We start from the raw sequence: 72089 nt of genomic DNA on the forward strand, positions 1-72089 counted from the left end.
CACACTCTTCCGGAGTTTCGTAAAAAACAAAAACAAATTTATAGCAAATTCAGGGGCTCTAGGTGCCAAAACCACGATTTGATTGTAAAGCACGCAAGAAGACCTGAAAGCTCGGTGAGTTGGTACTTTGTTTATGTTCATCATTTTGGGTGCGCACAAAACACACTTGTCTAGTCATCACCTCCGCCCGCGTGTTTGGTGCGCAACCCTAAGTATATGGATAAGAATGAGAGACGCCATTTATAGTGTTCGCCTGCGGATTAGCCCTGCCCACCTGGGATTCGTTAACATGCACCCAATTTACGGTAAAAGGGTGTTTTCGCATTTCGCCCCCATCAAAATGCGGCCGCCGTGGCTGGGATTTGATCCCAGGGTCTTGTGCTCAGCGGGTCAGTGCCATGGCCACGAAGGTGCCAGTGCCACCACTGCACGCGTCTCTCTCGAGCTTTGATAGAGTCGGCTGCGTTCCTGCCGAATACCACGCAGATGACGAATCGGCAGGTGTGTGTGTGTGTGTGTAGATAGATAGATTGATAGATACCACCTCAACATGGCTAGAGTGAAGATGAAGCAAACGAAGTGGTGCTGATCTTTGTCGATCGCCACATTCATCGCGCTTACACTAACACTGTAAATATATGTTAAACATAAATTTTCCACGGCCGCTTGAAAAAAAGAGAAAGGTTGGGCCTGCCGCAACGCCCACAGTGCCCCTTTGACCCTTCGTGACGGATCATCTGCACCAGCCACTTCGCCTGCGGCTACTACCTTCGTCACAGTTTCACATACTCGGGATGCTGCAATGTTCTGCGTGGATGGTCTCGATGCTGAGAATTTGATGAACATATATGAACCAGTCAGCACCAATAGCAGGTGGGATCTGGCGGTTATGCACGCCAATGCTGTTTTTTTACCTCGGCCGCACTCGTGGATTTGTTTTTAGACCTATGAGAAAGAGATCACTAGCTAGATCACTAGCCAGATCACTAGCTAGAGCTCCGTGGTCTCTTCAGTAACCCGTTTGATCGCCGTGTAGCTTCGAAGAAGGCCCTTGCTACCCGGGTACAGATGTCAACCGAGACCTACGTCCCTTACATTCTCGACGTATTGGCTCTTTGTCGCAAGGCCGATCAGAAAATGTCCGAGCAGGATTAGGTAGCTTACTTCGTCAAAGGGTATGATGATGACGCCTTCAATTTACGGGCATTCAACAAGGTTACCAGCATTGACAGCATCCTCAAAGAATTCCACCACCTGAAACAAGTGAAAAGCCACCTAGTCACCCAGCACTTCACGCGCCTTCCAAGCACAGCTGTGACCTCGTGTCGTGAGGAGCTCTTCCACCAGCCCTATCGATGCGACAACCTCAATTGTTTCGTTCGTCGTGAGCTGGATCTCCATGATCGGCACCCACTTGCTCCGAAATACGCGATCCGTCTGTGGCCACCATCTTCTTTATGCGTACCATCGCCGGCAAAATTTTGCAAACTTCGGCCTTGAGTCTGTACGGCCACTCTGCCCAGCTGAACCCCGTTGTACTCCCTTGCCCACATCCCGTTCTGTTTGCCACTCTTCTCGACAACATAACCCGTTCGAATAAGTGGCGCACTCTCGACGCGAAGCCCATATGCTTCCAATGCAATCGCATAGGTCGCATGACTCGCCACTGCCGCAGCCGTTTGACCTCTTCGACGCGCTCTTTTTTCACCGACCGCTTCAGTACCTCAAGCGGTCGGTGAGGTCGATGAAGTCGGTGAAGCGGTCGGTCTTCTCGTTCACCTGCCCTACGCCAAAGTTGCCTGCAGCTGAGCCTGCAGCTGAGTCTCCTATGGCTTGACACCGCAACGTCCGGTCTGCTTCTCCGGTACGCCGTCAATGTCGTTCACCCCCGTCCTGCACAACTGCCTCTACGGCCTCTTCGGACCACCCAAAACCGGAAAACTAGACCGTGCAGTTTCTGGAGGCGGAGCTGTGATAGATGATTTTCGCAGCCAATCGTCGCTAGACATTTCTCACTAAGCAGAATATCCTCCACGTTATTTTGACGAGAATCATGTAAGTTGGTTGATCAACACTGGGGTGCACTTGTCTATTATTACCGCCATTCATCGTCTCCAGCTGCGCCCAGCACAAGTCTAAGAGTCGCGGAGGAAAGGGCACTCGCAGCTAATGGCTTACGCCCTGCCTCCCGGGTAACCGTCGCTTATCGACAACAGTGCCGTCCGTTGTTACCATCATAGTCCAATGTACTCAGCGTCTCATACTCGGTCTTGATTATTTTTCGCCCATTCTGCTCTCGTAGACTGTTAGACCTGCTATCTTCGCCTTGCCTCTTCTCTCTGATGCCGGTGACCCGTCTCGGAGCCGCTTCAATTGCATTCACTTCATTCTTCCGCCACCCAAAGCTGTGGCAGACGTCTGATTGTGACCACATAGTCACCATGAGGCACAACCGGCAACTGTGTCTCATGGTGACTATGTAGTTAATCCAATCTCAGACGTCACGCTGACGCATGGTTTCACCATTCCGCACGCGGTCCTGGAAATCACGTGCAACCGCACCTGTCTCCTTGATAATTTCGCACTGACCACTAAAGTGCCCCCGCAATTAGCATACGTGGTTCGTATTTGCCCGCTGAAAGACATCCCTATCAAGTCATAACAAACATCCCTACAGCTCATCTTGTTCCCGCTAAACTTAACATGTAAGCTGCGAACATGGGACGTGTGTTCAAAAGTCGAAAGAAAATTTGAAATCGCAAGCGGAAGGACTCGTGACAGATTCCAGTACTACAAGTTATTTCCATCGAAGCAGAACGACCACTGCGCGAAAATTCCTCTAGAAAAGTTGCGCTCGTTTGTTGAGCCACATTATATGAGAAAAACAGAACTAGCTACAGGACAACCGCACCACTGACTAAGATGAAAATAAGCAAGAAAGTCGCCTACGCAAGATGCAAGATATACGGCGGACAAATGCTGGCGTAAGTCAACCTTATCGTTGACATAAGCCCGCAATGTCTTATTAAGCACATCAGCCTGTTCAAGATACAAAAGGACATATGCGTCAGGGTATCGTCACTCGCCCTAACTAAAACGAAGTGTTCCCACCTATAACCTTCGTTAAGGTATTAGGTTTCACTGCTGTGTGTGTTGCACTGTGTAATACAAATTACGGCGTTTTACGTGCCAAAGCCACTATCTGATTATGAGGCACGTCGCATTGGTGGACTCCGGAATAATTTGGACCATCTGCTGTTCCTTAACGTGAAGCGAAGTCTAAGTACACGGGTGTTTTCGCATTTCGTCCCCATCGCAATACGGCCGCCGTGGCCGGGATTCGACTCCGTGACCTAGTGCTGGGTGTTGTAAAAGGCATGGGAACTGTGTGTCCACGACTGTGTTCTCGCGCATGCGCTTGGTGGGATGTTGGCGGATTCTGTCGACAGTAAAATACACTTGTTCGTCCGCCATTCGCCCTGCGTACTTAGTGCATGTTCTATGAGCATCGTTTTCGGTGTCTTTTTGCCTGAATCGATTTAGCAACGCGCCCAGCGTTTAAGGTTGTTCTACACGTATCTTGTCTTTTTATGGGCCTGCAGCTACAATGCATATTTTAGAAGGTTCTTTTTAAGAAATTTTCTCGAAACGCTATGGCAACGAAGGCACGCTTCAACAGGCATATGGCCAAGTTTATGTCTCGTTTCCTTCAAGTGAACCTCAGAGGGAACGAGGGAGATGTCTCCTCCGAAGGAGGTGGCAGCGGCGGTGGCGGTGGCGGTGGCCGTCTCCTACGGTCCCCCTGTCATGGTTGTTCCCGCAGCGCCAGTGTCTAATCGTTCTACTCTCTTAAGTACTACTCACCTGTATGGTTAACGTTAAACGAACCTTAAGCATTCAGGTAGAGTCAAATGTTTTGTCGAATGGAGAAACGGTCGCCGGGTTCATGTAAACGCTAGCAGGTGGGGCCGAAGAAAGGTCAAGCTTACTACAGAGTTCCGCGGAAGATCAGCAAGAAAATGATCGGGTACTATAAGCAATTCGCGGGAAAGCTCCAGCGCAGTAAAACGACTGAAATAAAAAAATACCCGGAGAAAAAAATAAAAACGTGCAAAAAGCAAAGCGTACAGAGACATACCGCATGCCCACAGCTGCCACGTACTTCCGAGCGTCCCCATGCGCGCGACTCTTTGCATCGAGCATTGTGCTCAAGTGACGCCCATGTCAGCTAAGACGCTTAATCGTAGCACCTCAAATAACAAAACAAACTAGGTAGAAGTGGATCACTGGCTGTGCTATAAGCAGCTCCAATTAAAGCCGTTCACACTGTCGAAGGGCCTTGCAACCCATGTCATGTGACAGAGCGATCCTTTTAACTTAAGTGCTGCTGGTTTGTCCTTGAACGCCGCTGTACACGGCTCGATACAATAGTTTACCGTTTTTCTTTGCTAGCGGTCAAATTCGTCCACCAAGGCACATTTACCGTTGGCGGTGATGGGCTGAAACCTGTAGTTCTCCAAAGCTGTTATGTAGTATTGCGTTACACCGCCTTTTCAAAGACAGATTCTTGGAGCAAACCGAAATAATGCGGAAAATTTTTTCCTTTCAAGTTGATAAAAGCGTTAAACGAGGATGTTACATGGTGGTGTAGACTGGTAACTGCTTAGTGGAGTAAAATGATGCAGTATAAAATCATTTATGTGGTGAAATTGAAATCTGTCTGGTGTCTGAGATACATAAATTAATTTAATCAGCATCGCTGGAGCATTTTTTTTCTCTTTAAGGCCTTGTCGAAGTGTTCGAACACCATATTAGGTCATGGTACAGAGATAGCCTGATATCTAGCTCATAACATCTTAATGCAGTCAAATCGCGCAACAATAGGTTGCGCACGGAAGTTGTATTGATTGAAGGAGCTTGCATATCTTTGCCCTCCGGCTGTTTCCCGTTGCATACCATCGCGTGGGATTCAATTTTACTCACGTAAACTATCCATGAGGCCCCACTCAGAGAACTCCGTAACTAGAACAAACACGGACTTACTGGCTGGCTTTGACGTACGTGCTTGTCTACCACGCTTATTTCTAGCAGATAAAACATAAATACGCCAGAATGTGGGTGGGAAAACGGTGCCGCAGTAGCTAAAGTGGTAAGAGCATCGAAGGCGGTAATTGGAAGGCACGGGTTCGTATCCAACCTGCTGCCATTTTTTCATGTACTTTCATTACAATTTATTTAGTTTTCTTTAATTGAATTAGACGTTCAACTAACTTCCCCCTGTTAACCTAGGTGACCGTCTTTGCTGACTTCGTCTGATATATATATATATATATATATATATATATATAGACGCACAACAGGCACGTACCCCGGATTTTTTTCGGGGGGGGGGGGGGGGGCGCGCCCAACCCATGGTAACTCTTCCTATGCAAATGAGGGGGAGGGCGTAGGTTTACTGGTACAAATGTGAATAATGCCACCATTGGCCATAAAGATCGCAAATCCGCAAAATAGAATTGAGATAAGGTGTAACTCACAGGTACACCTGTGTGATACACCACTCATTTACTTGGCTAACAAGGAAGCACATCAAATGGACTCGCGCATGACAGATGCGGAGGGAGAACGCTAGCAAGAACCAGTAAACAGGCGAAAGTAAAAAATAAAGATTTCCAGTCGCGTTTTTTCAATTAGCCCTGGAAGCATTATAAATATATGTGTTTGCGGAACAATCACAGTTCTTTTGGATCTTTCGTTTACTGCTCTACCAGTTTCAGTGCCAAAACCGATCCGTGTTGCTATTTTCGAGGTTGCGTAAGGATGCGTGGTCACCAGTCCCGTACAACCACCTAGAGCGCAGGATGCTGAGGTTCTAGGCGTGCTACGCCCACCGCGGAAGTATATACCCCCCCCCCCCCCCCCCCCGCATTAGCACAGCAGGGAAGTGGCTACGTCAGGCAGCTCCACTGATAACTGTAGAAACGTGATGCAAAACAGATGGAAATATTCTCCACTTCCGGCGGCCTCTTCTCTACTTCCTTTTTATGTAAAGAGATATTGATCCCTAAATATTTTCACAAACAACAGTTAAATTTGTTAATTTTCTCTTTTCCTTCCTGTTTGGCTGTTGCTTTGGCTCTCTCCCTAAGTAGACCGCTTATTTTCTCAACCCTTTGCGACACATCTTTCCAGTTGCTAATTTTGTACCAAAAGTGCTGTACAGTTAGGTGAAAGCGAGACGAGGTAACGGTCGACACTCATATTATTTACGGTTTTACCGGTTATTGGAGGGTTTCATGATGGACGCTGTCTCGCAGTATTTTATTTTCTTGTTATCTAACCCATATCGCGTGCATATTGTTTCGAGGATCTGCCAGCGTCGCGGGGGGCCGTCACTCGAGGGAATCATGAAGCAAAAGGAAAAGGTAAACTCAACTGGCGCTTTCCGCGGCCGCAACTCGTTCCTCAAGCATACAGACCAGCTGACTACGAATCGAATCCCTTTCCTGGTCCCTGGATCAGTCTAAACAAAGAAGGTTGAACTAACAAAGCAACAGCGATGCGCGTGATCGTTAAATAGATGATGACAACTGAACTCCATCGTCATCATCAGCCCGGTAACGCCCACTGCAGGGCAAAGGCCTCTCCCATACTTCTCCAACAACCCCGGTCATGTACTAATTGTGGCCATATCGTCCCTGCAAACTTCTTAATCTCATCCGCCCACCTAACTTTCTGCCGCCCCCTGCTAAGCTTCCGTTCCCTTGGAAACCAGTCCGTGACCCTTAATGACCATCGGTTATCTTCCCTCCTCATTACATGTCCTGCCCATGCCCATTTATTTTTTCCTGATTTCAACTAAGATGTCATTAACTCGTCTTTGTTCCCTCACCCAATCTGCCCTTTTGTTATCCCTTAACGTTACTCCGATCATTCTTCTTTCCATAGCTCGCTGCGTCGTCGTCAATTTGAGCAGAACCCTTTTCGTAAGCCTCCAGGTTTCTGCCCCGTAGGTGAGTACTGGTAAGACACAGCTATTATACACTTTTCTCTTGAGGGATAGTGGCAACCTGCTGTTACCTCCTGTAAACACGCTGTGAATAGCATTGAAGAGATCGTATCTGCCTGCCTAACGCCTTTCTTTATTGGGATTTTGTTGCTTTCTTTATGGAAGACTACGGTGGCTGCGGAGCCGCTATAGATATCTTTCAGTATTCTTACATACGGCTCGTCTACACCCTGATTCCGTAATGCCTCCATGACTGCTGAGGTTTCGACAGAATCAAACGCTTTCTCATAATCAATGAATGCTATATACAGGGGTTGGTTATATTCCGCACATTTCTCTATCACCTGATTGATTGATAGTGTGAATAGGGTCTATTGTTGAGTAGCCTTTACGGAATCCTGCCTGGTCCTTTGCTTGACAGAAGTCTAAGGTGTTCCTGATTCTATTTGCGACTACCTTAGTAAATAGTTTGTAGGCAACTGACAGTAAGCTGATCGGTCTATAATTTTTCAAGTCTTTGGCGTCCCCTTTCTTATGGATTAGGATTATGTTAGCGTTCTTCCAAGATTCCGGTACGCTCGAGGTCATGAGGCATTGCGGATACAGGGTGGCCAGTTTCTCTAGAACAATCTGCCCACCATCCTTCAACAAATCTGCTGTTACCTGATTCTCCCCCGCTGCCTTCCCCCTTTGCATATCTCCCAAGGCTTTCTTTACTTCTTCCGGCGTTACCTGTGGGATTTCGAATTCCTCTAGACTATTTTCTCTTCCATTATCGTCGTGGGTGCCACTGGTACTGTATAATTCTCTATAGAACTCCTCAGCTACTTGAACTATCTCATCCATATTAGTAATGATATTGCCAGCGTTGTCTCTTTCTTCTTCACTGCTTATAGGCTGCCTCCGTTCCTGAGAGCATGTTCAATGCCATCCATATTATACTTCCTTATGTACGTTGTCTGACGCTTGTTGATTAACTTCGAAAGTTCTGCCAGTTCTGTTCTAGCTGTATGGTTAGAGGCTTTCATACATTGGCGTTTCTTGATCAGATCTTTCGTCTCCTGCGATAGTTTACTGGAATCCTGCCTACTGGAGTTACCACCGACTTCCATTGCACACTCCTTAATGATGCCCACAAGATTGTCGTTCATTACTCCAACACTAAGGTCCTCTTCCTGAGTTAAAGCCGAATATCTGTTCTGTAGCTTGATCTGGAATTCCTCTATTCTCCCTCTTACCGCTAACTCATTGATCGGCTTCTTATGTGCCAGTTTCTTCCGTTCCCTCCTCAGGTCTTGGCTAATTCGAGTTCTTACCATCCTATGGTCACTGCAGCGCACCTTGATGAGCACGTCCACATCTTGTATGATGCCAGGGTTAACGCAGAGTATGAAGTCAATTTCATTTCTAGTCTCGCCGTTCGCGCTCCTCCACGTCCAATTTCGGCTATCCCGCTTGCGGAAGAAGGTATTCATTACCCGCTTGTTATTCTGTTCCGCAAACTCTACTAATAACTCTCCCCTGCTATTCCTAGTGCCTATGCCATATTCCCCCACTGCCTTGTCTCCATCCTGCTTGTCGAGCGCGCCGCATCAACCGTCTCTCCCGCGCATTTATACACACGGTGCGCGCTCCTCACGCATGCGCAGTGCCTTGCGGCCCCGCAATCGTAAAGGCGCGTTGTCCAGCGTTATAGGCGCGCAGGCGAGCTTCGTTAGACGCCGTGGGCGTCGGAGCGCTTTGGCCTAGTTGGCCGCGTCTGGTTACGTTGGCGGCGCCAGTGCGTCGAACCATGGGTCGAACTATAGGCGCTGTTGTTCTAGCCAACGTGACGTAACGCGTGCGCGCGTTCGCGCTGCGTGAGGCTATATTTAGGCCTTAAATGCAGCAGCGGGCGCACAGGGCTCCGGCGCGTCTGTGGAGACTGCGACGTCACACCTCTGGAATGCGCCGTAGTCGGCGGCAGTGAGGGCGACGCAGCTGCGGCTCTCGTGACGCCACGCGGCTCTCGCGAGTGCGCAGTATGGCAGGCGCAGAAGCACGCGAAGCTCGGCTCCAACCCGCGTAGTGTAGCTTTATGCTACAAAATTCACAACCATTCCACTCTGAGAAGACGGAATGGCAGCGAGAGCTGACGACAGTCAAAGCTCTCAAACGAAAAGCAAAGTGCTTTACCCACGTATGGGGAGTGCTTAATGCCTGCTTCATGTCTGCCGCGGGTCGGCCCTATGGTAGTGGAATGCCGGGTCGACCCGCGGTGGAGGTGAAGCAGACATTAAGCACTCCCCATGCGTGGGCCGATGCCGAACATAGTACAATACCAGGCCCACCCGCAGCAGAGGAGAGGCAGGCGTTAAGCACTGCCCCCATGTGGGCCCATGCCGAAGGTTTCGAAGGGCACGTTACAGGTTCCCGAACCCACAGTGGTATGTGCCATTGAGGCTGGACCCTTTTTACATCATCACTAGGATCGGCCCACATGACAATTTTTTGTGTTGACCGATGACGTAAAAACTATGTAAGATCAGCATATACGAGCTCTCGCTGTGAAAGGCCTTAACACGTTGACTGTTGAATAGATTGATTTGTCAGCGCTTTAGGAATGCGTGTGAGGAGTGGTGGTGTGGGTGGGGAGGCCCCCTCCCTCCCCCCCCCCCCCGCCGAGCCCCTCCTGGATAAGTGGCTGTACATACACATATAAAGGACACAATGCCTCGTTTGTTCGCCCTGTATTGGGGAAATGAATCCGCTGCCCTTGTTGTTCTTGCCGAGAGATGGCGTTGCTTTCAGAATTCTTGCAGCAACTGAAACATAGTGCATCTCGCGGCCACAATAAATGAGGTGTTGTGTTCAATTTGGAAAGAATCCAGCACTAACTAGCACTAACGTTCGTAAATACCATTCCATGCTTGAATCAGATATCTTGTCGGGGTAGGAAGTTAACGAAAGATAGGTGAGGGCTGCCTTGGAAGCCCGCGGTAAAACCACGAAGGAGGCAGCGTAGTGGAAGATAGTTTGAACCTGCTTTGATGTCAGAAAAGCGTAAAGTTAACTTTGCAGAAAGACTCAGGAACATGGATCATAATAATGAGCAGCTAACTCGCACAAATATCTGTACCTGAAAAGCGTGGACACAGAATGGAGGAAGAGGCCAAGAAAGTTGGCAACCACGTTCAGGGTAATTGAAAGTGCATATAGACAACCAAAAGCCATCACAAAGGAAATAAGGGAAACAGACAAAGTGAATTGGATTCAAAGAATGGAAAGAAAAATGAGCATGGATATTTAGAATAATAAGAAGAAAGAAATTGGAAGTGAAAATATGTACACTAACACAAAGGCCAGTGCATGGATATTTGATGCTCGACCTGGTTGTCTAAGTACAAAAAACATACGGCCGCAAATATTCGCAACAAGATGAGACATTTCTAGGCCGCCGCGAAAAATCAAAAGGCAACTCAGGCCATCCTAATGGCATACGATGGGATTCACCCTGTGAGAGGTGTAGGTAACGTACATCTTCCAAAAACGTTTGAATTTAATGTGGATGGAAGCATCAACCGGTCAGAGGTAGAGATAAGCACGATACATTTACGAGTATTGGTAAAAAGAAAAAGCAGGGAAGTGATCGATACGACCGGATCCGTTACAGGCATAGGTAGTGGCACAAGGACGAAAGAGAAGTCTTGAGGCCATAGACTGAAAGTTTTCCTTTTCCGGTTGGAGCCCGGCCAGTTTTGAATGGTATACCTTCGGGTCTGGCGCGAAACTCTCCCCATCGCGTACTCTCTCTCTCTCTCTCTCTCTCTCTCTCTCTCTCTCTATATATATATATATATATATATATATATATATATATATATATATATATATATATATACACATTTCTTGCACTTGAACAAACTTCGCATGACCTCGAATAATTGTTCACTGAAGTGAGGGCCTTATATGACAATTTACAAGCCCTCATAGTCGGAGACAGTTCAGTGTCGCAGCCTGAGTCCTCTCCCAGCACGAAGAATGTGGCGTCTCTCGGTGGTGTAAACTGCCTGCGTGTAATTGTCGTATACTTCGCTATCACTAATACTGCTTCGCCTTTCCGGCGGAACTGCAGCCTCTCTCTGTCTTTTTTTTTGTTTTCTGTGAGTTGGAGCACAACCGCTCTTGCGCATGACTGCTGTTGATTCTCATTTTAAGTGAATCCAACTTGGTGCCATTTCGGTTACTGACGGTGCACCAACTGTCATGCACCAAGACTTAAAGAAAGAGCAGTAGCATTACTCGAACCAAACCTAGTGCATATTGTTTCCAGTATAGTGGAGTAGCCGCCACTAATTATGCCGTTCCTGAAATTCATTTCGACAATTGCAATTAATTATCTAATTCGAGAAGTACTGTCCTAATTATCAAAGTGTCAATGAGACCTTTGTAGGCACCACCAGGTACCCCCAAATGACGTCCAACTGCTGTGTTTTCAGCGACGTACAAGTTGCGTGCAATTTTTTCTGACTGTCAAAGAAACCTCACGAAAAACCTTAGTTTCTTCCTAGGAATTTTTGTTTATTGTAAAAAAAAGAATAACTACACTCTTTTCTTCGAAAAATATTTAAAGCGGGATGCAGTATATAATTTACGTACAAACATTTTAGTTGGACATAGACCCTGGACCAACTACGGTACCCAAACAAGAGATAATAAAATAATATCCCTTTGCAACAGACATCCTTCTATAATGATCCCGCTCTCAACAGTAAAACTATTTGGCATTACAAAAGAAAAATAAAACTACTATTGTTAAAAATACCCGATCCTATCTGATCTTATTTGGTGCTTGACCTGTGTGTAATAGGTAATGAAATTCATAGTTGTATGTAGTGCATATATGTAGTGCGTTCATCCCTTTGTATTCATATCTATATGGTAACACAATCGTATTCCACAACTTTGTATTTGTCTGTTATTCAGTTCTTTGTGTCAAGTGTTCATTTGCTTGTGTTCCCTATGTATTATAATACTGTAACGAAGAAAGGAAGAGAATGACATCGCGATCATCATCAAGAGCGGAGGGCACGAGATCGGCGCTCGAACACCACAATCTTGCTCTCCCGACGTACTGTTCCGAGCTACCGCCTGTTCGTTGGACTCGTCCAATAAACCTCCTTACATTTGGTGGATCGTGCTGGGTATGCACATCGCCGGCACCCTGGAACTCCGATCTCGCACGTAGCACTCGACCATGCTAACTGACGCTGCCCAACCGCCGCCATCTCTCCCGGCCGCCGTTTGCCCCGGCCCGGTTCGCCAGTGAGACCCCCCGGTATTTTCGGGTACGGAAGACCAGGACGTCGAGGACTGGCTCTGGGCCTACGAAAAAGTTAGCGGACCCAACAAGTGGGATGACGCTGCTAAGTTGAGCACCGCGAACATTCATCTGCCTGGCGTGGCGAAGCTGTGGTATACGAACCCCGAATCGGAATTTGAGAACTCGTCCGCTTTCAAGGAGGCAATGTTTGCCGTTTTCGGTCGCCCTGCCGTGCGGAAGTTACGCGCCGAGCAACGGCTGTGCACACGGGTACAGGAACCAAATGAAACCTTTACCGCCTATTTTGAGGACATAATCCATCTCTGCAGGCGCGCCGAGGCCTCGATGAGCGAAAGTGCCAAAATACAGCATATTATAAGGGTATCGACGACGATGTTTTTCAAATGCTTCTTGCGAAGTCTCCTGGCACTGTGTCCGAAGTGATATCATAAGAAGCCAAGAAACACTGACACCAAGGCCAACATAGGGGAAATTACTTGTGCACAAGTAATTTCCCCTATGTTGGCCTTGGTGTCAGTGTTTGTTGGTTTCTTATATGACTAATAAAAATCGGGCCCCTCGGTTAACCCCCTTTCTTCTCGTTCATTACACAACGAGGGTCTCGAATCCCGCTACATTGATGCCTTCAGGTAGCATATGTGGGTTTATTGACCAGTTGCCTTCACCCAAAAAGATCACGTTCTCGTGACGCCTGCGGCAAGAAAGACGTTCCACGTCCGCCGCCAAGGTTTGTGAGTAGTGGCGCTGGCTAACACTCCCAGGGTTCTACTAGGACACATAAATACCCCAAAAAGTGGATGGGGAAACAGCGCTGCGGTAGCTCAATTGGTAGAGCATCGCACGCGAAATGCGAAGGTTGTGGGTTCGGTTCCCACCGGCGGCAAGTTGTTTTTTCATCCACTTTAATTTCCATTAATTTATAGTTTCTTTATTTCATTTATTTAGCAGAAGTAATTTCCCCTATGTTGGCCTTGGTGTCAGTGTTTGTTGGCTTCTTATGCTATGACTAATAAAAATCGGGCCCCTCGGTTAACCCCCGTTCTTCTGTGTCTGAAGTGGTAACTCTGTGCCACAGCTATGACGAGTTGAGAAGGCAGCGGGCTATCACCCGACGTTCATCTTACACGTACAATCAACCACTCACTGCACTGTGTATCGTGTTTCATAAAGACATGCGCATGATGTTCAACTCGGCATGAATGCGCATGCCCACTAACGATTGAATCAACGAACATGCCCTCGAAAGCTATCTTAAACGTGTTCCCTCTCATACCCACAACGTATAAATAGTTGAGCAAATAAAGCAACGGCGTTCTGTGTTGACTGACACTCGGCTAGATCGTATTCTTTGCGTGAACGGCACGAAACATGGTTTTAGAAGTGGAATACGAACCCATCGTGCCTGACCAGTCATACCTTCGCGCACATATGAAAGAATTTGTGCGTGAGGAGGTGGCCCGTCAGTTGTCTCTCCTGCCGTTTGCTCACCGTCAGGAGCTCCCACAGCAGCAGTAACTGCAGCGACCAATCCCGTTGGCTCCCGTGCTTCGACACGTCATCCAAGAACAGATTTCTGAGGCCATGCCGGTGCCCATTCAGCAGCAACCTGTCGCCGCGCCTCCTAGTTGCGCTGAGGTAGTAAAGCGGCAGCAGCTTCAAAAGCCCTCACCGTCCCATGTTGTGTCGTATGTTCAGCCCCGATTCAGCCGTCCGTGACAAGGGCTGCTCCCATCACTGCAAATCCCTGGCGAACGCGCGACAACCGGCCGATCTGTTTTGCATGCGGTGGCCCTGGTAATATCGCCCGATTCTGCCACCGTCGCGCACGCCCGTTCACCGAACTACATGGATCGTCCCCGCTCTCGTTATGAAAGTCCGGGTCCTCAGGCAAGCACGTCTTCGAGTGACTATCTGCAACCCACGTCTCGTCGCTCACCTTCACCCCGTCGCAGCTCCTTGTCGCCCATGCGTCGTCGACCAGCCCTGATAATGAGGAAAACTAGCCCCCGCAGTTCGTGAGGCAAGAACTGCGATGTCGAAATGCTCAAGTCCTCGAACTTTGCCGTCGAATATTGTTGAAGTTCTTGTAGAAGGCACCCGTGCATATGCTCTTGTCGATACCGGTGCTGCCGTTTCTGTTATAGACGCCACACTTTGCCGCAAGCTTCGGAAAGTGACCACCACACTTGAGATGATGCCCTTACGTACAGCGAATGGAGACCCTGTTCGGCGTATAGCTGCCTGCACTGCTCGACTTATTATCGCTAAAGGGCACTACATTGTTGAGTTTATCGTCCTTTCGTCCTGTTCGCACGACATCGTAGCTGGCTGAGACTTTTTATAGTATAATCACGCCGTTATTGATTGTGCCAGATATGAACTTGAGCTCTTCCCGTTGTGTGACCAGTCCTACAACCACGCTCATCAAGCCACACACAAACTAGTCGTAACAGAAGACACAGATATTCCGCCGATAGCAGGTGTTTTGTTCCCCGTCTTCTGCAACAGCATAGGTGATGAAGCTGCATTCTTTGAACCAGCACGCCTCCTTCTAAGTCGGAAGCCATTTCTTCTGCGTTATTCGACCCTGTCGATTTTGAATAGAACAAGCGTTCTCTGTCGCACAAATCCTCTTTCCTATCCCATCAAACTGCTTAAAGGTGAATCCCTTGGATGCGTGCAACCCATTGATATGGGCCTAATTTTTTCCTAAGATTCAATTTCAGCTCGCGAGATTCAGCTCGACGCGACCTCGACGTCGTCAGTGCTCTTAATATTTCTGATGTACCTACCAGCTGCCGACCTATTCGATTCGTCGATCGCAGACGGACTGTCACCATTTGAATGCTCTGCTCTTCTCCAGCTGCTCTAACAGTTCCGCAACTCTTTCGATGTTGCCGAACGTGCCCTTGGCCGAACTTCTACCATTGTTCACTACATCGACACCGGCTCCAAGTCACCAGTGCGACAACGCCCTTACCGTGTCTCCACCGCAGAACGTCAAGTTATTACCGACCAGGTTGACGATATGCTTAAACGCGACTTTATACGCCCTTCACAAAGCCCGTGGGCATCCCCTGTGGTTCTTGTTAAAAAAAAAGGATGGATCGATTCGTTTCTGCGTGGATTACCGGATCTGCGTGGACGCGAAGCTTCGCACTTCAGCATCCGTGATGGCCTCATGTACTGGTGCAACTACTCGTAAGATGGTAGGAAGTGGCTCCTAGTTTTCCCCAGAATGCTGCGGTCTACAATCTGCGCGTCCTTTCACTCCGACCCGCAGTGTGCTCACGGTGGTGTCTGCAAGAACTATGAACGCTTACGGAAAAGGTACTACTGGAGCGCAATATTTCGCATTTTCCGCAAGTTCATTCACGCCTGCCACGAGTGTCAGCGACACACACACACACAAAAAAAAGAACACGGCATCCTGCCGCAGGTTCATTACAGCCCCTTCCATGATCAGACCGCCAATTCGACCGCGTTGGAATTGACCTTTATGGACCTTTACCTTTGGCCACGGCGGGAAACCGATGGGATATCATTGCTGTCAAAAAACTTACACGATACGCCGAAACCGCTGCTCTTCCCACGGCGACAGCACAGGACGTCGCTTCCTTCATCCTGAAGCGTTTTGTGCTTCGACACGGTCCTCCTCGCGAACTCCTCAGTGACCGTGGCCGCGTATTTCTCTCCGATGGAATTCAAGCACTTCTCCACCAGTGCAACATTGTACATCGGACGTGTGCTGCCGACCACCCTCAGACGAACGGTCTCACTGAGCGGTTTAGTCGGACACCGGGCGACATGCTTGCGAAACATGTTGCATCTGATCAGTCAAACTGGGACCTGGTTCTTCCATTTGCGACGTACGCGTATAACACCGCTACGCAAGTCACAACCGGACTTTCCCACTTCTTCCTTCGGTACGGTCGCCAGCCGACGCACACTATCGACACGTTGCCGCCATACGCAGCAGTTGCCTCTGAGTGCAAGCCCGTGTTGGAAGCCGCCCGTTACGCTGAAGATTGCCGACAACTAACCAACGCTTTATTAGAGCCGACCAACAACGCCAGAAAAACGCCCGCCATGATTACCACTCTCTTGCCGCAACATTCGCTCCTGGATCACTTGTGTGGCTTCTTGTACTACCTTGCGCCCCTGGCTTATCGTCCAAACTACTCCCAAATTATCATGGTCCTTACCGCTTCGTCGAGCGTACTTCCCCCGTAAACTACGACATTGAACCTCTTACGCTGCACGGTGACCGTCGTCGACGTGGACGTGATGTTGTTCACGTAGACCGCCTGAAGCCGTGCTTGGACCCTCTTGTCCCTACCTATTAGAACGCCAGGATGGCTACACGTTTCTCTAAGGGGCAATTGTAATGAAGAAAGGGAGAGAATGACATCGCGACCATCATCAAGAGCGGAGGGCACGAGATCGGTGCTCGAACACCACCACCTTGCTCTGCAGACATACTGTAACGAGCTACCACCTGTTTGTTGGGCTCGACCAATAAACTTCGTTCCAATATGTTTTGTTCTACTTATTTCGTATTGACCCGCCGTGGTTGCTCAGTAGCTATGGTGTTAGGCTGCTGAGCACGAGGTCGCGGGATCGACTCCCGGCCACGGCGGCCGCATTTCGATGGTGGCGAAATGTAAAAACGCCCGTGTACTTAGATTTAGGTGCACGCTAAAGAACCCCAGGTGCTCAAAATTTCCGGAGTCCTCCACTACGGTGTGCCTCATAATCAAAAAGTGGTTTTGGCACGTAAAACCCCTAATTTTTTTATTTGGTATTACATGATTGCACTGTATTTCATTTAGTGCAAATGCTGTCTGATGTGTACTGCCGAGGCGAAGGCCCTGTCAGCAAACATGCATGTTTCCTTTTGCCACGCCTCTACCTACGCACATACATACCTACTACATTGTATTTGTGTCCGAAATAAAGATTGATTGATTGATTGCTTGAAATATGCAACATACCGCGTGACTGCGCTCCCACCCGCATCATAAAGCACCACCCTCAAATAAGCTGATTGAAAGCAACTGCATTCATCATCATCATTATCATAATCATCATCATCATCAGCCTGGTTATGCCCACTGCAGGGCAAAGGCCTCTCCTATACTTCTCCAACTACCCCGGTCATGTACTAATTGTGGCCATGTTGTCCCTGCAAACGTCTTAATCTCATCCGCCCACCTAACGTTCTGCCGCCCTCTGCTACGCTTTCCGTCCCTTTGAATCCATTCCGTAACTCTTAATGACCATCGGTTATCTTCCCTCCTCATTACGTGTCCTGCCCATGCCCATTTCTTTTTCTTGATTTCAACTAAGATATCATTAACTCGTGTTTGTTCCCTCACCCAATCTGCTCTTTTCTTATCCCTTAACGTTATACCAATCATTCTTCTTTCCATAGCTCATTGCGTCGTCCTCAATTTAAGTAGAACCCTTTTCGTAAGCCTCCAGGTTTCTGCCCCGTAAGTGAGTGCTGGTAAGACACAGCTGCTATAAACTTTTCTCTTGAGGGATAATGGCAACCTGCTGTTCATGATCTGAGAATGCCTGCCAAACGCACCCCAGCCCATTCTTATTCTTCCGATTATTTCAGTCTCATTATCCGGATCCGCAGTCACTACCTGTCCTAAGTATATGTATTCCCTTACCACTTCCAGTGCCTCACTACCTATTGTAAACTTCTGTTCCCTTCCGAGACTAAAGTAATGTTTAGCAAACATTACTTTAGTTTTCTGCAGATTAAGTTTTAGACCCACCCTTAGGCTTTGTCTCTCCAGTTCAGGGAGCATGCATTGCAGTTGATCCCCTGAGTTACTAAGCAAGGCAATATCATCAGGGAATCGCAAGTTACTAAGGTATTCTCTATTAACTTTTATCCCTAATTCTTCCCAATCCAGGTCTCTGAATACCTCCTGTAAACACGCTTTGAATAGCAACGGAGAGATCGCATCTCCCTGCCTGACGCCTTTCTTTATTGGGATTTTGTTGCTTTCTTTATGGAGGACTACGGTGGCTGTGTAGCCGCTATAGATATCTTTCAGTATTTTTACATACGGCTCGTCTACACCCTGATTACGCAATGCCTCCATTACTGGTGAGGTTTCGACTGAATCAAACGCTTTCTCGTAATCAATGAAAGCTATATATAAAGGTTGGTTACATTCCGCACATTTTTCTATCTCCTGATTGATAGTGTGAATATGATCTATTGTTGAGTAGCCTTTACGGAATCCTGCCTGGTCCTTTGGTTGACGGAAGTCTAAGGTGTTCCTGATTCTATTTGCAATTACCTTAGTAAATACTTTGTAGGCAACGGACAGTAAACTGATCGGTCTATAATTTTTCAAGTCTTTGGCGTCCGCTTTCGTATGGATTAGCATTATGTTAGCGTTTTTCCAAGATTCCGGTACGCTCGAAGTCATGAGGCATTGCGTATACAGGGTGGCCAGTTTCTCTAGAACAATCTGCCCACCATCCTTCAACAAATCTGCTGCATTGCAACTGCAACTGCAACTGCAACAGCATTGCACCAAAGCCACTGCATTGCCTGTCGCAAACCCGAAGAGACGGCACATCACCTTGACCGTGGTACGGAAGGAGCACCAACAGCAGGTTTCGCGGCTTTGCAGCTATTCCTTCCTCTCTATGTCACACTTATTATCTACCTCTCAAGGCAGACTGATCACATTGATAACAAAAGGCCCTTGACAACGCTGCCAAAGCTCCGCGCTGACCATGCAGGAAACGCGAAAATCAATGCAATACGCATAGCATGTTTCAAAATCCCGGCTTTGTTCGCACCGCATCGATCGAACGAACAATGATGCCGTAAGCTATTAACCACAATAATATTTTAAGTGAAGAGGTCGAAACGAGTCAAAACAAACATCAGACGATGTGGGCGACAAAACATCTGGCAATGGCACACGATAAGGGGGGGGGGAGGTGTTCGGCTTCGGCTTCGCGGGAGGCTGGGCTGAGCCCCCACCCCGCCCCCCTCCCGTAGTCGGCGCCTTTGCTTGAGGCAGAAACAATCAGAAGTATATGAAAATGCTAGAGTGAAAACATGTGTGGCCCCCCAAATTTAGTCAACCAGGCTAGGTGACTATTTCTTACCACCCCGTTTCAACGGAAACTCCAATAAATCATCATTACCATTATCGTCATCATCGTCAGCGATTCCGAGACATCACTATGAGAGTGGTTCATTCGCACTACTGGTACTTCTGCAAAGTAGCACCAAACTTTGTTGTGCATCCCCCTGGCCCTTGATTCGTCCCTCATACGAGTTCCGCTCCCGCAGTTTCCTCTTCTTAGCGCTTTCACTTCTGCTGACTCTGCTTCTAGGACAATTTCTTCTTCAAATTTTGTTTCAAATCCTGTTACAAGCTCGAACTTCCCCGCAGTGACCTCAGGTGTAGCTTGGGGATTACATCAGCTCGTCCGTATCGGTGTGTGGGATTCGAATTGAGGGGTATCAGAGGGACGTTCAGTAGCAGTTTGCTATGGAAAAAGGCCGTACGTTGGTGCACAGAAAAACTATGACATGCTTCTAGAAAAATAACATTTACATCAGCAAATGGCTCCTCGGCCCCGCCAAGCTGTTTAACACCGCTTTCTTTCCAAGGAGATCACCAACCTATGTATTTATGAAGTAAAATACCACTGAATTGAGCGGAACCTATCTCAGCCTAACATTTTCCTTTTGTATCTTTTCAACCTGGTCGACAGAAATGTATATAGAGAATCTATAGGCGCCGTACCTTCAGGCTACACACGGGGCCAACACCCCTCCAGTTGTAATGTTATTCTAAAGTCTCAGCGTCGTTTGTAAAGCACTGTTAGTGTCTTGTTTGTAAAGGAATGAATTAGAATATTTGAATTTATTTTGAAATATTAGATACATCTATATTTAGCGTCTGTTTTGGTGCTGGCATTTTTACAGGTTATACCGAGACGCCACCGCAAGCCGAGGGGTCCGGCGGGCCTCCTGGCGCCGGCCCCGTGTCTTGGCGCAGAACCCCTCCTACCAAAGGCTCTCAAGTCGCAAGCTCCGTGCCTCAGCCAGTGCGCCCTCGTACCCAACACTCTCGAGCCCCAGCTCCAGTGGCCATACCCACGCCCTCTCCTACCCAACCCTCTCGAGTCCAAGCTCCAGCCGCCAAACACACGCCCCCTGTTACCCAGCGCTCTCGAGCCCCAGCTCCAGCCGCCGAACCCACGCCCCCACCTACCCAACGGTCTCGATCCCCATCTCCAGCGGCCAAACCCACGCGCCCTCTTCCTCAAAGTTCTCGATCCGCGTCTCCAGTGGCCCAACCCACGCGCCCTTCTCCTAAAACCTCTCGAGCCCAAGCTCCAGTGGCCCAACCCACGCGTCCTCCTCCTAAAAGCACTCGAGCCCCAGCTCCAGCGGCTAAACCCACGCCCCCTCCTCCTCAAAGTACTCGAGCACCAGCTCCAGCGACCAAACCCACGCCCACTCCTACTCAAAGCACTCGAGCCCCAACTACCACGGCAAAATCCACGACCCGTCGTCCTAAAAGAACTCGAGGCCCAGCTCCAGTGGGCCTGTCTACGCCACCTAGTTCTGCCAGTAAGAAACGTCACGATAATGGCTAGAGTCACATGGCGACAAATGATATTTATAATATGGTTCCGGCTTGTCCCGAAACGTGCTAGCCTGTGTGGTACACCGGATTACGGATACGGGGAGGGTAATATTAGAGCTGGTAGCGACATCTTGGGACATTTCGTCCAACTACAGTGCGCTCGAAACAAATTTATTGCGATTAGCATTCTTTGGGAACTCTTCCCAGTTCGCGGATTGCTTGTGTGCCGGTCTGTTTATCCGTTTATCCGCATCCAATCATTATTTCCCGCCAAGTTGACTTGGGCTGACCATCGGGCGTCCGAGCTCAGAGTAGTGGGCTCGGAACCAACTGTCAGAGTAACTTTATTCAGTAACTGGGCTTGCAACACCTTTGATGTGCGGCTCCTCAAAGACCCTATTTCATGCCAAGTTGGGTCACTGGGTATGTTCTATTGGGTATTTGCCACTCTTAGATGAATTTCCATCATGACAACTTCTGTCATTGGGCAACCGCCTCTGGGTAAGTGCCACCCTTCAATGAATGTCTTTCTTGTCCACTTTGGTGAGTAGGTATGTGCTGCTGCGTATGCACCCGTCTTTAAGGAACCTCTTAGGTCGGTGTCAGTTGGTAATGCCAACTTGGGTCAGTGGTTATGTGCCACAAGTTGTGTGCCACCCTTGAATAATAAAAACGTTACGACAGCACCAATTTCATATGACATTCGACGGTAATGCGTTACCATTGAATAGTAGCGACACAGTTTATTGCCACCGTCAAGACGAGGTAGATATGAAGCATGTGCTGCAGCGTAACTTGTCTTTCGCGCTACCCTAAGAACACGCGCCGCGATCTAGAGCCACCACCAAGTAGCCTGCGCATGGCCCTCGATATGCATGGTGCTTGAAAAACACGTCATGTAGCAACCAGGCTTCGCCAGTGTGCTTCATTCTGGGGACGCGTCGGCATCTAGTGGCACTGCCCCGAAGTTCACCCATGACCTCCGAGACAAGAAGCGTGACGCGCCGGCGTCTTCAAACGCTGAGAATTGTTCCCTTGCTGCCCCCCTCTCAGTGGCACATACTGTTGGGACTCGGGGTAGCGCTTAGGCAAGGAATCATTTGGGCATAGGGATCAGTACGTCCGGGAGTACTATTGAAAGAGGGGTTTATTGTACATAATTTAAATTTTGAAAGAAGCAGTCAAATTCTAGTCAGGAGACGCATGCTTGCAGACCTCAGGACGCACATGTCTGCAGATGTCTGTATCCTGACTAGAATCTGAGTTCTTGTTTTAATATAGAAATTACGTAAAATAAACACCTTTTACTCCTACTTCCGGACGTACTCAGCCATGTGCCCGAAGGAGTATTTGCCCTAACACTACCCCGAGTTTCAACAACTGGTGGCAGGGGTGGGATGCAACCTGCAGGCAACGCTAGTTGCCGTGATCTGACTCCCAACAATACTCAGGAATCAAAGTTGGCGAGAGGGTCATTAAATGTGGCACATACCTAGTGACTTCATGGCGCAGCTCGCTAGAGCGTTGGCGTGAGAGGCGTTCATTGAAAAACGGCACAAACGCAGCGCATTTGTTGCGCAGCCTGCTAATGCGGCAAGTTGTCGCCTTCGAGGAACCTTTCTGACGTGGGTTTGATGGCGCTCATGATTGGGGAAGCTTAAGCGACCTTTTTTGTCGTTGTAGAGTGGCACACTCCCAGAGACACACACCTAGGGTGCGGTACATTTCGAAGGCCCCGCGCAGGCTTCGCAGGGGCAGCGCTAGATGGCGCCGGGTGTTCTTAGGGAAGCGCGCTGCAGCACATGCTTCACGCAGAATGTACTTCGATGGTGGCTATACGTTGTCCCACTATATTGCTTCAATGCTAAGCGCATTAGCATCGACAGTCATCGTATGATGGGTTCTGCCGAATTTCCTGATCTTTATTCAGGCAGGCGCTACGCACGGTCTTCGTGGTGGGGTCGCTACGTGGCGCAGCGAGGTCCTGACGGAAGCACGAGAGGAGCTCGGTTGCATGAGCGCCTCATACACGACGCGTCTCGGCCGTGGCAATAAGGCGTGTCGTTACAGTGTTTTGATGCCTAATCGCAATAACGTCGACATTCGCCGCGAGATACGTTATGCGAGATGTTTGTGTAGTGAGAGTGCTCTCGTCGAACAAGAAATCGAGAAAGGACTGCATGGTAGTCATTAGCTCGCAGCCAACGCTACGCCACTATTCTTGTAGAACATATTAGTTGTATCCCGCATTTACTTTGTGCACCTGGTACCCGGAATGGGGCCGTGCGTGTGGCACGCAATCTAGGATGTCATGTCGTCTGCTCTGTGGTTAAACTTCGTGTCACAAGATGGCACTACCAGTGCTTACGCTGCTGTGCTCTACACCTGCGGAGTGACGGCATCAGACTTGGAAATATTCCGGAATCGTCCCAATAGAGTGGTTCCGCGAGAAATGGAATGGGGACAAAATGGGAGCCCAAGAAAGGAAGGAGTGGAACGGGCTGCCAGCCCTGGAATGGTAAATTATGAGTTAATGCGGGGTTACAAATACGATAAATATACTAGTTAGAATAAACAAGGCGATTGTATTGTTTTAAATTTTTTTATCAATACTATCCCTTTGACTAACCACGTATCGGTGAGTCTATCTGCCTCGGTAATTAAAGATAACACGGTATTATACGTATATTATTATTTGGAAGGCCGAGAAACCTTTCTGCGTTGCGTGGTAGAAGTATACATTTAATAGCAGCCACCTATATTTGAAATAATGCTTCGGTTTAGCAAGAGCGCGCATGGCCTACGACTCAAATATGGAGGTCGAATGCGACTTCGTGAACAGTTTCATCCTGCGCGTGTCCCCGGGGGCTTGGAGCCCGCGACACGCTTTCTTGTTTATGTTTTTTTTTTGCACCGTCGAGTGTCCAGCGCACTGGTTAACAGATGATCAGAGATGTTTTCCCGAAAAAGAAAAATGAATGGACCCGTAAATGTGTCACTAAATGAGAAACCAAAAGATCGCCTTTCAAAACGGAGCAATGCGTTTCGTTTTTATCTTGGTCTGAAAAGTGACGGAATAAGCTAATGAATGCATGACATCCCTAGCAATGTAGGAATATTTTGTCCTTTTGGTTACTGGAATAGAAATAGTTTCTGAAAAATATTTTTTTTTAAATGGCGGTTTTTATTCAAAAGACCAGGCTTGCATGCATCGCAGCGTGCAATTCAGTGAAGCACCAGACGCGTGGGCAGCTAAAGTGAAGCTAACTGCAGCGGTTACGAGCAGAACGCTGTATGCCTGTGCTTGGAAAATCGACGCACAATGCTGTCTAAAGTTAGCGTCACGTTTGACTTTCAAGCAAAACAGAGATCTTGTTCTGTCTCTTAGTTTTTCTTTATATAGAAACTCGGGAGGGGCTTTGGAAAAGGAGACCACATGGGTGGATTTCACCACAAATTGGCATGTTTTGCAGAGAGTTTGATTGCAGGAATTATACGCGTTTTTTCAGTGACGTCCTATATTCTTGACTTCTAAGCCGTGCAGATGTGTTTGTGGACGCAGTATGAAGAGCAATGCAATGCCATCTCCAAGTAGAAGTAAGCACTTCATAGAAAAGTAAAGGGCTGGTATAGTAAATTACTCATTTTGTACATCGAACGTTTCATGAAATAGGAAAGTCTACTCCATCTTGTACACGTGTCAATGAAATAAAGTTTCTAATGTCTAGGTCCTGTACTGATCAAGCAGGTGCTCTACCATCAGAGTGCTCGCGCAATGCTTTTTAGGGCTAATGGCATAGCTTTCTCCGCAGACTGGCAGAGAGATGTTTGGCAAATCTGAAATTGTAGAGTACTTCTGTAGAAAAAAAAAAACGATATTACCGAGATTACATGTAACGACGGCTTCAAACAAATCGCAGATCACGATGTTTGTCCTAGAGGGAAAAATTGTATTGCGGCGTCGTTAAGACTTCGAAATTATGTGTTTAATTAGTTTGTGTTTGCGGGGGATGGGAGGTGAAATGCTAAACAATTATGACGACAGCGTTTTTTTCCATTGAACTGTGGAAGTGGAATGGATCAGCGAGTTCATTCCAGGAGTGACAATGGTGAAACCCTAAACCAGTCCGAGAAGTTTAAGGGGGTGGAATTACGGGGATCCTGTCATTCCACGACAGAGTGGTAATATAACGCGGAGACCCACTCCGTAACTTTGCTTCTATGCGCAGCCACGATCACGTCTACGCCTCTGATGTGCTCGGTGTCTGAGACGGCCACGCTGGCCGTACAGTACCCGGACGACGGCCTGTGCGACATCCTCATGTACACACACGTTCACGCCGTAGACGACATGGTTGAGGCGGTCGACGACATGGTGAGCTTCGACATGTTCACCTCGGTGTGCGTCTCACGATATTCGAAGACCACCTGTGGCCTTTCGTTCGACTCACGGTGAGTCCTCCAGTTCGGCAAAGCCAAAAGCCGCGTGGCGCCGCTAATACCGCGGAGGAAGCGTACACCGTCCAGAAGTGCACCGGGATTTAAAGTTGATGGAAGCACCGACCGGTCGGCAGTTGAGATAAGCGAGAGGCGATTAGAGCATTGGTGGAAAGAATCGGGAGAGAAATTGGTGGGACCGGTTCCGTTACTTGCCTAGGCAACTGTACAAGGTAGCTATAGAGGTATTAAATACGGTAGAAAAGGTTACGGAGACACAGACAAAATGCTAGGCTGGTAAATATCTATGGGTTACTTGATTAACTCCAGCAGGCTAGGTGACTATTTTTCGCCCTCCTACCCCCGTTTCGATGGGGATGTTAATAAATTATCGTCAAAAAAGAAATAAAAAGGGGGGGGGGCAGCATTACGCCACTCAGCCCGAGCCAGCTCTGCGCGAAGCCAATTGCCTTTGCTTTTACTTCCTAAAAAATATGTCCAACAAGTGACCCTGTGCTCGACGGAATGGGCTCACGTGTGCTTGGCTCTTCTCTGTAGGCTTTAATCGGCGCCCACTTGTGTGTGCCAGCCCGACTATCATAGGCGTATCTACAGGAGGGGCGGGAGCAAGGGCGGCACTTCCACCCTCCCCACTGTCAAAATGAGGGGGGGGGGCAAGTATTTCATTTGAGCCCCCCACCCCACACACACACTTATGAAAGCGCGCACTGGCACTTTCGGCCGCACGCTGGAAAGTCCATTAAAACTACAGCTAAATCTACATATTCTTTGTTAGTAGAGTCAACACATAAGTAATGCTTTTTTTTACTACCCATATCCCTGCTTGGACAACGACGATTACACGATTAAAATAAACCGAACATGATTAGACCTCTTGTCCTGCCATATGAGGAATGTTGTCGGGATTCTGAAATTCCTCATGAATTCCCCCAGGTTGCCAACAAAACCACAACCTCGAGCCTCCGCGGTACGATTTCACACAGGTATGTGACGGGACATTAACACATCTAAAAAAAAAAGGAGGCACCCCACACGATCAGAGTATACAAGAATTCCGCTCTCTTCAGGACAAATATCAAAGTTACGTGGAATTTTATACTGATGGCTCTAAAAGAAAACAACACGGGGGTTTGGGGGCCGTAACGGGAAATTCGGAAACAAGTATTCGATTACCAAAACATGGCTCTGATTTCACTGCAGAAGTTTATGTTGTATGGGTTGTAGTTAAAATGATTATTACTGACAGTCACAGAAATACAGTCATATACACTGATTCCTTAAGTACACTAGTCTCTACATCTAAAATCCGAGTGTGAACGATTGAAAAGTAGGCATTTAAAACATGGTGGCTCTTAAAAAAATTGAGTTCAATTTGTTTTTGCTGGGTCGCAAGCCATGCTGGGATACCTGAAATGAAGCAGCTGATAGATGTGCATCGATGGCAGCGTACAAAGGCCTAACAAACACAACACTTCCATATAAAGATAGTATCCGTGCAGTTAGGAAGGCCTTAACGTCAAAATGGCAATACGAATGGGACCACTGTTCACACAAGCTACATATTATTTAACCGGTATTTGGTGACTGGAAGTCGTGCAACCACCAGGAGCGGTTCTTCGAAGTACTTTTATGCGAACAACGCCATTGAGCACACACACCTCACAGACAATTATTTACTTACGAAAGATGCCGCAGCAAGATGCGAGAAATGCCAAGAATCACCAAAAGTTATGCGTATATTACTGACACGTACACATACTGAAGTACGCAGACGAAACCTTTTGCACAATTTATATAAACTACAGATACCCTTACGCCTTGCGTTTACTTTAGGAGTTGATCCGATAGTCCCATTACCTGACGTGCGTTGATTTTTCAATGACACTGGCATTTTACTTAAAATATCGATAAACGGAACCTTTTTCTTCTTGAATTGGATTTTAACACACCTCGTGTTTGGCGCAGCATAGCCTTAGCCACTTTAGCGCCATTAAACCACATTTAAATACTAACAAGAACGATTGTCATTTGGGCCTACTTGGACGCCTTGTAGCGAATGACGCATGGGATTCGCCGTACAAGCTCGCGTTGCGGATAAAGCCTGGAGCTGGCCATTTGCCGCCCTAATAAACTTGTCAGCTTGCGCAACTTTCATCATGCCCAGTTTTTGAGGACTGCTATATCCGTGTTCTAAAATACAATCAGCTTGTTACATTTAATCTGTGGCTGAGGGCGAGGTGCGGACGGAGTATTATAATCAGCCACGCTCAGAGATTAATCAGAAGAATAAGGATGGGCTGGGGTGCGTTTGGCAGGCATTCTCGGATCATGAACAGCAGGTTGCCATTATCCCTCAAGAGAAAAGTGCATAACAGCTGTGTCTTACCAGTACTCACATACGGGGAAGAAACCTGAGGCTTACGAAAAGGGTTGTACTTAAATTGAGGACGACGCAACGAGCTATGGAAAGAATAATGATGGGTGTAACGTTAAGGGATAAGAAAAGAGCAGGTTGGGCGAGGTAACAAACGCGAGTTAATGACATCTTGGCAGAAATAAAGAAAAAGGAATGGGCATGGGCAGGACAACATTAAGGGTTACGGACTGGATTCCAAGGGACAGGAAGCGTAGCAGGGGGCGGCAGAAGGTTAGGTGGGCGGATGAGATTAAGAAGTTTGCAGGGACGACATGGCCACAATTAGTACATGACCGGGGTAGTTGGAGAAGGTATGGGAGAGACCTTTGCCCTGCAGTGGGCGTAATCAGGCTGATGATGATGAATTATCCTCGCAGCCTGTGTTGGCTATCTTGCCCCCTGAAATCCTTGCTGCTCACCGTTACTCCCAGAGAGAGAGAGAGAGAGAGAGAGAGAGAGAGAGAGAAGGGAAGAAAGAAAGGCAGAAGAGGTTAACCAGACTGAGTCCAGTTTGCTACCCTACACGTGAGGAGGGGAATGCAGAGTGAGAGAGAGAGAGAGAGAAATAACATGAGTCTATACCACACTTTCGCATGCACTAAGTTAGGTGTAGGGTGTCTGTAGTCGGGCACTGAAATCTGTTGCCTTCAGGTAGTGAAGAAGCTCTCGAACTGCTTTCTGGGCTAATGAACTGTGAGGCCAGGCTCCCAAGATCATTGCTTCTGCAAATGGCCTGCCATCCAGTCTTTTCAAGGCACTGTGGAGCGTCTTACGTTGGCTATCAAAGCGAGAACAGTGGCACAGAGGATGACTGATGAGCTCTTCACATTTGCACTTACCGCACATTGGTGAGTCCGCCTTTCCAATAGGATAGCTGTAGGAGTTAGTGAATGCTACTCCTTCCTACAGCCGACACAGCAGTGTTGCGTCACGTCGTGAAAGGTTCACTGGTAATTTAAGTTTCAGTGATGGGTCGCAACGACTGGTGTGGCTTACGGCCGGAAATGGTTGGATTATCAAATGCTGGAACAATCGTGTCTGTCCGTTGCAGCGTTGAAGTCTCAGTACCTTACCACCTTCAGAAATATAATCAAACCTCTTACAGGTATAACTGTCGAATTGCATTGTGTAATCACGACTTATCGTAGATATGCTCATGTTAATGACCTTGGTCGGACTCGCAGAGCCAATTCAATATATATAGAACACCGACTTGAGTTATTTCTGAAGACGTTTCACTTCTGGTTGACGATATCATTTTCAGGCTGTTTTTAAATAAGAGCTGTGCTTTTAGTTGTTTCCCGGCAGGAGCAAACAGAGCAGATATTTCGTATTTTGATAAAATCAGGGCCACTTATGGGTGATATGCACCGAAAATTTCCACTGTGTAGGTTCCTTATATACTCTGAAAACTGTAACTGACTGGTCGCTTTATCCAAGTTTTTATGTGTTATACACAGTGTTTGGCTGCTTTCTCCCGGTATCATCGGTAAAATATACGGGGCACGGCGTTTGTGTTTATTCGACGTACAAAATTTTGCGAGTGACGAGCGATCTATGATTATTCTGGGTAGGCTCATTGCAGCCTTTGTAGAAAGTTTCTAATTTAAGCGTTCTAGGGCGTGATACTGCCGGTAATCTAAGTGTTTCCTAGACCCCCAAAACAACGCACGAGATACCGATGTGAAATTCCGTGAAAAAGGGGAAATGTTAAGCTCAATGCGTTGCGAAACTTTCACTTTCTTGCTTTATGTGCAAGTGTCGCAGAGAATTACGAAACCCTCGTTTATTTCGTGTATTTTCGTGAAAAACCTTCAGTCTCGAATTACGATCGACTGTCTGTAAGTGCGTGAAACTTAAATAATTTACACCAAGGGGCTCGAGACTCCATATAGAAAGCAAGTCAAGGTGAAATAATGACTGTTCAATCTATAGGAACCCATCATAATTACATAGTAATTAAGTATTCATTTATCCTACAGTCAGCCATGCTACGTTTCTTCATTAAATGTATTCAATCGCTCCCCTGGACTTCATGCACAGGTTAATTATTGGGCGCAAGCTTTACAATCAGGGAAGAAGTAATCTTTCGCGATTACTACCGAAACGCCCCCCTTCAAACGTCCCGTCAAAGACAGTAATGCCTTCATGAAATCGGTCGTGTGAACTGATACGTTTCACTCAGAAGTGAGATGGGCGTACTTCAAGAATGAAGAATGTTCAATTTACTAAAATCTTAATGTTCATTTTTCTATTGCTTGCAACTACTGCACAGTAGCGGCAAAATAGGTCGCGTTCACAAATGTCTACGCCGTGACTGAAAAGACATTAGAAGATTCGTAGTTTGCGTCGCCGGTGTCCTTGGTGAGCTAAACAAGGTACCTTGTTTATATCTAGTCAAAATCAGGGGCTTCCTAGGAATAAAGTGTAGGCAGTGTTTCAAATGGCTGGGTTAAATGCGCATTTTTCAGCACAGAATACGTATGCAAGTCGTCCATGGCGTCTTTAGTCTTTATGAGCGGTGTAAGAGTAAGACGGCTAGCCTGGCATAACTACAACTGAGGTCAAATTTTGTGGACATAAGGGGAACGATACGCCAAGTTTATGTGCGATATGGCAAATACGTGTTCGTCAAATACAGCGTAAAAATATTGTAAGCGAGTGTTCGAACGTGTCATGCTGCTGCTATTAGCTTGGTTTCCCAGTGTCCCAGGAGAACTCTGCGTTTGTGATATTTTATACTTTGAAGAAGTAGGCAGCATTTTAAGTGCAATGTGTTACGTAGTTTTAACCTTTCTGGTTTATTGAGAAGTGTTACGAATAATTATTGAACCCTCATCTATTTTCTTCATAGTTTTTCATGCGTGATATATTAGTTTCGCCTGGTGTCCTCGCTGAACTTATGGAGGCAGCTTCGTTATGTTTGGTGACTGTAAGGACAAGTTAACGGGTGATGTGTAGGTTAAGTTCAATACAGATGTGTAATTTGGGCTTTCGCAATAAATTACGTATGCTAGCACTCCAGAGTGTTTAAGCGTGTCTAAGAAGCGGGGAAGAATTGAGCCCGAAGCCCTGGCAGAACTATAAAAGCCGCCAAGACCAAATTTAGCGAAAATTGGTAGTACACTATGCAAACTTTTTGGGGGAGGTTAAATGCGGTCGGCTAAAACACACTCATTGTAAAAAAATAATTCTTGTTCAAGCGTTAGAGCATGCGATAGGGCCGCTATCAGCTTTGCTTCCCAGGGTCCCAACATAGCTATATATGGGTGCAACAGGTTTACATTTAGTGGAAAGGGGAGAGGGGACATGTTAAATGTAATGTGCGACAAAATGTTTACGTTTCTGGTCTTGTTAGAAGTGTTGCAAATAATTAATGAGCCGTCGTTTTTCTTTCCCTATTTTCAGGCGTCATAATACGCTAGTTCTTAGTTTCAGGGATGTCCGCGGTGAACTAAACAAGACATTCTTTCTTATAGTAGGTGAAAATAAAGGGCGCGTTATGGGAAACATGTTGATAGACTTTGAAGATAAAGGACTTATTATGACATATGTAGCAAATTACGCATGTAAGCTATACCGAGCTTTATGAATGTGTTTTTCGAACAAACAATTTATCCTGTTGCTCTGGAAGAACTGTGAACTCGACCGATTTCAAATAAAGCGGTACTTGAGTTGGGGGGGGGGTCACAAAGCAATAAAGCATTGTGTAACCCCTTCATCAAATGTAGTTGTGATTTTGATCAGATTCACTGGACATGCACTGTAGAAGCGCCGGGATGGCGATTCGATTTTTTTTTGTGGGAATTTTGCAAGTTTTTTACGTTGATTATACCTCGTTGCGCATAGCCTCGACAATGCTATTACCTAACCGAGTGATACATTTATGCTGCAGACTTGCAAGTACAAAGCCTTGTTGAATTATTCAAATTCTTTGTAGCAAATGCGCATTTTATATGCACCGTACTGCTGCGACTGGGCAGGATCGAGGAGCACTCATAGGCACTCATTTCCTTTTGTGCCTGTATCATTTCGAGACTTTATATAGTTGCAAGAGATAAAGGGAAATTCATATAATTTTTGTCGCCCCCCGGTTCACAGAGTGTGATAGACACAGAGGTCCCTGCTGTCTGTTAAATATAACGGACAGAAGCATTTCCAGGCTATTTCACTTACTGAAATAGTAATACATATATATATATATATATATATATATATATATATATATATTGTGGCCTCTATCTTTTGCAAGTTCAGCGAGGGCACTTGAGGCCACGTATCGTTTACAATTACTAAAACATGTCTTAGTTTGCGAGTTTCACTATTTCCAGAGTGAAGGAGGGGGTAGACGACCTGACCTTTTCTCTCTCTCTCTTTCTCTTTATATATATATATATATATATATATATATATATATATATATATATATAATGCGGTTATAAGCTATCACAGCGGTTCGTTTAGCCGTGGCTGAGCTTCTTAGGACGGCGGATTGCGATGAGAGTTCTTGTCGCGGTAACGGAAGCGTTGCCGACTGCGGCTTTCTCCTGCACCGTGGAGACAAATCCCGTACCTCTTTTTCTCTTCGCTCAACCGTTATGCTGTGTGACTGACTGACTGTTGCGACAACCCGATTGCTTCTGCATTCCAGACGCACTGCCGAAAAGAACCCTTGACAAAAAAAAAACAATGTGGAGACATTCTAACCATTCGAACAGCACGCACCAGGGCCACACATACACCCTCGATACTGTGACAGCACTACGACGGCGGTGGCACCGCCAACGGCGGGAACGCTTCGGGAGCGACCATGTGATTGGTGTAGCTATAGCGAATGACATATCATATCAGATGACTCTTCACAATATGGCTATAGACCGACTTTGGATGCGAAGTACTTGCAGAAAGGTCAATTTTATATAATTGTACTATTGGAACGAATGGCCAACAACATAGGTTACGTTTGTACAGATTCCAGGCCACATGGCCAGGTTGAATGTGTGTGCAGGTACGTAATGAAAGGGCTATCGCCGCTGAAATGGTATAGCCTATGTTACCGCATTCAATACATCTCTCCATACAATTGTATCAGGCTAGCTGTTGAGGCGAATTATTCCTTTTTTCCTAAAAATAGCCTACTGCGTAACTCAACTACTATGGGAAATGCCACTACTGCTTAGAATACATTATTACAGTTTCGAGGTCAGATACAAAAAAAAAAGTGCACGTGAGCGTGCAGAGAAAGGCCAATCGAAATTCACAGTTCTCCTCATGCGGTGACTTGGAGATATGTGGTGACTTGAGCGCTTTCTCTACTTGCAGCTTCATCACGCCGGCGAAGTTGACGACCGAGCTATGGAGGGACGTTGTCGCCTTACGGAAGTGGAACGTCATGCATTTGGGCATCCTCAATTTGTACGGCAAGCCCTTCACGGTCCTCGGCTATGCTGCCAACGCGGAAAATGTTCTGAAGGTATGAAATATCTCTTATTGATGCGTTAACTGTTTGGGTGTCGAAGCTGAGATAAGTGTGTGTTTAGTGGGGAAGCCGTTCACTTTGTAGAGGTCTATACAGCATGAAGGAGCTCAGAACAGCGTGTGTGTATGTATGTATGTATGTATGTATGTATGTATGTATGTATGTATGTATGTATGTATGTATGTATGTATGTATGTATGTATGTATGTATGTATGTATGTATGTATGTATGTATGTATGTATGTATGTATGTATGTATTATGTATGTATGTGTGTATGTATGTATGTATGTATGTTTGTGTGTGTGTTTGTGCTTGTTACAGGGCGATCAATTTTAAGTTGTATGGAGTGTTTAAAGCTAGCATGTTGCAGATAACGTAATTCTATTCCTTGATATGGATTATTCGAAGGCGGTTATATCTTGCACGAGAAATGGAAACACATATTCAACAAATTAACAAAAGGCCACTCATTATTTTTCGTATTCATTACTTGGGGACACAAATTGCAACTGACGAATTGTGGACGCTGAGAATTCAAGGCATGTCCACTCAGAATAAATTACTAGAATTTAAAGGATGACGCCAGTGTTGAGATGCGCGCCATGAAACTTGCCGTAAAAATGCATTGCTGTTCCATTAACTTTCTTTTTGTAAAGAAAAGTGTCGTTTATGCATTGAAGCACGAAAGTAACTGCAACGCCCATGTAGTTCGTTCTACACTATGGGAAATATCTCGAAACCGTTGTCGTCCTGATAATTCATTTCAAGTGTACACGCCTTACGAGCTGATCGCATAGAATTCGTACATTGCAATACGCCGTAAAGTTATTTCGTAATACCTCAAGTAGTGAATTTTTTGGTACTTATTTCAACATGGGTTTCGATTTCGCGTGCTAGTAATGAATAATGTCCGCCTCTTAATAAACCAGCTTAAGGACAAGAATTAAGCTGTCTGCCGCAGGCGATGTATAAAAATTCCATGAAAGAAAAATGATCACGTCCTAGATATATATATATATATATATATATATATATATATATATATATATATATATATATATATATATATATACTCACATTGGGTGGACCTGCCGTGGTTGCTCAGATGCTATGGTGTTGGGCTCCTGAACATGAGGTCGCGGGATCGAATCCCGGCCACGGCGGCCGCATTTCGATGGGGGCGAAATGCGAAAACACCCGTGTGCTTAAAAAACCCCAGGTGCACGGAAAAAACCCCAGGTAGTAGAAATTTCCGGAGTCCTCCACTACGGCGTGCCTCATAATCAGAAAGTGGTTTTGGCACGTAAAGCCCCATAATTCAATTCACATTGGATGTCCTGGGTAGCTTGAGCCAAAGATTAAAAATATGCCGATGCCACGTAGCGGGACAGAACCATGGTAATCTGTTTTGCCGTCGTTTGCAGGTACTCGGATTCTCTTTGACATTCTGCCGAATTAAATAATAAGTCCTAATTAATTATTCGACTTATGCAACATTATAGTTAGGTTACGAGTGCCACAGAGAAAATTGCAGAGCAACATGAAAAACTGCCGATACAGCTTTCTCTTGCTCAAAGCGTGCTGCATAAGATTGTTTTTCCAAGCGAGAGAGAAGCTCGCGCTTAGACGTAAGAATTGCCGCGCGACTGGCCAGAAACCTTGCCCAAATGCGCGTGCTTCTTTCGTGCCTTGAAAAACATTTTTAACTGGCACGCATTTAAAACACTTTTATGAAGCCTTGTCAAGCGAAATATCGCCAAAGTGGTTGTATCCCAAAAGAGTAATCGACCCGCAGTAGCGCAACCCCCGAGGCTGCCATGTTGCAGCCGCGCTCTCCGCTCGATTATATGCCACTCTTTCATCCGCCGTTCTCGGCTGGCCTATCCCAGTGATAACGTGGGCGGAGCATCGATATGATCACTGGCTAAGCGCGACAGGAAACGGTATCGGAAGAGGCATTGCTACAAAATCGCGGCCTGACGTTCTTGCTGAGAAATCTGCAAAACAAAACAAAACAAAAAAAAAAACATCCCAAACACTGGCCGCAGGTGGCGTGTCGCGCCCATCGCTCGGCGTCGCGTAGCGCGTGGATGCAGGAACGCCAGTACCAGCGGGTGCCGCGAATTAGCAAACTGACGGCGCTCCGCGCAAGCGTGACCAGCATGGGTGTTGCGGAGGTCACGTGCGCCTTTTCGCAGTTTCTTATCGCGCTTCGTCAGGGGTGAGAGGGACACTCCTCCGGCATTTATCAATGAGATACGAGCCGGCTGTTAATGGTCAACCTCACCTAGATAGCACGAGGCTTGCTCGCTCCGACCTACGACGTCCGTGCTACCTGGCCCAAAATTTCGATTGCCAAGGCTTGCGTGACGAAACCGTTGACGACGAAACTGTGACGTCACCGTGGTGACGAACGCGGTTACGTCACAGTTTTGACGTCACGGCTTTCGTCACACCAGCCTTGGTAATCGAAATTTTGAGCCAGTCGCACGACTTCGTGGATGAGAGGGAACTGGCCTTGCGCTATCTAGGTGAAGTTAGAACGGTTGATGGTAAGAGTGGCATGTAATGAAGCGGAATTTGTTTCAAGTTCACGGTCCCGCCACGTTTTTGGCGATATGGCGGCTGTGCACAAGGTGGGCAAACAATTCGCTATAATCCAGCAGAACTTTTTGTTGGGCTAGTTGGTGCATATTTACTGAAGTACTATAGCGCCAAACAGACGACACAAGAAGAAGAGACACGGACGAGCGCTCGTCCGTGTCTCTTTTTCTTGTGTCGTCTGTTTGGCGCTATAGTACTTCAGTAATTCGCTATAAGTTCGACTGCAGTTGGTCTGATTGGGGCGCACATAAAGTTATGCAAATCGAACATTCGCCATCGAGGAAGGTTTACCGTAAATTAACACAGTGTCGGGGTCCCTCCGACTTCTTCATCAAGAATGAGATCTGGAAGCCGCATCAGAATTTTATTTATTTTCGGCTTTGGGCCCTTGGTTCTGCTTAGAACGACAGAAAGCTGAGCTAGTTGGTAAGGATTCATAATGCAAAAAAAAGAGGTGAGGCGTGCAGACAGGAGACACAAGAGTAGAGAAGTGGACAACACGAACGCCGTCGTTCGCCTGCGTTCGTGTTGTCCACTTCTCTACTCTTGTGTCCCGTCTGCACGCCTCACCTCTTGTTTTTGGGGATTTTGGTTCTGCTGTCGCTTGTTCCCGTCTGTATGTGCGGTGTCTGTTCATTTTACATTCTCTCTCTTTAACAAAGCTTTATTTTTTTTATGCAACCAAAAACGGCGGGCGTTTCGTTTTTAGAATAAACCAGCGTGGATTCGGCATGACTAAAGCGGACAGAGAAAGCTCGAAGTTTATATGGAGGAAACGCCCACCATAAATTAAAATTTTCTCTTTGAAAATGCACCTTTATCAGACAATGGAAATGGCGAACTCTTTTTTTAATCTTCTGGTGAAGTCTGGGTACCACTCGCGATGAGCCACACAGATTGTCGTTTTAGGGCCGCTTGGTACAAATCCATTAAGCCAATTTTAAGTTTGTGCGCAGGTAAAAATTCCGCGGCAGTAGTATATTGCCAATCGGTTAGCTATCTTGCAGCTAACTGGTTTTGCAAGAGCACCAGTCTATGTGAGAGAGCTTCACCTAACTAGCCAGAAAATCGTTACTTGTAGTTAAGCTTAACCACACGTCATGTGGCTTTTGTCAGCCGCCCTCCGTTCACCTGTTCCCTTGGTTCACTTTGGTTCCAAACTCTCCGTCTCTGCAATTATCGAGATGGTCACGATTCTAGCAGAGGATGTCGTCCTGCTCTGAGGTTGCAATTCTCGATCCTAGCACTGTATGTCCACCTGCTCGGTCATTGGATTTCTCTTTCTTAGCAGAGGATGTGGTCCTGCTTTGTTGTTGGAAGTTTTGATCCTAGTAAAGGATGTGGTTCGTTCCTGTTGTTGGAATTCTCCATCCTAGCAGAGGATGCGATTCTGCGTTGTTGTTGGAAGCCTTGATCCTAGTAAAGGATGTCGTTCTGCCTTGTTGTTGGAATTCTCTTTCTTTGGAGAGAACGTCATCCTGAATTGTTGTTGCAAGTCTTGATACTAGTAAAAGATGTCGTTCTGCCCTGTTGTTGGAATTCGCTTTCTTAACAGAGGATGTCATCATGTTTTGTTGTTGGAAGTCTTGATCCTAGTAAAGGATGTCATTGTGTCCTGTTGTTGGAATTCTCCATCCTAGCAGAGGATGCGATTCTGCGTTGTTGTTGGAAGTCTTGATCCTAGTAAAGGATGTCGTTCTTCCTTGTTGTTGGAATTCTCTTTCTTTGGAGAGAACATCATCCTGATTTGCTGTTGCAAGTCTTGATACTAGTAACGGATGTCGTTCTGTCTTGTTGTTGGAATTCTCTTTCTTAGCAGAGGATGTCATTCTGATTTGTTGTTGGAAGTCTTGGTCCTAGTAAGGGATCTCTTTCTGCCCTGTTGCTGGAATTCTCCATCCTAGCAGAGGATGTTATTCTGCTTTGTTGCTGGAAGCCTTCATCCTAGTAAAGGATGTTGTTCTGTCCTGTTGTTGGAATTCTCTTTCTTACCAGAGGATGTCATCCTGATTTGTTGTTGGATGTCTTGATCCTTGTAAAGGATGTCGTTCTTTCCTGTTGTTGGAATTCTCCATCCTAGCAGTAGTTGTCGTCCTGCTCTGTCGCAGGGCTCTCGGTGTCGCTAGCTACGGTGTCGCTAGCCAAGGAGCCTTCAATCGAGAGAATGATTTCATTGGTGCCATAGACGCATCGTTTCTGCTTATATTATGTGCCGTCCTATACCAGAGACAGGCTTCGATCCATCACCATCTGTGGCTTAGAATATTTTTGAAGAACGATACTTACCGATGCTAATAACCGGTTACTGCATTTTTGTTTGTTCCAGAAACTACACAAGCTTGCGGCGGGAACAAAGGCAAGGATTATTTTGGGAGTAGGCTTCTTTGACTACCACGAGGACAAGTCCTGGTCGACATTAGAGGATGTGGTGTACACGGCGAATCCGTAAGTTTCCCAGCTCAAAGCCTCGGCACTGGTAACAGCTAGTTGTAGAGCCAAGGTCCGGCTTGCTAGGTTCCATTTTGACAGTAAGGGAACCACTCTCATTGGGAGGATACGTTAGCTGAGCTAACGCATGCATGTAGCGCTTAAAACATTATATATTATAAAGATTACAGGAAACAGCGTTGTGTAAAGATAACCGGTCATGTATGTTGTTGTGCGGGAAATGGTAGGTTACATTACTTGTGCACAATTAGGTATTGAAAAGTACGTTTTGCGTTAGCAGACGGAAAACCGTACATAGTAGATAAATATAGAGAAAGATATTTAGTGGAACTAGAGAGACGGAATCGTTTCATTCAGCCACTCCAAAGTCGGAATAGTTCTATTCTCAGCATTCTCAGGAGTTGACAAGAGTTGAATTTCGAGGATCTCAACTCCAGTGCTCACTAACTGCAAGGCAGTTCTTACGAGCAAGCCAGTCGCCTACCCGAGGCTATGTACCCACGGATCATTATACCTGCTGTTACAGGAAATCTTAGGAAGCTCAGGAAACTTGTAACCTTTGACTGTGCTGCAGAGTATAACGGTAAAAAAAGGAGGTCAGTGTGTTATTGCTTAAATCTACGCAGTTCATTAAGAATACCGTGAGTAGAAGTGCCGGCGTCAGGGTGGTTTTTCCGACGTGTAAATACTTGCCAATCTGTAGAGGGTAACAAATACGGAAAAGGGGCAAATCCTCAGTCCGTGATGCAGCACTTCGACAGCTTTGTTGGACGTAAAGAAAAGGCGCTGCTCTATTTCATCGCAGAAGTTTGGGTTAGTTGGTTATAGCGGAATTGTACGCCATAAGAAACGCTAAGGAATGCGAACACAAAGAAGACACATACGTGTATACTGGACGGGCGCTTGACGTCAAATGAAGGTTTAATGAGAAAAAAAAAAGAAAACAAAACAACAGAAACATACATACTTAAGCAGAAGCCTACAGAAAGAAGCAGAAGGCACAGTTCTCACTCTGCAAAATTACAGAGCCGCTTGAGGTACGCCATGTTATTTTGCATACAAGGCCAGCGAAGGTTTGCTCACGCATTTATCAGTTTCGTTGCTTACGCACGAGGCCTCCAATATTTCTCGAGCTTTCAGGGGACTCGTGTCCTGTGCAGCTTTGCGACGCGGTAAGATAGATAATTATTGGAGGCCTTGTGCGTTAGCAACGAAACTGACGAATGTGTGAGCACACCTTCGCGGGTCTTGCATGCAAAATAAAAGGGCGTATCTCAAGCGGCTCTGGAAGTTCGCAGAGTGACAACTTTGCCTTCTGCTTCTTTTTGAAGGTTTCTAAGCAAGTATGTATGTCGCTCTTCTTTTTTCGTCATTAAGCCTTCAGTTCGTGTTTAGCGCCCGTCGAGTCTATATGTGTTTTCCTTGTGTCCGCGTTCGTTAGCGCTTCTGATGTTCAAAGTCCGCTATTTCATTGTCTGCCGGCGCGGCATGTGTTCAGGCAGTGCTGCAACGACTGATTAAAAGAACACGCTCACAATACAGAAACAAAATATCTCCACATCTTGGCACATATTGCAGAAACTTTGGTTGAGCATCTGTGTCGAAAAAAAACAAACAATACACTAGCAATCTGTGCAAATACGTTCATCGGCTGAAAAGGTAAAGTATGGAAACAGTATAGAATGAACCGTTGAATCATCCTTGGGCCAGCGTGTGTTCGATTATGTTATCAGGACGGATATCTTCCGTGTATCAATGCCTCACCTGAACATAATTTAGTTGTGGCTTTTTCCTTTCTTTGGGATTTTGTGATGATGATTGCCGTCAATTTATTTTTTGTGAGCCCGCATTTATTCTCCCTGCTCGATAAGTGGTCTTTCGGTTGTTAATAGTTCTTCGTGAACATCACATTGTCTCCCTGGTTGTCTTTAATGATTCCTGGTGCCGTTTGCAATTCCTATCTCTAACGCACAAGCCTCCCCTGCACTGTTGCATGCGTAGTGCGATGCTGGGAATTTTTTTCTTGTTTTGTTCGCGGCAGTTTCAATTGTCCTTGTGGCCTTTTCGCAACTCCGCTCTGCATTCAGGAGGGACATCCTGGTCATCATCACCTGTGTCTTGACCGTGCCCAGTACGCAGGACTGCATCGCAATGCCACCCACGGCCTTGAGGAGCACCAGCAAATATCCTGTCACATTCGTGAGTGCACGGTTAGGCGATTTCGCGCTAACCAGAAATATTGTCCTAAGACACCGTGGAACGCTACAGGTCATAGTTATAATGTAATGTGGTGTTAACCATAATGATAAACCGTCCAGTTCGTTAGAAGGTATCTAGATGCGTGAGAGTCGGATCACGTCGCTTAACGGTGAACATGGCCAAATGGAGGTACTCCCAATAAAAATTGGAGCTGCAATATTACACTACACGTTGTAATTTTACAAAGATCCACGTATCGAAATGTAGGTCAGCCTTTGTGAGGCGCCCTATCTTTCTTTATGTAACTTTTATAACACGTTGTAACTAGGGTAATGCAGCATTTTTGGATGAATGTGCTATGGCGCCGGTTAGTTCCAGTTGATGACGCGGTGAGAGTCGTGCGATGTCGTTAAAGTGAAATCATACCTACAGAAAGGATAAGGGGGATACATACACTAATACTGTAGATTAAATGGCAACGTAAACAACGTGATTAGGAAGATGCAATTGCAAAGACGTACTCAATCAGGGGACGGGGGCAGGTCAAGTGGATGTTGGCGCACGTCTTTTTATGTGACGTATTCATGGTACACAAACGGTTTTATTTATGGGGGGAGGGGCCACATACATGGTGGGCCAGCCCCTCACCGCCTGCCGCTGTATACACACGATCGGAAGTTTGCCACTGGCTGGGGGAAGCAAACCGGTGGCAGCTGGTGTTGATCAACACATAGCACATAGAACAAACGGGGGAATTCTTTTAGGTTAAACTGTAATGGAAGAGTGCACCTCTGCTGCGCCAAATCGACCACACTTTCTGTAAGACGAGGCTCCGTTCTCGAGCAAGGCACATTGGCGAAAGACGGGTACAGAGAGAAGCCTCCCTGAACATTCCCGTGTCACTAAGATGTCACTTCATGATATTTGACATCGTCTACTAGGGTCTACATAGGTAATCATTCACCTGTAACCACACACAAAAAAAGGCATTACACCGCTCTGAGAAAAAAAGACACTGGTCATGTCAAATTTCCAAAACATTACCTACCCCAAACGACCGAAATGCGAGGAGATACACTGAAACTGCGCCTCATCCAGACGTGTCAGCACCCATTCTATGACACGAAATAATAGAAAGGGAGGTTGGACATAATGCTTTATTTTGTTCTGGGATTAATAAACCTTGTATTCTGCCAAGTGAAATAAAAAAAAATGGCAGACACTTAAGAGTGCTTACGTGGGGGGAGTGCGAAAGCATCGCACCGTTTGTGGACCTCATGACTTCATCAACGCACTCATTTTGTACACTCGTGACGCGGTTCCCCCGCCTCCGCACCGTCATGCGCGCCGCCCAATGACGCAAGCACTAGCCAGCCGGAATTGATGGCTCGTCGATGGGAAAAAACACCGTGTCTACAGAACGGAACGCTCGTCGTCCCTTCCCCACTGAGACACTTAGAAGTCGTAAAGACTGTTTCATGAGGACCAGGCGGGATGTCAGCGTGCATGTTAAGATGGGCACCATACGGTTTGTCTCGTAACAATAACACAACTAAAAATGGCTACCTTTGAAAAGCACATGTTTGTGGTGACATTAAACATCAGAGGGCTGGCCTCAAGGAGGAGGCAAAATCAGCGTTACAGGTTAATTACCGAAAAAAGACTCGGACGTTGTAGCAATTCAAGAAACTAATATAGAGGGTCATGAACAGACGGAAAGTATGGTGCGACTCTTCACGAATAGGTGTACGCTGTAAGTGTCTGTCACGCAGTGGGCAAGTCGGCAGGGTGTGCGTTGATGATACGTAGAACATTGGGTGCAGCTCTAGAAAAAGTGACATGTAATCTCGCCCATTTCATAGCTTGTGAAGTTAAAATATTTAAATGCTATTGGCGCATAATATGTGTTTATGCATATTCAAATGCAGAACAGAGGAAACACATGTTTGAAACTGTCAGTAACTACTGTGTAAAGGGTATATTTGTAATTCTGATTGGTGTCTTCAACTGCGTATGCATGGCAAACGACAAAACCGGCTCGACTCCTTATAGGGGTGTCAGTGTTCTTTCCTTAAATAATCTCACCATTCAGCATTGTTTGGAAGACGTCGGGGAATGTTGTGGGTTTGGTACTGATATTCGTTTTACCCATTCTCGAGGTCATAGTCTCGCGCGGTAGGATCGCGCCTATTTATCTGCACAATTAGTACCGTTGATCAGATAGTATCGGGTTCAACTAGTGTCATTCAGCGATCACTGTCTCGTAACATTTCGTGTCGGGAAAATAAAAGATAAAAAGTGTAGATTTGTTTGGTGAAAATTTGAAACTAAACGATGATCTTTCAAAGGACGATGTTTTTACAAGCTACGTCATGGAGGCAATCGTAAAATTTGACAAAAGGTATCATAAAATGGTAGGGGAACACTGAAAGGTGTTTAAGCAAGTGAAATTCAAAGCCACTGAAAGGTCAGGCGCCATAACGCACATGAAATTGTAGAAAATGTTCTCTGCGCTAACCTAAGCGCATTCGTTTCAGAAGAGTGCAGTCAGCCTCGAACTTTTAAAGAAGACATGCGTTCCATAAAGCAGAAATTATAAATTATAAATGAGGAGAAATACGAAGGCGCAGTATCAGAGCTCGGTGCGACCGCTTCATGGGCGGAGAGTTTCCTAGCAAGCGCGCACGAGGACTGGAAAAAAGTCGCACGCACCTGAACGAAACCGCAAAAGTAGAGGGGGAAAAACGCTGCGCTCACAGAAAAGGAACGCATCCAAAGAGCGTTTTATGAATACCACAGTTCCTTATATTCGTGTACTGAAGTCAAAGTAGACGCCTTAAAGTATCATTTTATCTTTCTCACGCCACGAGTATGCGGTGAGCGCACTGGGCCTTGATTCGTTCTATAAGCTCCATAATATAAGGTTCTAAAGGATAAAGTAGCTGTAGTCTTAGCTTCACTCTTTAACGAGGCTTTTGGTATGCTGGTCCTCCCACCATCATTGCTTACATCACACACTGTTCTTATACCTAAGGCTAAAGATAAGGATATACTCACCTAAGTTACCGTGTATGTGCCGATATCACTCACAAACATAGAGTACAAAATATTCATGAAAATTCTTGCTAAGAGGAGGCAAACTGTAATTCAAGCATTAGTCGGTGAACATCAAACTTATGGCATAAAAGGTCGATCAATAGTTACATATACATATAAAGGTCGTTCTGTTCTGGATCGTTTGATGCTAATTCTGACAGCATGGCAACGCTACAGCTAGATTTCGAAAAGGCGTTGGATAGAGTACCTCGCGACATATTGTTGGCAGTGCTAGAACACGTGAACTTAGGATGCGTTGTAAGAGAGGGTGTCGCCAAGGCATACAGAGGCTGCAAGACACGTTCGATAGGAAATAAGGTGGTAGGCGCGCGCGTCAAAGTGGAATGATGGGTGCGTTAGGGTTGCCCTCTGTAGCCATTGCTTTTTCTCAGCGTACATTGAATCTTTTTGTTTGAGCATCATCAATAGCACTAGCACACGAGGATTTCGTCTCCATGCAGCGGAAGTACGTCTGCTTGCATATGCAGACGACATAGCACTTCATTTGTGCTTATCATGAAAGCATCCTCAACGCTAAAATAGTTGTGAAAGATTTTTGTGAGGTTAGTGGCAGTGGAATCAACCGGGGAAAACGTTTAGGATTTCGGCGCGGATACTGGCCACCGTCCAGAAACATTTTCTGCAATATAAGGTGGGATACGACTCCGCCAACGTATTTGGGAGGGCCGATGGAAAATTATAAGGATAGCGAGTCTTTCTGGCGGCGCAGAGTCGCTGAAGTGCGTGACAAAGCAGACAACCTCGAGTGCTTTTATTGCTGACTTCTGTTTGCGAGAGCAACGATGTGCAATTTGTTTTTAATATGAAAATTCTGGTATATAATGCAAGTAATTCATTGTTCACGTGTGAATGTGCAAAAGGTGCGTAGAGTTTTCGCCGTTTTCATTTGGGGATCTACGTCGGAGCGCAAATGGCGAACCAACATATTTCGTCGTGTGCGCTACGGGGGATTGGGTTTGTCGCACCTCTACATACGACAGCTAGTGAACAGATTCATGTTTCTTCGAGATGTATGAGACACGTTTCTCCGGGCTGTTGGTCAAATTAGACTGGGAAGACCATTGCCTAGTTTAGTAGTCAAGTGCGAACGTATGCCGGGGGGCCTCGGCGGATACATAAAAGAGGTCTACCTTTCGTGTTCTTTCCTGCAGGCTCGTTTTTCATTGGCCTACCATTGAACTGTGTCGCGGGAGAAACATTGTAACGACCTGTATGATGTGGTGTTACCTGTTCCTCTGTATAGATGCCACTTTTATGCCGGACCATGGGCAAATGATCTTAAACGAGTTGAAAGTATTGATGTACCAGGAGGGGTTAAAACACCTATATGGATGACCTATATGGACTTATATGGACTTTTATGGACTTATATGGACTTATATGGACTATTCATGGAAATTTCCATGAATAAAGTTCAGTTGAAGTCCGGCGTTCGTGTTGTCTTTCTCTCCTCGTCCTTGTCCAAATGTGCGCTGGAACAATGTTTCATAATGCTAATCATAACCAACTAGCCCAGCTGTCCATACTTAACGATTTTTTTCTTTTGAAAGCCACTAATTTACTTTGTTTACAGGAATCTCCTGAGGAACGTGACGTCCATCTGAGCAATTTTTTTTACTTGCTTTTACTCTTTGCGGCGTTTGCCATTTTTGGTCACGGCCCAGTTCCGCGGACAAGGGCACCGCCAACATAGACGCCAAGGGCTTTCGCCTTAGTAAGAGTGTTGCCCTTTCGCTTTCCTCCTTTCACTTCTTCATCTGCAACCTATGCAGGAAAAAGCTTTGCCGCTGGCCACCAACAAATTCCCGATTTCGAGCAACGTTGTTGTGGCGTTCTCGTTCCAAATCTCCATCCTCATCTACAACATGACGAACAAATACGTCAATGCGACCGATGCCCTCTACCAGAAGTGCAACAGCTTTATCCTCGGGGACCAACAGCAAGTGAGCCTCCTATAAGAAATACTACATCCCATTTTAAAGCAACGGAGACGTCCGCCTTAAGAAGAAACAATGCTGCTTTCTCAAAAATAAATTAAGTAGTGCGGTGAGCAAATTGAGTTACCTTGAACTTGCCTTGTCTGCATCACGGCTGTCTGCCGAACGTTCACGGATCCATAAAGTAAGGAAGTGGCTGTAATGACTTAGGTCTGACAAAGAATGAAGAGGTGGAGGCGTTATTAGCGAGTGTATCCCATCTTTAGATAAATAACGTGTGAGACGCACTTTTTGCGGAAACGCGCTGTGAGCATGCTTAATGATCCCCCCCCCCCCCCCCCCCCCCCCGCCATCCCGTTTCTTCAAACTAAGCCGGCGCTCGCTATACTCGATTTCTAAAGGCATTTTGCAAAAGAAATGCGAAGACATTCACCCCGACTGCATGCGTGCACGTTGCTGTCACCATCAACTGTCTTTTCGAACTTATTGTAAAACGGAGCCGTCCGCACCTAAACCGCTACGACTTTACCGATAAAGTAAGTGCATATAAGGAAGAATCGCCCTAATCACTTGCAAATCGGTCGAAAGGTTTCAGCGGTTAGCATTCAGCAGGCCCATTCTACTATGCTTTGAACGTTGTTGATTAGCGACATCACGGCAATGTGGGAAAAGTAACCACTTGTTAAAGCCGGATGAGTATACACACGGCATCAAGAAAAGGCAAGAAAAAGAAAAGAGCGTTTTTTACAATTATGAGAGAGCAAGCAAGATGCACGAGGCCATCGCAGTGGGTTCGGTGTTCAATTATGCATACTTCATGACGTGATTTTCAGTAGGTGCGAGGAAACTGTCACTGCTGGAGGCTGTTATAACCGTTAATATTACCGCGTGGGCGGAAGCCCAGACGGATAGCGGCAAAACGAGGTACAATGGAAGCCCAGCCAAAGTCGTTGCTGAAATATAGCAGCATTTAATTGGGTACTCCAAGCCAAAGCTACCCGCAATGTCCCGTCAACGTTATAATATTACCTCGATCATCAGGCGATCACGGCGATTAAAGAACGCTGAATGTTAAATAATGTTGCAGTTTCATCTACGAAGGGGTGATGATGAGCATGAAGCATCGCCTAAAGAAAGTGTGCACATAAAGCTGTGACCAGCGATTGCCCGATTATTACATACCCAGGAATCCAAGTTGGCATGAAAGAGGTTCATATAGAACAGCACAGACTGAGTGGCGCATACGCTGTACTGAAAATCGATGTAAAAGAATTTCTTCAAATAGCGGTATATCTACCCAGTCTCGCTTCTACATACAGTAACCAATGTCGGCGTTACAGATGTTCCTTGAAGAGCGGCCTGAATGTACACATTGGCACGTGATCAGTGATTCATGTTGGTCCGATGGTAGGCTTCGAACCCTGCTACCGCAGCACAGCCACTCGATGCGTTATCCATTCGACCACTGACTACGTAGTGACACAGGTAGGCGGCAAAATGGGTAGATAGAAAGATGCAAACATACATGCATAGATCAAAATATACAAACGTATACAGAACATTAGCCCCCAGAAAGTGCTTGAAGTACAATATTAATGCTAACGCATCAAGATCTGTTGCTATTTGCTTCTGCACCAATCTTCACCCACGAGACTTCTTCGACCAGGGAGAATCCCTGTGCCTCAATTCCTAAGACGGTTCCTTTGTCTCGGGATCACAACAGTGTATTCATGTCTCGTCACGAGTTACATTTTCATTCAGGATATCCATTTTCTTGTTTTGCAAAATGTTGCAAAACAGCCAACGATATCTGCACACATTTCCTTTTTTGTTAGTAGATATAGGGTGCTCGTCCATGCTCATGTCACGGATCGGTTTCACATTTGTAGGCAAAAAGACGGAAACAGGCCTTCCATTGAGTTTCCCACTTTCAACACCGGAATGACCGTTTTTAATAGAGACAATAGAACGTTTATGGTGGTGCGATAGAGAATGATGGGCCGTTGGCCCCTCAGATGGTAACATTTCATCGTAAATCTCTTGCGCACCTTTACTTCGGTGAAACAAGAACTTTACTATAGTACTCTCCCACACTGAAATTTTTGGAGACGCTGCCATGTTCGCTTTGGACATGCAAAACAGAAAAATTTAATTTAAATATCTTATTTTTTACCATTGTGTATAGTAAGATTGGCTAATATGCCTGACCCTTTACCGCTACCTAGCCGCAGTTTGTCCTTGGTAAGGTTGAATACTTGTCACCACCCCTTCGCATAATATGAAGCACGGAAGCGATAACATGCGTAATCTTATACACAGTAAGCCGTGTGGTGCTGGATGGTGAAAATGTGCACATATGGCGCTAGCACTTTTCCTTCGAGAAGAAAAAAATATTTTTCATTGACGACTCTGGTTCAAGTGGTATTATCTTTTTTGTGGCGGCGACATAACCTAGCGGTGAAGTGGAGAGAGGTAGATTTTCAGTACTTCTAGCTCGTGTACTATTCTTTCGTACCCACCCTTTTCCTTCTTACCCATACGCTCGTTAAACTTCTTTACCTCGGTGCTGGTTTATAGGTAATCCGAAGAACATGACTTGCGTAAATCATAGCAGTTTAGCCAATCGGAGCAGCTGGCGGTGCCACCACGTGTCCCAGCTGCTACATCCCGATCTGGTGCAGCGCCGGCACATTGACTGAAATAAGAAATCCTTTACTTAGTCGTCTGCGAGCCTGGACTTAAAAATATTTCGGGTTAGGGCGGATCTATCGATTTATATTTTAGTAAACTTCTCCCAAAGCACTTTTTTGCTGACCCTGGAGGTTATGAAATCGACTAAGAATTAAGGCATACCATAGCAGCTATTCTTGTAAAGCATGTCACCGTAACCGAACATGTGGCCTTACCTAATCGTGGGAGTGTTAGCCAGCTGCGAGGACTTATCGGCCAGTTACTTACTTTACGTAATTAAGTTACATCATATAGCTCGCCATTTGCTTGCTTTAAGCATTCTCTCACGCCTGCGGTTCAAAGGATGCCTGATATCCGCCGCTAAATATGACTGTGAGTGCCGATGGATAAGAATGAATGGGCTCGATCTAGAACACTTCAAAGGCGTGTTAGAATAGAGAAATTTTCGAATCGAATCCAATAAGAATAATCGTCAAAGACAACCTTCGAATATCGAATATTTGCAATTATGAACGAAAATCAAAGATAAAGTCTGTCTAAAGAAAAATCTTGATTGCGTTATGTGATACAACTAAAGCTGTTAACAACTGGATGCACGGTCGCCTTAGGAGCTTCTAAATTAGAAAGAAAGGAAGGTGACGGTGTCTGGTGCATTGTGACAATGACAGGTATGAAATAAAGGAACAGAACGTAATCAGATATACGTCGGACATTGTAGGGCTCGTTGAAAGAACTCAATGCGACATTAGGGCAAGGCAGATTGACAGGTACGGCCGGCATAACGTTTACACGAGGGCTACAAAAAAGAAAGGAGCAAGAACACCACGGGCCGCAAACTGAACTCTATTCAAGGGCTTCCCATTAAAAAAATAAAAAATAAACGCCCGGTTGCATTCATTCAGGTGGACCAATTCCCTCACTCGCTTTCTCTTTTCTTCCTAGACGTGCGAAAGTGCCGAAACCACGCCGAAGAACGAACTCACACCAATCGGAATCACCAATACTCAAAACAGAACGCTGTTTTACTCATACGACATTGAGGACACGCTGAAGGAGAAGGTAACATGCGCTTCTTTATTTTTTGCTGTGCTGATATTACACAGCAGGTGTGCACAAACGTTTCTGGCTGATTTATTGATTTGTTTATTTGTGCATTTATTTATTCATCTTAAAGGTAAATATAAAACCGCAAGGAGACAAAATACGCGCTGATGGACACGTGGTCTATGGCTTCGGCAAGATCGCTCCCAGCGTAGGTCTCAGTCGTTTAAAGGCCAACCGCGGGGAAATTTCGCGACGTGTACGGAATACTTGCATTGTTATGCTGCAGTCACAACGGAAGGCTCAGCGTCAAATTTTACGAGCAAGTGCTCGAGGTTGCGTTAGAATGTACTCCCTACAGGCTAAGTACACGCTTTCCTTACTGAAACTGTAAAAAGCTCCACGAAGCTCCACGGAGCTTCATCACAGGGGCCATGACACCAAAAGCTTTGAGTGTATGCTGGTGGGTAGAAAATTCATGGGTAATTCTTTTTTATTTTAGTTTCGCAGTTGAACCATACAGCAGTCTGTAAAGACCGACAGGTAATGATATCGATAGAAACATACGGGTAACAGCGCCAACAGATGACCACAAGAAGGGAGACACGGACAGACAAGCGCTTGTGTGAACGTGTCCCTCTCCTTGTGGTCGATGAACTTGGAGATGAACCAATGCGTTCAAACAGAAGTATTGATAAATATCGATAGCCTTTCTTGCGTTGTTTGTGATTGGCGTGCGTGGCCGCATACGCGTGGCCTTGGTTTGACGGACCCGTCTCGGCGGTTAGTCGGAGACGCGCTCGGTGCGCGCGTGGTTACGTAATCGTTCGGAGCAAGTGACACAACATTGGCCCGGCACTTCTCTACGTCACACACGCTATCCGGTTGCCGGTGGGAGAGGCGGCTGAGAACCGGAAAGCTAACCTTTTCGGCCCTGAAGTTTTGTGCTTTACGAGGAGACTATTTTGCTTGAGATATCATTTTTTTCTGTAAAAGCTGTCAGAAGCATGATACAAAAAAATAAGAATTTGACAACTTTTATCAAGATTTCGGATATGGGTGTGAAATGACGCCACCAAACCTCAGACGTTGTGAATAAACTCGTGATGCACTTTTGAAGAACTAATAAAGGGAAAATGAGACATTGGGCCAATCGTAGCGATTGCTACGAGGGAGCCTGCATAAGAATGCACAGCTTCCTTAGACTTTAGATCGCAGTGGCTGGAAAGGATGGATTTTATTTCCATCAAATGTTACGTTGCTTCTTGTAATGTTCAAACAAAAAGAAACTTAATTGTACTAAATAAAACGAAACTTATTACAGCTCCTGCGACATACTGTTCGAAATTGTAGTAGGCGCTCAGTTCCAGATATTCGCAGATGAAACCTCTGGGAGCGATTTCCAGTTTATTTTTTCACCTAGTGAACAGGTTGGGCGTATGAGTTCAATGTGTCTTCTTTGTTCTTATTGGTGAGTAATTTACATGCACTAGAATGTCCTATGTGGTATAATCACATTGTTTGCTATATAACAGTCCCGAAGAAGTAAACACGCCGCAAGAACAACAAAAATGTCCGCTATGCTTCTAGAAAACGCCTCGGAAATGAGAAGAAAGTGGGTTAACTGAGTCATTTTTATTAGTCATATTATAAGCAGCCAACGAACACTGACACCAAGGACAAAATAGGGGACATTACTTGTGCTTAATCAATGTGAAAACGTTTATCGTTTCTTCATTTCATTTATTAAGCACAAATAATTTCCCCTATGTTGTCCTTGGTGTCAGTGTTCATTGGCTTCTTATAATAGAAAACGCGTCGGGAAACATATGAAAGAAAACGAATGAGCTACTCCCAATCTCAATTTTACAACCACTGAGCCCTGGTGGCATCAATTTCGCACACCACAAATCGAGATATTCTGTCACAAAAATAACTTTGCTCACATTTTTTTTGAGCAGCTATTCAACACATTGTTATTGCCCAATAAAAATATGAAGCCAGATGCCAAGGTTGTTTGGCGCCAATGAAGTCGTAAATTGAAATGAGTGTTCCTACTACTATAATTGTTTTAGTTTGATTATTTTTGCACAGAACAATGGTTGCTTGCACCAGTCGATATAAACTTCTGGCAATGGCCTCAAGACTGCTGGCTTCACGACAACGCTCATTTTTTTTCTATTTACTTTGTATTACGAATTGCACGCCATTCTCACTGTAATGTCGTCCACTGACGCCGCCTGGGCCGAAAGGCGTAAAATTAAGCTTCCCAATAAAATATACCCCTATAGCCTAGTTTTTGCATGTGCGAGAATATTTACTCCTCTATCCTCAGTTATAATAAACAGATGAGAATATTTCACCGTCATAGCCATGCCCCTTGAACAACTCGTGCCTTATCACTGCCTCATACGCTCAGCATGTGCTGCGTCGCTATATTTCCACTGTTATTTGTGATATTTCAAATAAGAGGCACTGGGACAGCCAGGTACACGCGATGGTGGACAGCCCCATAAGACAATTACTCGCAGAATAGCCAAGAATCGTCGCAAACCATTATGCAAGTGGCGTCACATCTTTTGTGTCCTCTAGCTGTCCCTGTGTTTCGCCTGGCTGTCGTCTGCCATGGGCAATCATGAACACTATAATAGAAATTTCGTCTGGTAGTTGGCCTCACGACTGTGGCTGACGCATGTATTTGAAATCTACTGTCCCTCCTTGACAAACTTATTAAAAGTTGGATTTCATTGCGGTCGGCCTTCAAGTGTTTGTTTCTCATCTGCGGCGCTGACGGTTCTTTTGAGAACCCTCGTTTGCGATCTTGTTTTCTTGTTTCTTTTCTATATATATTTAACCTACAAATGACTTCTTGCGAGAATCGCGACGAGAAAGATGGCTGTTTTTCAAGGAAAATCTTTCGTACACATTCTGCCCTCCTGCAAGGAAGTGCGCCCCCCCCCCCCCCCCCTGCTCCGCCCCTTGCCGCCATGTAGGAAGCGCGAGTATGGATTCTTCATTAATTTCACGGCTGGGAACAATACTTCCGTTTATTAGCCTGTAATCAAGAGCATTTGTTTGTTAAAACGAACTTTTTTTTTTTTGGGGGGGGGGGGGGGGCATGCACCGGGTCATTTTTAAAAAGATTGAAGCCGCATACTCGGGGACCATTCGACTTCGCGTACATACAGTTGTACACTGCGCTTTAGACTGTATAACATTTCTCTGCTTATTGCAATCACTGTTGTTCAATATAGTTCAAGACCTGGCGTCTTCTTTTAAATTGTGGATATCCAGTATGGCCGTCCTGAATCTCTGAACATACGCTGAATGCTTTTTTGTCACCGTTGATATTACAGGTAAATAGCTTGCAAAATTTGTTGCACCACTGAGGAGCACGTTTTCTTTTCATATACAGGAATATGAATACTCCTATCTGGACATCTATTTTTCTTGCTGTATGACTATGTCGTTTTCGGCAGCAAATTTTAGTTTCAACGTTGGGCACTTCGAAGAATTTCCAACCCATGACACTTGGTAGCGGTCATTAGGAATTTTTTCATGCGCACCCAATGCTAATTTTTCAGGAACCGATTTTATCATGTCCAGTCTGGACTGCTCTTTCAAATTTTGGGTACAGGACAGAGCAGCATAACGCGACATGGATCGCTTTTCATATACCTCGTTTCGCGTTACATTTACAATTTTTTATACTTGTTCATATTTTTCTTTGTATATGTTTGTATCATAGATCAATTATTGTATGCAATTATACTGACCTGCGCTTGCCATATAATTTGCTTTAGTGTGACTGGCTGTGGCTTAGTTGAAATTAAACACTTTTATTTCAACACTTGTATATTTATTGATGGACGTCCGACAATGCAATTCTGTTCGCTTCTCTATGCTTCTAACGGTTGTGCTTTGTAATATTGTATTCGGCAAATCATTGCAGCTATAGAGAAAGTCACACTTAATCGCTGCTTTACTAGGACACATCATCTCAGCTGAGTATGGGTGCTGAGCATGCAAAAAGATGTATGGGGCTTAACATGCCAAAACCACGATATGATTATGAGGCACGGCGTCGTTGGCCACTTCGCATTAGTTTAGACTTCCTGGGACTGTTCAATGTGCAGCGAAATAGAAAATATTGGCGCTTTTTGCATTTTGCCCCCATGAAAATGCGACCGCCGCGGTCAAGATCGAAACCGCGACCTTGAAGTCACTTACGCAACGCCGTGACGAATTGGCTATCTCAGCGGGTCGAAAACACGTAGTTTAGCTGAATCAGGGATGCTTAAACTTTTTTGAACACTGATGTGAGTGCACTGGTGAAATTTGTCACTTCAGTTTCTCTGTAGGCAAAACAACGCCATTGCAAATGCACGTACAGGTCATAGTTACTATGAAGTATGCCGGCGATGTGTCCAATAAGCGGTGTTGCGAAAATGTGCCTTGGCGCTTCCAATATCTATGTGCAGCTTAAATCACGAATGCCGGAGCGGCCGTTCTCGTGCTGATTATGGTAACTTTGCGGGACCTGTTCTTTCTCCCTCCACCCTTGACAAGGTCGAGTACGTCATGGCGGCGAAAGACAGGCGGGCCAACTTCTCTTGGTTCATGTTCAACGTGCACCTGACGGACATCTCGAAGAAGTGCTACTTCTACGGATCATTCGTGCGTCTCAAGGAAATGAGAAAGTTACACGATACTCTCAGCAAGCAACCTCCACCATGAGACCCAGCGCTCCCCGTCGTCGACCTCTCAGCGATCACAAGAGCGCCGTATCGCTGTGGGTTGCTCCACCCGGTGTGCTTTGTGGGGTGTGCCCGGTTCTGGGCAGTATTTTACCAGCAGAATTTAGCAATATTGCGTGAATTGTTTTGCTTTCTTCCAAGAACACCTGGTGTTACAGTTTCGCGGTGTTGGTTTTCGGCGCATAGTTGTCATGCATCATCTTGTGCATGTATGTCTTGTCGCTAAAAGTTTTTGTTCATTTAGTAAAAAACTGACAAAGAGCAGTTACCGGCATAATTCAGGCTACATACACGGTCAAAGTCGTTCGGCAATGAAGAATTTACTGCTGCTTGCCGCTAGGTAACGAATGCCTGTGAGTGGACAGTCCCATTCGTAAGGTAACTAAGATGTTTTCGCACGAATCTCCCCTAAGAATTTGGCCGGTGCGTGGTCAGGCACATCATTTGCTTATATTTCACCCTCATTTTAAACACTTATGTGCTGCAGCTAGCTTTGAATCGCCTGTCAGGCAATACATGTGACGAAATGTATACAGCGCACACAAGATCGCTTTTTGCGATCGCTAGCTACAGCGTGTTCGCAATGAGCGGTGTCACTGTACTAAAGCAACGTAGGCGACACCAGTCATGTTTGTAGCGCCAAGTTTGATATCTCTGACAGTGGTGGCTGCGACAACGTTGCTAGATCATGTGACCAAATACTTCATCGCGTTTGCGAGCCAACGCTACGGCCGTGCTAGATGACCACGCGGGAATGCTACACCGATATGTAAGAAATCGTTAGGATATCTCCACTACGGTATTCGATTATAGTCTGAATGTTCGTTAAATATTCTTTCCCCAGCAGATCAGTTTTTGCTATTTGCTAAAGCTCTCGAACGCACTTTGGGAAATACATCGAATTGTTGGCGATCTCCCATGGTGCATTTGTGCCACTTCTGCGAAGGAAACAACGAAATCCATACAGTGAGGCACACCGGCGGCGAACGTGAAAAGCCAGCAGTTGCCATTTCGCGACACATGAAGCCGCACTGTAGAACCCTCAGTAAGGCTGAGACCACTGTCCCAGCCCTACGACTAAGAGAGACCCGTTCGTCCGGTGTTCATAGCGGGAATGGACCTGACTGCGAGGCCGTTCTCACAAGAGGACTTCTCCCAGTACTGCTTTCTTGAATTGCGGCGAAGACATAGTAGTACCTCAAGAGAAAGCGTTGCGGGCATCAGGGTGGGCTACCGAAACATAAAACATTGAATTTTAAAGCAAAATATTTTTAGTGTCACTCCCGCCACTTTGATGTCTGTTTCTCCTGACCGCTATCGACTGCGCAGGCGCACAATGAAACCAGAACGCCGCTATCCCCCAACTAGACGAAATCCTGCCACAAGATATGTAACTTAGACATCATATATATATATATATATATATATATATATATATATATATATATATATATATATATATATATACATAAGCAATTACATTTTTGATACTCGGCTGCAAACCCGGTTGCCCCCTGCGCAGAAGCCCGATGCTCAAATTGTTGAGCGCATGGCAGTATTTTAAAAATTTGCGCTATTACTGTCTCCATGCTTGCACCGTAACATTAAAGTCGCAAAAATATGTGCGTCTTTAGGCCTAAAACGTCGACCATAACATGCAGAGTGAGCCGGTTCCGGTCCGATCACACAAGGTAAGCAGCGTTAGGCTCGGTCGCACAGCAACAGCATATGAAACCTGAGCGCGTCCTACCTAGCCTGCAACATGAGCCGCTGGGCATGCGCCCGAACTGACCACTCGCTTGTGGTTGATGGCTGAGTTTGGCTGCTGCGAGGTCAGTATTGATGGCATTTCTGCTTCGCCTGATAAAACGAAATTCCTACATTCATTGTTGCAAAACAAAACTGAGCGCTAAACAGGCTACGAAGAATAACCAAACCAAACGTACAATGTCTGCTCATAGGTATATTTATGGGTACATTCCCCCCCCCCCCCCTCTCCTAGTCCTTGCTGTCCCCATCTTTTGCCGTGTAATGATGCTTGGAGGCGGATGCGTGCGTGAGCGGTTTTTGAAGATTACGCCTTTTTGTTTAGCGGTGCATGAATCACACCGATAAGCTTGCTGTGTGAGAAGAAGATGCATCACACCGAGGCGCTTCTACGACCTGATGTCTGACGTAGTATCTAGCAGCAGGACGGCCGAGTACGGCCGCTGCAAAATGAATTTTACAGCTGCGCAACGAAAGCCGTATATAATTCCGTCGACGAGGGTGTTGGAAGCTTCACCAACCAAACATCACACATCCCCGCTTCTCACCGCAATAGTCGCAGCTGAGGCAGTCAAATTTCTGAAGAGAGGCGTAAACTATGCGCTGAATAGAAGATCCAAGACTTATCGAGGGTCTGTTTGGAAAGAAATGGTCATATGTGAAAGAAACACTGCAATGGAGGCAAGCGCCGCGACAGCAGCTTTGGATATCAGTGTAAAGAAAAAAAAATGTTCTGCTGTCGAAACACATTAATATAGGAGGCGAAGAGGCCAAAGAAGCCGCGACATTTTTTTCGTGCAGATGTGGGTAAAGCAAATATATGCGAGAAAATTATCCAAATCCACAAGTCTCTTTTGCTTATTGAGGCTTGGTGTATGTATGAGGATGCACGGCGAGCTAGAGCTAGTTGGTGATCTTGGGTGTGACGTGTTTGTCATGTTCGCGACGGCTAACACCACGTGCAATCCCTGTTACAACTTTCTGCATGAACAAAATACACTTGAACTTCATCGTACAAAGTCCGAGTTTTTTTAATGTAGTCAAACATCTCGCACGAACAAAAAGAAATTCACACGCTCTTTCAACCTGAAAGTCAATTTTCGAGCCACATCTTGCAAATTCACATCCTGCACACTGTCCGGCGGAAATTGACAACAGTGATGTCAAGCTGTCCGCACTTGCACGTCTCAAAAGTTCTTTTGCGAATTCTTGTAGTTAAGTGCCCATAAAATAGACCAAACTCTTTTGGTTTTATCCATCGAGTTAACGCGTAAGCATTGCAAGCTTTAATCGACAGGCTTCGAATTTTGGTGTTTACGAAACTTGATGGAGTTTATTAAAACTAGCGCCTCCTTTCCTTCAAGGTCTCCATATGCAATGCTGCTAGAGTTTAGGGCCTGTCTGATCAAACAGTAAGACAAGTTAAAGAGATCCTAACAATGCGATAAACACAGAAGTGGAATCTTCATTGTCGAATACAACTGCAGTAAAGCTGACTTTTTCATTGGAAAATTCATGTTTTCTAATCCTCGTTCTGAGCTTAAACGTAATTTATTTACTGTGCATCGCTTCTGCAAGCTCACTTTGCTTCGTATACATGGCATCTGAACTTTCCCAAAAAATGAACGATAGATCGCTTTGCACGCTTTTAGCTGCGAGAAAATTACAGAGGGCGGTTGAATTTCTGTTGAGCACTGGGGACAGCCTTCAGAAACATATGCCACGAGTTCGGCGTGCACATAAGAGGTGAGAGTGCTAAAGAGGGCCGGGCCCCCTGCGACCCCGCACATTAGCGGCGACTGGTAGCAACGAAACGAAGCACTTGTCCAAGCGTACCATCCGAGCAATCTGGTACCGGTAGCAGATAGAGTCAGACCTCAGCAGTCACTCAAAAGTGGTACTTGTCTGGTAGAAAAAGAACTTGCCGCCAGAGGGATTGGCTACCACCAGCGCCAAGTTTTTTTTGACATTTTCAATTCCCTTTACCTACACTTCAGTTCGAAACAAAAATGATTCCTCCTATGCTTTCCTCGGCTTGATTAACTGTTGCATTCGTATGAATAGTGTGGGTAATTGCGATTAATAGGATTCGGGCACCTCAGTCGCCGTTCTTTTCCTTTATATATATATAGTATATTCATTCATGTATGCATACATGCATACATGCATACATACATACATGCATGCATGCATGCATACATACATACATGCATGCATGCGTGCATACATACTTACATGCATGCGTGCATACATACATGCATACATGCATGCATGCGTGCATACATGCATACATACATGCATACATGCATGCATGCATACATACATACATACATACATACATACATACATACATACATACATACATACATACATACATACATACATACATACATACATACATACATACATACCCACATAGATACATACACACACACATACATACATACATACATACATACATACATACATACATACATACATACATACATACATACATACATACATACATACATACATACATACAATATGGAATAGTACACTGGGCCGATGGCGTGATAAAAGTGGGCTGATCTCGGCGAAAAGTGTAACTTGTGGTCGCTTGGATAACGTTGGTCGCGGGCTGGGAGCCCTGATTTCCTGAAGGACATGCCGATGCACATGGCGCTCGTACAAGGAAGCAAACGGAACTCGCATGCATTCGCAGTGACAGGGGAAAGCCATGGTTTTACAAATGGCTATCGTTGACGACAAAAGAGGTCATATCTCGGCTTGCTTCGCTGCAATCGTTTCCAAGCGTGTAAGCGTGCTGGTGCTACGTGAGCACATGGCGTCCGTAACGGCCTCACAGCAATGTCGCAATAGTGCACTTTTGCTTATGTTCAGCAGACAGGCACATTTCCATCCGAAGCTAACCATGTTAGGAAAATGAAAGCGACAGAAACGAACCAAGAAAAAAAGAAGCTCGTGTGTCCTTAGGTATTGACTGAGGGACGCGAAGGCGCAAGCCTTGTAAAGCCTGCTGTGATCCACCTGAATTCACCTTAATCCTCCTTAGTCCACCTTCAGAAACCATAATCGATCTTAATCAACCTAAATCAACCTTAATCATCATTAATCCACCTTAATAAACCCTGATCACCTTAATCCACCTTCATCCTTCTAATCCACGCCCATACACCTTAATCCAACCACCAATCAATAATGAATTACCTTTTCCAATCATTACTCATATCTTGTAACCGACTGGACATGGTTTGATTCGCTTCTGGCCTTCCTTGGGTCCCGTGACGTTTTCTGTACCTCACAACGCGACAGTGATACGTAGCGATCTAAGGCTTTGGTATTAAAACAAATTGGCTTGGTCATTGAAATACCAAAGGCGATGAGGAGCATTATCCTTGTCAGAGGTATATGGCGGCAGTTTAAGCGACCTTTACTAAGCTTGGGGAAACTACAAGCGGCAAGAATGTAAACGGTGGGAGAATGGCTGTCAGGAAGGTTGTTGCTTGCAGCGGAGCTAGAGTCACGGACAGGACATTGATAATTGCAGTGGGAGCTGGATGAATGCGGTGCCTCAAATGCTCGAGAGTCAAATGCGTGGCTGCAGGCGTACATCCCGGAGAACTCCGAGTTTGTTTTGCGTACGTTTATTAAAGCGCCTTTCTTTGTGGACCGCGCGAATCGCCAGGCTGCAGTAGCAAGCCTGCAGTCCCTGTGGACGATTGGTGAGTGGGAAGCGCACAGACTGTCGTTTAAGCGAGCGGATTTGGACCCTGTGTCCTGCGCTCTCTTTCTCTATGTTAATCTATCGTTGTTAAGGTTAATGTATATATGACCACTTAACGCTCACACCAGCGATAATGTTGGGCCATGTTAGTCGTGATGTTGTTGTCGTGTGGTTCGTGGTGGTGGTGTTGTACCGAGACGCAGGCGTAAACTAAACGGAGGGAGACAGGTCATGAACCGGGCAGGTCAAAGTAAAGAGAAGTAAGAGAAAAAGTGAGAAGATGAGGTAGAAAAAAAAAAGATACATGTGCTCTATGGTGAAAAGGGAGGGGATGGAGAATAAGTGCGCCGAGGAATCGCCAGCTTTCGAAGAGAAGGAATACGATGATAGATTCATCAAGTGTTAAACATAACAAAAGGAGATATTGCAAAAAATATAGGCACTCGAGAAAGATAGGAGTGCGAAAAGATATTTGTAGTAGAAGTATATACAGTTATAGTTAAGAAAAGGAAAATACCCCAACGAAAGTGGCAGCCAATTGAATTTGTTCATTTCGAGAACTTGGATTACGCGTACGAGAGACGACATAACCGCCGAGGTGTTCGGAGTTTGCTTTGTCCAAGTGTTTTCGAGTGCTGACCAAACTAGAAGCTGGAAGAAACTTGCAAACCAGCCGACATGCGCATTATGGTTAGATAAATCCCATTGCTAACTCTTTAGGTCACAGCGGGCTCCAGGGACAGCTCGCTCAGGATTTCTTGCCCAGTTTGCTAAAAGCGTCCTAGTCTCAATCTTACAGAGAGATAGAATGTGCATGGTGCAGGAAGGGTACAATGAGCAGATCCTCACGACCACTTGAAAGACGCGTGCGGTACCAGTGTAAAAGGGATTTGACGTAAATTGTAACTTGTACAGAGAGGCTTCAAAATATGTGAGGTTTATTAACTTTGTATGTGGAGTTTATACGCATATCCCCAATGCTAAGTAAGGCACGTGGGCATCTTTTTTAAAAAGCAACTCAAGAGCACTAATTTAATTCTTTGTGTTGACCTTCTTTTAATTGCGAATGTGTTCGTTCCTGAGGCGCAGGTCATTAACTCGATACTTTGCGCCTGGGTGCCCTTTTCCATAGCCTGACTTGACGTAATACAAGCACGTACTGTAATTTAAGCTCTCCGAAACTTATGTGCGTCAAAAGTAAAGTGGTTAAAAGTTCGGATACTCCAGAAGAACTTGACGAATTTCAATGACAATTATCAGAATTCCTAGAGCCACCAACGACGATGTAACTGCGGAGAAGTCCGGAATTATAATTTGTGCACTAGTCACAACAAAAACGCGTTATTTTAATAGAAAATGTAAGGTGAAACGCCTGTAAGGTAATTATTTTTGAACAATTAGCTTTTAGAGCACGGTTAAGGGCACACGAGAAAATTCGCTTAGGGCACGGAGGTGTATCCGGGTAAGAAGAGGTACAAAGAAATTCAACCAAACATCTGCTTTGAAGGCATTTGCAGTGCATATCGCACGGATAAAAACTCATCTGTCGCTATGGTAATAGACAAGTGCTGCGAAATCATTAGAAGCACAACGACGTGTGTGCTTAGTGTAACGAGTAATTTAGCAGTGAAACCACATGATAACTCCTAATATGTCCACAAAAAAAAAAGCGCAGTCTTTATTTCGTTACGCGTATGCGCACATTCTTCTTGCAGATTGTGAAAACAATCCCGGAACCGCTACCCGCAACAGGAAGCCTTCATTTACTCGTACACTGTGGGAACGACTTTTGAAACAGTAAACATGGCGGAGAGGCGAAACATGCTGTTTACCGCCTTCGGTCTGCTGGTGGTCGCCGCAAGCCACTGGTCCGTTTTGAGTGATGCGCAGGAGGAGGCGAAAACTAGTGACATCGACATTGCCGTGGTAAATTTGCCTTGTTGTTGGCTCGGACAGCGCGAACGAGAGCTTTGCGAGCGACATATCAGATTGTGCAGCAGCATCTATATACGGCACGGTACGCAGTGTATAGCAGGCCCTTTTACGCATGTCGGCATCAAGATTATCGTTTTAAGACAGAAAGCACGGCGTACGTGTCCATCGTTCCACGTTTTTTCTATTCATATTTCGTGTCCAAATTGAGCGCGTATGAAGCCAACGACGCCCAAGCAACCAGCCACATGCTCCGACTATTCGCCTCTTCGTGTGAACGGCTGATGTGGCGGAATGGCTACGGCCCTCTGCTGCTGTGCACCGGGTCACGGGCTCAATCGCTGACGTGGCGGCCGCATTTCAGTTACGGCGAAATTTAGAAATGCTCGTGCAGTTACATTTAGGCGCCCGTTAAAGAACTCCAGCTGGTCGGAATAATACTGGGGGGTCCTCCAATACGGTGTCTCTCGTAGACCCTGCGTTGCTTTGCTGCATTAGTTAAGCGTCGTTAATCAGTAAATCATCGGTCTGTTGTCTTGTGCTTGCACTCTGAATAACGAGCCGCCAACTAGCCTGGCGCTGCGGGGTGCCTTTCTTAATTTCGTATGGTCATTTTCATTTACGGTGGAACAAAAGTGTGCCGCCATCTATTTGCTGCCCCATATTTAAATAAAGATAAGTACACAAAACATGTTTGCAACGGAATGCTTTCGAATAAACATAGCAAACAGAATTTCATGTCTGGAGATGGCATGATTCATCAAGATATAGCAGGTGTTTTTATCTTTTGCTTTTTAAGAACACATTTCTTTTAAATATCGCATGAAGCATGCAGAGCGATGCAGCCCGTTTAGGTGAGTAACCTGAAGAAGCGAACGTTAATCTCGCGATAAACTGCAAAATCTAGTTCACTTATTAAATAGTTTAGCTAATTACCTTTTTTATACTATTAACTGTAGGACACATTTTGCAATTGCAAAATTTAAGCCAAGCAGTAGTGAAATTTCTGTCTGCTTAGCAGAAATACTCAGAATAGAGCACCGCTTCCATGATATCCATCCATAATATTTAAAATCAAGAAAGGGCCTGACTGATGGAATAGCACACTGTGGGATAAAGGTTATAAGCAGCGATAAGGTGCCTCAGAAAGGCTGGCCAACGTTTCGATAGGAGGACCTATCTTTGCCAAAGGAGGCCTCGTCATTTTCAGGGTGTTAGCTTTAAAGGGTTAGCGCAGCAACGTCACGTTCGGTTGCTGTCGGTGGCGGCTGTTTGCAAAAGGGAGAGACTTCAAAGAGAATGAGCACTGTCTCTTAACGTCTATATGAGCGTGGTTCCTAACAGGAGGCAACAAGAGCGGGAGAGTGGGAAGGCGGGAAAAAAAGGAGAAAAGGCGGAAAAAAAAAAGAAGACACCAAGAGGAAAAAAAAAAAACGAACAAGAAAAAGGAGGACATCGGAGGGTGTTGAGAAAACGAGAGGTTAGGGAGCATTCAGAGGTGTCGTTGGTGGCATGTTTCTGCGGCTTGAGAAGAGCCGGTCAGGCAGTCAGTGCGCGAGTAACAAAAAAAAAAAAATAACCAAAAAGGCTTCAGTTGAAAAAATTGACTTTAGTAGCGTAGCAGCAACGCGTCGAGTAATTTTGAAGGAGTTAAGATGGCGTCAAGGAGTCTGGGGTGCAATACATGGGGTAACTGGAAGGCCAGTGGCATGGTCTTTCAAGGGACGTTATCCTCAGTAGCTGCTCAACGCAGGTGTCGTTACGGAGGTATACAGAAATGGCGATACCCTGTGTGGCTGAGGCGCCGAAAAAGTCTGGGACTTTGGAACGTCTTGGTGAGGGTGTTTCAAAAAAGTATATAATAAAAAAAGACAAAAAAAGAGGGAACCGAGACCGGAACAACAAATAGGAGGGTGACGTGGGCAGAAGCGGGCGGTGGCAGGTGTACTTGGAAAAAAGAGGTCGTATAGTTGATATAAATGTAAAAGCATGAAATAGTATAATAAATTGAGAACGATGTAGGAAAAAAAAATTCGATATGGAGGAATAGGTGAGGTTAAGAATTAAGGTTAGCTGGTGGCACAATGGTACCAAATTAATTCCCGTCAGGTGTAGGAAATTAAACTTGTGTATGAGAAATGATTCCGCATATTTCCTTTCGCGAGGTGAACGGAAATCTGTTTGTAGCGTATAGCGCCTGGACTTTGTCGAATATCTCACCATGTTCATTGAAATGGCTGGCTACTGCTTTAGGTAAATTCTGTGTTGTATTCACGTGGCGACCGTTGAGTCTCGTATGAATTTGTTGTCCAGTCTTACGTATGTATCCTTTGCTACAAGCGGCGCATTCTAGACAGTAGACTATGTTGCTTGATGTGCAGGTGAAACTCGAAGTTACCTTGTGTGAGTAATTCGACGCTGTACTTTTTACTGTAGCAGTTGAATATGTTCGCGTGCACAGCCCCTGGGGCGGCCACAGGGACCACTTCCCACCAACTTCCCACCAACCCGTTCCCAGCTTCTCACAAGGACCGTTGGAAACCGGCCACAGGGACCGGTTCCCCTTGGCCGCCCCAGTTGCTCTGCGTGCATACATATTCAATCTACTTTTCAAGTCAACATATTGAAGTCCCATAGCTTTTTCTGCCTTCGTGTTCTGTTTTTTATTGCTGTTACACTATACGATATACTTACGAGGGAAATGCCAATGCGCGTTAGAGAGGCAGGTCAAGTATAAGAACGAGCTCGTGACGTATGGGTAACGAGGGATCTTATAAAGGCTCTCAGGGTTACTCTCACGGAGATGGCCCTACGTTCATGACAATTTATTTATTTATTTCAACTGCTGATAACTTCAATGATAGGGGTTGTGGCAGGGTGGTACAAAAAACATAAGAAATACATTAAAAATATGCAAGTTGAACTTTGCATAAAGAGAAAATGTATATGCATATATGAATAAGATACCATCCCCGTAAAGGAAAATGAACAATATAAATAACAATAGACACCAAAAAAAAAAACTGGTACACATAAGAAAAGCACCTGATATTTCCAAAAGATCCTGAAATTTCTCTAATTCATTTTGCTCGGTTATATGAGCATTAAGATTACTTCACTCCATTGCTGCTTGTGGAAAGCAAAAGGACATAAAGGTGCTAATGTGAATTCATGTCCGCGCCGAGCAGCGTATCCTGAAAAAAATTTAACATATTTCATTCTCTGGCTATTCAGTAGTCCCTGGACTATCTTAAACATAAAAGGCAAATGGCCTACGCGATTCATCCCTCATAGACGTCTGAGTTTTCACCAATAGTTGTGAAAACGATGCTCGTCCATAACTATAAAAAATGAGTAATGCCTTATTTCGTACGCTGTCTAATTTGTTTACATCGACTTTTGTAACGGGGTCCCGTTGGCATAACGTAAAAATTTGATTGCAGGAAGATTAGTGCGGCTTGAAGCATTATGAAGAGAACCTTGCAAGAAATAAAGTTTAGTCATTGCCTTATCACACATGCGAGTAAGTTGGCGACCCCATTTGATAGCGTCACAGAATTGCAGATCGAGGTATTTAATATCCCGAATACGACGCAGTACGTCGCCATTCGCTCTGTGAGAAAAAGTCAAAGGTTGTTTCTTATTATTCATAGACATAATTGCACGTTTCTGGTGATTAACAAACGTCTGCTAAGCCCCACACCAATGCATCAATTTGTCTGCTTCTTATTGGAGCTTTTGCTGAAGATTAACGGAAACCTCTGAATACACGATGCAATCGTCCGCACACTACCAGATCGGGTCAGTTATATTATGAAGTATGTCATTAATGCAAAGCAACAATAACTACGGGCTAAGCACTGAACCGTGTGGTACTGCTGAGACCACCTGTAGCATTTTCTAGGTTGTATTATAAAAAAGGACGTACTGCTGTCTTGAAGCAATATAAGTCTCGGTCCAGTTATAGAGCTGTGTATTTTTTGACGCCAGACGTAACTTCCAAACCCTTTGGAATGGACGATCTTATCGAAGACTTTGGCGAAGTCTTAGAAAATTGCATTCATTTGTGTTCGGTTATTAATAGCCAGAGCGAAGTCATCAGATCTTTCAACGAGCTGAGTTGTGGAAGAAAAACCTATTCGATAGCTATGTTGAGACAGGGACAGGAATGATTGCTTATCTATAAAAGTTTTTGTACGTTTATGAATGGTGTGTTCAAGCAATTTACACCATGTACACGTCAGAGCTATTGGATGGTAGTTCTCGATCATCTGCTTGTTACCTTGTTTCAATAGATGTTTCATTTTAGATTGAATCCAGTCTTAAAGTACCAGAGGAAAGCGATTCGAGAAATGTGAGAACCAGAATTCTTGCGGTCCATTCTGCATACGGCTTCAGAAAAGCATTGGGTATGTTGTCAGCGCCAACAGGCTTCGACTCATTTATCTGTAGAAGAAGATCGAGAACACCGGCTTCCGAGATTTCTAACTCCTCAATAGGAGTGCGTGTCTTAAATTTAAGAAATGCCGGTCTTGCTCCATCATCGCAAGTGCAGGCGGATTCGGAATGTTCGTTAAAAACATCACAAGTAACGCTGGCATCCGAGGTGAAAGTGTCCTTTATACTAAAGGTGTCAGTGCTTGATGTCCCAAGAGTTATAGCAAGGTAAACCCGCATTGGAGATTGCATCAGAAGAGTGCCTAAACGAACGTCGTAAAAATTTCACCGTTCTTCTTTCGTTTTATCTTTGATGTGGCGGAATAGTACGGAAATTCGTTCAAGTATGTTCCCTCTACAATTTTTCTTGCCTGACTTTATGAGGCGATTGATTTTTCTTTTGAGATGTATATTTTTCGAGTTATTCAAGGATTCGGGTCATTTACTTTCTCTTTCTTAAATGTTACAAAAAGCAGGATACCCGCATGCATCGCACATTAAAATTTTAACCACATCACACTAACCTCACGCAAGGCGTTCTGAGTATTGTAATAATAAGCTAAGTCTAGTCTATATCTGAGATAGCAACGTCATCAGCAGAAGAGGAATTTGGTACCCGTATCATTTCACGTATTTTCTTTGTTCTCGTGGGTCGAAGCTAGATGTGTAAGACACGATTTCAAGAAATCTAGCCTGTTCTGAAATTGCGTTAGCGCATCGGTTATGACAGTTTGAGCCGCACCGAACTCATTCGAACGCCTTATAACATCTTTTTTGACCGCCAACAACTGCAAGAATTAGCTCACGATCAAATAAACCATCTCTGAAGGAACCCTGTTCATTCACGTCGTTTCAAGGCGCTGTGGAATTTCGATCGCCATTATTACGTCCGTCAGAACCATTAGGACCAGGATGTTATTCCACGTCGCCACAATGTGGAAACAGTTTGACAAAGAAACACAAAGAACCAACAGCTTTCTCCAAGTTATCCCTCAGAGAACGCCGGCATGGCAGAAGCAACAGAGAAACATCGTTACTAACGAATGATTTAGTACCTGGCAGGTGAGTAACCTGCACAGGGAAGATAAAAGGCTTGCAAAGCATGTGTGCAGATGCGCCGCCGCCGTGCCCACTGACGCGCCAGAACACAGGGTGCAGGTTTAAATGTTCTTTGGTCGATGACGTCACACGTGCGCGGGTGCGCATGTGCGGATTGGCGACGAAATTGAGAGGTGGTAGCTCGACGATTCTGTAGGTAGTCCAGCTTTTCGGTGCCTCGATGCTGTCTGCGGGGAACTGACCGGCCGGGCCGACGTGGATCCGTGATCCTACCAGCTCCCTTGTGACAGTGCACGCTTCGAAAACAAGCTGTTCCTGACCTGCGCGAGGAATACCAAAGGTTTGTACAACGTGACGCAATAGTTCGGCGAAAACCCGCTAGGTGCAGACAAGTAACTAGTTAAAGAAAAATGAAACATTCGCCCAATCGTAGCAATGACGTAATAGTTCGGCGGAAACCCGCAAGGTGGAGATAAGTAATAAATAAAGAAAGATGAAACATCCAACCAATCGCAGCAATCGCTACGATTGGGTGGATGTCTCGTTTTCCTTTAATTATTAAGATTGTACAACATGTTTGCCGACGCACTGCCACCATGCCCACACTGCTCTTGTCCCCGAAGGGCTTCTTTTTAATATTTCTATTACCGCTTATCCTTTTTTTTGCACTTTACGGGTGCTCCTGTGTAACAGTTTACTTAAATAGCGTTTGAGGACGAAATTCACGAAGTAACACTGGCATATTTCTTATATTTTCTTATATTTACCTCGTTGATCATCGCACTTATATATATATATATATATATATATATATATATATATATATATATATATATATATATATATATATATATATATATATATATATTACTGCATTTAAAGCTGAATTAAAAATATTGATGCAGCTGTTCTCAAACTTCCTAGTTATTTAAATGCGTAGATGTGGTGTGCCGCTTCAATGGACGATGTTATGATGGTTAAGGTAAGATGTGTCATTCGTGACCTTCTGTTTTTCTATTACGAGTTCTCGCTATTATGGGTGAACACCTTTGTAAACGTATAACCATCATGTTTCTTGCAGAAAAGTACGTTTATGATGGTGCGTTTAGTCCTCAGTAAGATTCCATTAGAAAATACAATACGAAACTGTAATAGCGAAATTAGAAAGCGCAAACTCCGTCAATGTCGAGTGTGGTTTCGTTCGACCCAGTCAGCAAGCGAAATCACCTATCGGAACCAGTGTCACGCTTATAAGGGGCTCAGCGGGGCTTCCGCCACCGGATGACAAAATTTCGAAGAAGATTACAAGCTGCACTCCCTCTTTTACCACTGTTTTCGAGAAATTCTGACTTAAGAGATCTCGTTTAATTTTCCAGTTTGTGAATACTAGCGAACCTATATGGACGTACAAGAGCACCGAACCGGTAAATAAACCGTGCAAAGTGGACCTTTTCTACGACACATCTGACAGCTCAACGTTGTTCGACAGGCTATATCTGCAAGGAAGAAGAAGGTACAGTTTAAATTGTGTCGATTTATTTAGTTCGGAAATAAAGTCTTCTGTCAACTGCATTAGATCGCCGGAAGCCAAACTCAGAGGAAGCTTTAGAACTTCCCGTTACAAAGAAGGAAGCCCACTTGATACTATGGATGTTTACCGCCAAGGCAAGTTGATGTGCAGAATTTTCCTTTCCGTTCTCCTTAGTTACGGCACAATGTTACTTACAATCAGCTTTTTCTATGCCTGTAGCCGTAACAAATAACCAAAGTCTGCAGTGTTCAACGAATATAAGTGTTTCCGAGGAGCTTCCCAAAGTGGTCGAATATGTGAGCCCAACGTATGTGGAACTACCCGAAAAAACGACAACCGAGAGAGAGAGAGAGAGAGAAAGAGAGAGAGAGAAAGAGAGAGAGAGAAAGAGAGAGAGAGAATTAATTTTAGAAATGTAGTGGTTCAGTGGACTGTCATCGCTTAAGTGTACATCTGCAGGCGAATGAGAGATATGAGAAAGATGTGTAAAGGCAAACAAAAGCTCGGGGTGCATACAGTTCTGCCAGCTCGCCAACTCTAACAAAATTCACGTCATTCAGACCACTATGCAGCGTTAGATCTGGGCGTTTCTCTCTTCTTTTTTTTTTGAGATCTAATAAAAAAAATTTAGGTTCGTTGTTGCTAATTTAGAATGTTGCTATTCTTGGAGACGGGTGCGTTCATAGGAGTACTATCGCTTCGCTAATTCGGCCACCCGCAATAACTATCGCACAGAACTGTGATCGCTTCCATATATGGCTGTTCACACAGCGCGTGAGAACAGAAACACCCGCCTAAGCGTTGCGATGAGCCGGACACGCCGTTCATAAAGGAAATTACGGGTGACCTTTCAGCGAAAAGCATTTTTTAAACGCCCTTTCAAGCTGTCGGGCCGATTCATGCTAAGGAGTGAGATAGTGCATTACACTTCCTTTAAAAAATTACTAGTACACTGTTTGTGTTCTCTCTGCAGAAGCAGGCCGTACGATCACCACGGAAACAATAGAATACGAAAGCAAAGACCGAAAGTGCGCCCTGTTTTCAATAAAGCCGGTCAGTAACCCAAAAAAGAAGCCGAGGAAAGGTATGTGGTGCTTCAGCGCTCGCAATCAACATCCGTCATGCCCAATAAACATACTGAAGTACGAAAATAAAACTTCCAGTAGGAAAAAGAAAATCGTATAGCTTTGGTCTGCATAAAAATGTATTACAAATGAGGGAAGGAGTTACATTCCCGCAGGTTATCTATGCACACAACGCACTAGTTGTTCGACACGTCGGCGAACGCCAGCGCCAATCCTGTCCTACAGTGACAGAAACTTGGCGCGACTTAGTGACTAGCGATAACTGAGCGGGAATTTGCACACGGCATTCAGATATATAGATGTCATTTCTGAAGCCCATTACCCAGGAGCAGAGTTAATTTCTCCAGCTTCGCGATGCGCGGGTGCATTTAGGGCCTCTAGAAGACCCTCGCTGTAAGCGAAACATAGATAAGCTGCTTGATAACGAAGCGCTTATCGTTTACTGAACTATACGCATCGACAAGGAAGTGGGACCACGAACTCTTCAGAACAAGCGCTTCTGCTGTATAATCGAGATCTCTTCTGCAAAAGTCTGGATTAAGTCTTTAACTGTTTTCTCGAAAGGTGCATGAATTGTGTACGCGAAAAGAAAGAGTGAGAGAGAGAGAGAGAAACAGACGTACACCGGGCCGCGTCATTGATAGCGCGTGAGCAAGGAAACATATGCGTTGCGTGAAGTAGAAGAAAACATCAAGGGCGAGGTAGGAGATGGAAATTCAAGATGATGAGCAAAACGAGAACAAGGTAAAAGCGGGAGCCAATGTTTCGACAAGTGGACTTCTCTTCTTAAAGCCTTGAAAAAGAGAAGTCCACTTGCCGAAACGCTGGCTCCCACTTTTACCTTGATCTTTACTTTGATTTTCAGTCAATTCGCACAGATTTTCAGTCAATTCTCACATCTAGTGGATTAATAAATGTTCTAAATGAACCAACCCGCATCACTTCTAGAACAGCGAGACTACTTGATCTCTTTATTACAAATGCAGACTGTGAAATTGTGTCACGTGGACCACTTATGGGCAATAATTAGTGACCATCTTCCTGTCTTTGCTTTTCTTTCTGATCGAAATGAAGTAAAGCGGAAACGTAGCAATATTGTGCACACGCAGGTTATTGCAAATTGTTCCCTTCATGCCTTTCGAATGGAAGTTCAGATTCATGACTGGAGACACGTTCTCTCGTGTACCGACGCAGATAGCATGTACCAAGCGTTCGCTGTTGATTTCAAAGCTAAATATAAAACATTTTCCAGATATCGTTATCAGAATATGCAAGAAATATCGAAAACCTTGGATAAACACTTCCCTTCACTAGCAGATAATTTTGAAAAAACGCATGTACTAGGAATTTGTGAAAAATAAAGATATCGACAAACCTATGGCTTTCACGGTGTTTAGAAATAAGCTCAACGCTAAACTAAGCGCCGCTAAAGAAGAGTATTATCAAGCCCATTTCAACCATGTGGTGAACAACTCTGCTCTGTTCTAGAAGTGCCTAAACAGCCTATAAAACAGACCAATGTTTCTATTGTTGATAGCATGCTCGTGAAAAATGGTGTTGTCCGTGCGCCAGATCTTTTCATAGCTGTTGGAGAGCGTACAAGCTGCAACAGAAGAAGCATACCCTCAATTCATAAAACAGCAAAATTTTCAGGTTATATGGTGTTCTTCGTACAAGTGTACAAGCCTAAAGAATTCCAAGTCACGTGATCCAAAATGATGTGCAAATTATGCCAATTAAGTTTTCTATAGACATAGGGGTGGCGCCCATTTTAGTTAAAATTTACAATTTATGCTTAAAAAGAGGTGCTTTCCAAAGGAAATGCACATTGAAAAATTGGTAGCAATCCACAAAGGTGGAAATAAAAACGACCTAAATAATTTTAGGCCAATTTCCATTTTACCTGTGTTTTTGAAGGGCTCAGAAAAAATCATACACAAGCAATTCTATGTTTTTTTAGACAAGCACTCCCTGATATCGACATCACAGTATGGTGTTCTCAAAGAAAAATCAACGGAATGGCTTTTCTAACACAAAAAAAATTATAACTACGATGATTGATGCAATAGAACTGGTCTCAGGTATGTAATTAAAATTCACAAAAGCCCATTCGATACTGTTCATCATATCACACATTTAGCTAAGCTTGAACAACACGGAGTACGTGGTCACGCCAACGAGTTTTTGCCTTCGTATCTGCAACATCGGTCTCAGTACGTTAGCCAAAATCATTCAAACTTCAAAATAAAACCTATCCGACATGGTGCGCCACAAGGGAGCATTCTCGGACCACTTAGTTTTATTGTTTACATGAATGATCTTTTTTTCGACCAGTGAAAACATCAAATGGGTAGGATAGCAGACGATACCACCATTTTATTCAGAGGCACATATCCGGACACTCTCGTAAATTGTGCAAACATTG

At 45.3% G+C, this 72089-nt stretch overlaps 1 protein-coding gene across 1 annotated transcript; it reads left to right on the top strand.

Annotated features, from left to right (window-relative positions):
- The first annotated feature begins 33183 nt into the window (after positions 1–33183).
- Positions 33184–54361, top strand: LOC129385468 (uncharacterized). Its single transcript, XM_055072100.1, has 6 exons — positions 33184–33324; positions 38263–38381; positions 40472–40583; positions 45473–45643; positions 49271–49387; positions 53939–54361. The coding sequence occupies exons 1-6, from the start codon at positions 33244–33246 to the stop codon at positions 54104–54106; spliced, it is 768 nt and encodes a 255-aa protein (XP_054928075.1). The 5' UTR covers positions 33184–33243; the 3' UTR covers positions 54107–54361.
- The last annotated feature ends 17728 nt before the right edge of the window (positions 54362–72089 follow it).

Source organism: Dermacentor andersoni, chromosome 7 (genome assembly GCF_023375885.2).
Source record: "Dermacentor andersoni chromosome 7, qqDerAnde1_hic_scaffold, whole genome shotgun sequence".
In the NCBI taxonomy this organism is placed as follows: Eukaryota; Metazoa; Arthropoda; class Arachnida; order Ixodida; family Ixodidae; genus Dermacentor; species Dermacentor andersoni.

Coding starts and splice junctions, on each gene's coding strand:
- LOC129385468 (XM_055072100.1), top strand. CDS start 33,244: ATGCATTTGGGCATCCTCAATTTGTACGGCAAGCCCTTCACGGTCCTC. Junction 45,644..49,270: donor TCCTCGGGGACCAACAGCAA/GTGAGCCTCCTA, acceptor TTTTCTTCCTAG/ACGTGCGAAAGTGCCGAAAC. Junction 49,388..53,938: donor AGGACACGCTGAAGGAGAAG/GTAACATGCGCT, acceptor ACCCTTGACAAG/GTCGAGTACGTCATGGCGGC.